Raw genomic sequence first — 71,757 nt, forward strand, 5'->3', positions numbered from 1 at the left:
GCAACCCCAGGATAAACAGAACTTGTAATTAGCAGACAAGAACTTTATTTTTTTTTAAAGATTTTATTTACTTGAGAGAGAGAGAGTGCAGAGGAAAAGGGAGAAACAGACCCCTGCTAAGCAGGAAGCCCGATGCAGGGCTCCACCCCAGAACCCTGGGATCATGACCTGAGCTGAAGGCAGACACTTAACTGACTGAGCCACCCAGGTGCTCTCCCCCTTTTTTTAAGATTTTATTTAGCAGATAAGAACTTTAAAAGAGCTGTTACAAATGTGTTCAAACCCGGAAATACAGAAATACTGAATGAAGACGTGAGGAATCTCAGAAGAGAAAAAGAAACTATAAAAAAGAACCAAATGGAAATTCTGGAGCTGAAAAGAGACAAGCTATCAAAACTGACACTAGAAGAAACAGAAAACCTGAATTGCTCTATATCTATTAAAGAATTGGATTATAATCCCTTCACAAAGAAAAGTCTATGTCTAGATGGCTTCACTTATAACTTCTATCAAACACATAAGGAAAAAATGCAAATGTTACGTAAACTCTTTCAAGAGGAAAGAATTAGGGAACACTTCCCATTTCATGAGTTCAACATTATCCTATTACCAAAAGTAGGCAAAGACATTATAAGAAATTACAAAGCAATATCCTAATGTGAATGTAGATGCAAATATCCTTAACAAACTATTAGCAAACCTATCCTGCAACATATTATAAGAATAATACATCATGTCCATGTATAGTTTAACTCAACACAGCAAGGTTAGCTTCCCACTCAAAAATCAATCAATGCAATCACCAAATTAAGAGAATAAAGGAGAAAAATCACATGATCATCTCATTAGATTTAGAAAGAGCATTTGACAAAAAATCAACATCCATTTATGATAAAGACTCTCAGTAAACTAGGAATAGAAGGGAACTTTCTTTCTCAGTCTGATAAATGGCAACCATGATGTATATATCAATAATATCATAGTTAATGTTCGAGGGCTGAACGCTTTATCAGGAACAAGGATCAGGAACAAGGCAAGGACATTGCACTGAAGATCCTAATTAGTGCAGTAAAGGCAAAAAGAAAATAATAATATGCATAGAAGTTTATTTTTTTTATTTGCCTATTCTCCTATTCTAGATATTTCTTATTTTATTTTATTTTATTTTATTATGTTAATCACCATACGTTACATCATTAGTTTTTGATGTAGTGTTCCATGATTCATTGTTTCGTATAACACCCAGTGCTCCATTCAGTACGTGCCCTCTTTATTACCCATCACCAGGCTAATCCATCCCCCCACGCCCCTCCCCTCTAGAACCCTCAGTTTGTTTCTCAGAGTCCATAGTCTCTCATGGTTCGTCTCCCCCTCTGATTTCCCACCTTCATTTTTCCCTTCCTGCTATCTTGTTTTTTTGGTTTTTTTTTAACATATAATGTATTATTTGTTTCAGAGGTACAGGTCTGTGATTCAACAGTCTTACACAATTAAAAGGAAGATATAAAACTGTCTTTTTAAATAGAGATCATGTACATAGAAATGCCTATGGGATCTATAAAAAAGCTAATAGAACTAATAAGTGAGTTTAGTAAAGTCATGTATAAAAACCAACTGTATTTCTATATACTAGCAAAGTGAAATAAAAAACCAAAACAATTTACAATATGGAAAGACAAAGGGTTTAGAACAACCAAGTGTTGGATAGAGAAGGAGCAACTGGAACTCTCATACATGGCTGATGGGAATGTAAAATGTTAAAACCATTTTAGAAAACAGTTTGACAAACTTTTATAAAGGTGACATACCCATATCATTCCACCAAGCAATTCAACTCCTAAGTATTTATGTAAGAGAAATTAAAATATGTGTCCACACAAAGACTCTTACACAAATGCTTATAAGAGCCAAAACCTGAAAACAACCCATATGTTCATCAACAGGTGAATGGGTAAGCAAATTATAGTACATCCAGACAATGGAATAATCTCAGCAATAAAAGAGAACAAACACGTTTGTAACAACATGGATGAATTTTGAAAACATTATGCTGAGTGAAAAAATCCAGATTCAAATAAGAGTACATACCCTGTATTTCCATTTGCACAAAATTCTAAAAAAAGAGAGAGAGAGAGAACTAATCTGTAGTAACAGAAAGAAAATCAGCAGTTGCCTAGGACTGGAGCAGGGAAGACACTACCCGCAAAGGAGAGAAGGAAATGTTTGGGGTCATGTGGGTATTTTAGATCTTGATGTGGTGATAGTCACATTGGTAACATATTCTTGTAGCTGTGTACATTATACCTTTATAAAGTTGACCAAAGAAAAGGCCAATACCTGTTAATAGCCAAATGACTAGTACAGACAATAAATTCTGTAGTTTTTCAAGCTAGGCTTCACAGAAGAGGTCAAATTGGAATCGCCCTTTCAGGAGAGATAGGATATAGATATGCTACATTTAAAACAAAACACAAAAACAAAACACTGAGTAAAGCAAAAGTCAACACAGGCATGAATGCAGAACGAGCAGAGTGGGTGGCTTGAAGGGATGGTGGTGGTATCTTTAGACTGAAGGCACAGGCTCTTACAAGGGAATTGTGGGAGATTCAGATGGAGGGAGGAGAAAGTTAGGGGCAGAATGTTGTCAGAACAAAGAGATCGATCTTTATCCTTTAGGTACTGAATGACCTTTTGAGATTTTTGAGCAGAGGAGTACGTTAGGGAAATGAATCTGGATTGTGGTGCAGAAGAATCAGCAAGGAGAGAATTTGCTGGAGTTCAAATGACAGACTTGCAGTAGTGCTGGCTGGAGAAGATCCAAGATTGAACTAGAGTGGGGAAGGCAAAGAATGGAGGTGATACAGAGAAGGAAGAATTGACTACAAATATTAGGTTAGACTCTGGATTTGTGAACAAGGACAGAGTAAACAATGAGTTTCCAAGCCTGGGTAGCTAAAATGACAGGACAATTAGTAGAAATATGAAGCAGCCAGTTTGGGGAGAAAGATGTTGATTTAAGTTTTAGGGTCAATTATCTGAGAAACCTACCTTGACCCTACTCTTACCTCTATCTTAAGACTGGATGAAATGTCACTGCATACACCAAAGTGTGTCATGCTTAGCCCATCACATTTATCGCCTTGTGTGGTGACTGTCTACCAACCTCCCCCACTAGGCTCTATAAAATTTGAAAGTAAGGACTATCTTTCGTTAGTAGAGCCCAAAGGTTTTGCATATGTGCTTGTAAGTATTTGCTAAATATGTACTGAATGTTGAATTTGAGAGGATAATGGAACAGGAAAGTGGTTGCGTTCCTCAGGTGATTAGAGTGGTGAGTTTAGGATATATAGTCTGGGGAGGTATTTACATAAAAGTGATTGTTGAAACCATGATGTAAGATTCCTAAAGGACAGCTTATAAACAAACCTCCTGTGGCACTCAATGTTTTCATTACTTAGCTGGCAAATTTGCTCCAAAATGAGAAGCAGGAGAGACCAAGAAAGGCATGCAAGCCTGCATTAACCATTTGTCAAATTAACAACTTCTGGATATTCAGGAATTGGCTCTTCAGATAATTGGCGTGCGCGCACACACATACACACACACACACACACACACACACACACAAGGCTTTGCCTGACATTTGATGTTTGCCTCTTCCCTTTTGTACCCAAAATAATGAAACAGTGACATTTGAGAAAGTGGGAGAAAAATTCTAACAGCATGACTGCATTTGGGGTTTTCACCCTGGTGGAATACTGATGCTCCACCACTAATCAACTATATGAGCTTAGACAAATTACTTCATCTCCCTGGGTTTATGTCTTCTTATCTGAAAAACAGTGGGTTTAGTACCTACATCATATTTTTGTTGAGAGGATTAAATGAGGTCCAATATGCAGAACTCCTAGAAGAGTGCCTGCCACATGGGAAGCATGCCGCAACTTTTAGTTGGAGGCGGGAAAGTATGGTGGAGAAGAGGATGGCCTTTGGTGACCACGACCTGGGCTTGAACTTGGGCTCTGCCACTTACTAGGCAAGTTACGTTTTTGTGCCCTGTTTCCTCACCTGGAAGGTAGGGGTGTTATTAGTACCTCTATCACAGGTTTGTTATGAGAATTACATGAACAGGAGGCACCTGGAACACTGGCTGACGCATAGCAAACATCATGTCAGCGTTAGCTAGGATTACCATCACTCCCTTACTATCTTGATTCTCAAGCCCATCTCCAGCTCTGTCTGGTCTCTTCACTGCCCCTCCTCCATCAGTAGGAGGACGACTGGTGGATGTTTTCTACTAAGTTCATACAGTGACACTAGATGGGGTTGCTGAGCTAAAGCACCTAAGAACTGCTGGGCTGCCACATTACATTTTTGGAGCTGAATATGACTTTACGAATGTTCTAGTCAGTCCTTTTTATTTTGCAGATGAAGAAACTAAGGATCAGGGGCGCCTGGGTGGCTCAGTCATTAAGCGTCTGCCTTCGGCTCAGGTCATGATCCCAGGGTCCCGGGATCGAGCCCTGCTTCAGGCTCCCTGCTCGGCGGGAAGCCTGCTTCTCCATCTCCCACTCCCCCCTTGCTTGTGTTCCTGCTCTCACTGTCTCTCTCTCTCTCCCTCTGTCAAATAAATAAATAAAATCTTTAAAAAAAGAAGAAGAAGAAGAAGAAACTAAGGATCAGAGAAGTTATCTGATGTAATCCCTGCCTACAATTGTCTCAGCAATCCAGTCTCCCCATTTCTGGCAAACCCAATCCCACTCTTCATCAGAAACAACTGAATAATAAAGCTGGATGTGCTTACAAATCCTAATTTTTTTCTAGAATGATTTGATCAAACCCAAATGATCCTGTAAGCTCCACAGGAGCAAGAACAAGCTGCCGTCATTCACTGACTGCTCTGTCTGGCCTGTGGTAGATCCTCAGTTAATACTTGTTGAATGAATGATAAGGATCTATCAAATTTAAAAACTTCTAGAGATTTCAAGTCTTCCTTAATACTTATTCCAATGCTCTCTGAAGGGGATTCCTCCTAACACAGTCTCATTCTCTTCATGGATACGTCAAGCAATCCTTTTCTTCTTTTTCTAGTTTCTCTGAAGATGTTAGACCTGGAGAGAACTTTGGAAAAATCCCCAGTCGAAATTTTTCATTTTGTCAATGAAAAAACTAAATTAGGTCCATGATCATCTAACAAACTGGTTAGTGGCAGAGCTGAGATTAGAATCGCCCTTAGCTTATCATCCTTAAAAAATAATTCAATCCGCTTCAAGATACTATCAAATATCTCCCACCTGTCCTTTAAATGTTCCCTAACCTTTCCTCCAGGTCATATTCTCCAGAATATTATTAATTTTGATGATTTCCTGCTGGGAGCAGGCTTACCATTCATATCTTTCCTTTTCCTGAGTCCAGGACAACTAACCTACCTTATTACTGCTACTCGTGCATCTACAATTTGCCCCTCCACCCCTGTTCTTAATCCCTGCCCTTGAGAAGAAAAAGTAGCTCCTCTTTCCCATCTGGACCAGCAGGGATGGGTTTTCAGATATTCCAAGGAAGTTGTCCCTGCCTGGTTAGTTTCAAAATAGACGGATGTATCATGTGGATGGAGGTTTCTGTGATTTGTCCTACATAATGGACCACCCTGCCCGAAGGTAAGCCGGGAGGCTAAAGAATGTTGTTCATGAGACTTGTGCTGCATAAGTGACCTTGGGAGCCTGAGTAGTTGACATTAACTGGCTTCCTGGTCAGAATTGGCCCTTCTGGTCTAGACGCCAAGAGCTGAGAATCTTACCTTACATCCCCTCCAGCTCCAGGCTGGGCTGCCCACCACCCCCAGTGGAATCCAGGAGGGGAGGCAAACACACCTAGCCCAGGCTCCTTGAATATGTAAAGACATGATAACATAGGAATGCAGCTCGCTCCAAACTGCACATGGGCAAACAAGTGTTTAACTTCAGACCCTGTCATTTGCCCTATAAATGTGGCCCTTATGGGGATTATCAGCTGGAAGTCTCACCTGAAGGGAGGATGGTCTGCCCCGGCCTCTCAGTCAGGACCGGAGCCTGGCTGTCTCCACGGGGCTTCCCCAGCTAATGAGGTTGGATGCTGTAAGTACCCGATTGATATAACTTTGTCTTACTCTCCTTTATCACTTACTATTGCCCTCATTTATGAGCAGATTTCCCTTTTCTTCTTTCTGTTTCCATTAGGTTTTTATAATATCAATCAAGTGTCTTTTCCCTTTCGAAAGGGAGAGTAGAGCTGTCGTGTTTTGTTTAGAATAAAGGACCCCAGACATCTAGGACACTTCCTGGATTGTTCCAAGATGGTGTTTACAGTTCTATTTAGAGCCTCAAAAGTGTGCTGGGTGCTGAGATAACATAACCCAGGACAATCCCTCAACAGTGTTCCCTGGCTGTGCTGAATGACACTCAGGTTCTGTTTTGTTAACACCAGGAAATGAAGAATTTCTAGAGCCAAGCACTGTCTCCTTTGAACCATTTCTCTACAGTTCTAAGGACTTACTGACTTATTTCTTTACCGACCCTACGATCTCGTTGTGGTAGATTTTTTTAAATGGCCATAAATTCTTCCACAACTATCAAGAGGTGAAATCTATCTGCCTACTCCTTAAGCCTGACTTGGCCATATGACTCACTTTGGCCAATGGGACATTAGCAAAGGTGTTCATGCTGGGCCTTTGAAAGAGCTTGAGCGTTGGGGTTGTCCTCTAGCTGTGCTTGGAACCCCGGAACTACCATGTGAACGAGCCCAATCTAGGCTGCTAGAGAATGAGAGGAAAGACAGCCAGACCCTTGCCAAGACACTTCTAAATACCAAACATGTGTGAGGACATCCTAGATCATCCAGCCGCCACTGACATGCCAGCTAAATGGAGAAACATGAGTGAGCCTGAGCCTATCAGCCAAGCCCATCCAGACAAAGCTTTTCAACCAACCCACAGAACTGTGAGATAAATTAATGGTTACTTTTTAAGTCATTACATTGTGGGGTAGTGTGGTATATAGGAAACACTCCCTGATATATATGAAGGGGTAAAGACTCCCTAAAGAAATGGCAATCAGTATTTTCTAGTTCCCTCCTCATCCCCGTTATCTAGGTTTAGTTAGCCATTCTGACTGTACGTGATATTTTATTTAAGTGTAGGAGAAGCAGAGTATGGCTGTTCCTAAAGTGGGTTAGCTGCAGGTTTAGACTTAGGTGCCCTCCACATAGCAATCCATCATCAAGGGTCGTGTCTTTCACAGGTGTTGCAATGTCTTGGGAATTAAAGTCCTATCTCTTTACGCACAGATCTGATGTAGTTTTGGGTATGTTGGTGAGTTTGTGGGTTCCAGAGCCGAAGGCCAAGAAAGAATTCTTGAGATGTCTTTGGTGCAAAATGGTGGTTTTATTGAAGCACAGGGACAGGACCCGTGGCTGCCCCAGGGTTGTGAGGGGTAGCTGATTATATACTATGGGGTTGGGGACGGTAAGGAAAAAGGGAGGTTTTCAAAAGAACTTTCATATGCTAAAGAGGACCTACAAGATACTGGACGCTTTGCCATTGTCAAGTTAGGGTTGTTTTTCCCTCTAGTAAGGCATTAACATTAAGACAGTTGGGAGCTTCCTGGGGGAATGTTATACTCTGCCTGCCTCAAGTACTTGTCAATGGGCTGCAGGTTATAAGGACATTTAATTTTATCTACATTTCCTTCTGGAAATTAGGTTATTGATATTGCTTTTCTCTTGTAAATCACTAAGACATTTGTAAACTGAGGGAGCCTCGTGTCCTGCAGGATTGGAATCTCTATAAGTTAACCATTTGTTTTCCTTCCCTTAGCTTTAGGGCAGTCAGCAATACCTGAGGAATGTCACATATATCCCATCTGGGCGTGGGGGCAGGTTGTGGGATGTGAGTGGGTGCTTTGTCCTCAGCTTGCCTTCTGCTCCCTCATCATTTCCCCCCTGAACAATTTTTGACCCTGAAATCTTTAAGGTTGTTGAAGGTGGAAGGTCTCATCTTCTGTAACTTCTTCCTGCTGAGTAGGGGCATAGAGATGTCCCTACCTATGGATCAGTTATTGGTCAGTCAAGAAATGTAAAGGGGAGTTGTGAAAGGTGGGGGCAACTGAATCCAACATGGGCAGCATATATGAACCTCCTAGAGTAGAAAGGATCATCTGTCAGCTGGAAGTTATGGCAGTGAAGGAGTCTGGACACCAGGAAGGGAGACACTGGAAAAGACAACAAAATAAGGTTAATAATGAGAAAAAGAAGCCTGATAAAAACACCCATTGGTAGTTAACCATAATTATCCTCCAGTCCAGGAGTTTTAACCAATCATTAAAGGAAAGAGAGAGATCGTTTAAAGCACCAATTTGAGCATTTATGTCAGGTAGAAACCCAGAAGTATTTTGTGATAACCTGGAATGTATACACAGCATTCTGGTTTTATGATAGCCCAAGTTCTACCTTATGCAACAGTTAAAACATCTAATGCCGTTCTATTTTGTAAAGCTGCTTTACACATTTGTATTACTCTAGTATTTAATAGAGATATGTTATTTTGAGTGTCACTTAGGGCTTTGACCATGTACTTAATAAGAGCTTCCGTGTGCCAGACAACATCCTCCAGTCCCAAAGAAGGAACAAAGATGGATGCTAAGTGGTCATACCAGTGAGACACAGAACATGTCCACCATCATTTTAAATTTGGAAGGTTGGCTGGGTTGGTAATGGTTTTAATAATGTGTCCGTGCATCCAGGCAAAACCCAGAGTACAGTGGCCTATCTGGCCTGAAGGAAGCCAGGGCCACAAGTTAGAGTCACATAGCTATTGGGTCCCATTAGGAGCCAGCCATCTAATACTGGGCCTCCCTGAAGTGCAGTCAGGATATTAAGGGCTATTTGGTTTTGGAGGGCCATCCTTTGAATTTGTGTAATAATTTCAGGCCCATATTTGATTGGCGAGTTATGGCTTGATAATAATCCCCTTTTCTTCGAATTGCTCCATGGGCATGTAGGACTAGGAAAGCATATTTGGAGTCAGTATAAATATTAATTTTTAAGGCTTTTGCCAGTTGCAAAGCACAGGTGGGTGTGATTAACTCTGCTTTTAGGGCAGACGTATTTGCTGACAGGGCTTTGACCTCAACAGTCTGAGTTTGACTATAGCATACCCAGCTTTTCTTATTCCCTTTTCCATGAAACTACTGCCATTGGTAAACCAACTGTCATCTGCATTTTCAATAGGGACATCTCTTAAATCTGGTTGGCTAGAATAAACAAGATTAATAACCTCTGAACAGTTATGCTCTATAGAAGTATGATGGTCAGGTCCAGGCACGAGGGTAGCTGGGCTAAAAGTTTGACAGGTTTTAAGTATTATTTCAAGCATATCTTTAAGCATTGCCTGGTATTTAGTAAGTCCCATCATCTATCGGTGGCTTTTGGTCGCTAAGACACTCTGGACCTGATATGAAGTCATTACGGTCAGGAATTGTCCCATAGTGAGCTTTGAGGCTCCTTTTACCAGGAGGGCTGTTATATGCTTGGCTAAAACCTTTATTTGCACCTGTACATCAATAGAGGTGGCTTCTAGGACAAATATGACTATGAGGGATGAAACCATCAAGAATCCCCCTTTGTTTGAAGTCCAGCCTCAACAATATCTTAATTATAAGGAATCACTGGCAAGTGGGAGAAGGCTTGTCTCAAGAGATGGGACATCCCCAAGTGCATCATCCAATCCAGTCATAAAGAAAGTGGGATCATCCATTATTTCCACAAGTCCACAGCTAACCCCATGGAGTGGGGTACGTGCTCTCTTTTGAGCAGCAATTTTGTCATCCCAGCCTCACAGAACTGGTCAAAGTGATAGTTATACAACTGTTGGGGGATCTAGTCCATTTTCTAGTTGTTTAATCATATGCCTATGGGGTCCTGTTTTTGTCCCACAGAATAAAAAGCATGAAGATTATCTATATGTGAGCTATTGTGGCAATTTCTCTGAAGTTGACCTCAAGTTGTCTAGCTTAGGCAAACAACATTCAAAGAAAATCAAAACTAGGATTTAACATCTGCAAACGTGGATTATTGAAACATAATTTTTCTCTCTAAAATAACCCTCATTTCTAGAGACAGCCAAATCAAGACTAATTTGTTTGCAAAACAAGTCCAATTTTAACAAACTTGGCCTAATTATTTACATAAGCTCAGCAAGAATGATTGATCATATAGATCTTTTAGAACCTGCTCTGCTGGGACTTTTTATAAGGAATCTCTAGGTTGAACTCTTAGTAGCCTCTCCAGGCCAGAAGCCTGGCCAAGTACTTGCCATCAGACATGCCTACAATACCTGCAGATTTAGGTGAAGTCCACTTGTCAAGGTCCCCAAAGTATCCTGAGGTTCCTGCACCTGCCAGGAAGTGACATTCTTTACTTACCTGGTAAGGCTGCTGGGAATTCTGTGAGCAAGGTATCAGGCCAACATTTCCAAGGGACTCTATTGGCTCCATGTTTCATAAAGTCAACCTTAGTTCCTTAAAGCTGTTTGGTCATATCTGAGTCTATGCATGTCTCTTAAATATGACATTCCTGTCAAAGCCTTGGTAAAATAACCAATGTTTCCAATGGTGTCCTGTTACAAGGACAACAGATTTTTTTTGTTGTTTATTTTATACTTTATTTTTTTAAATTAACATATAACATATTATTTGTTTCAGGGATACAGTAGGTCTGTGATTCATCAGTCTTATGCAACACCTACCGCTCACCACAACACATACCCTCCCCAAAGTCCATCACCCAGCCACCCCATCCCCCCACCCTCCTCCCCTCCAGCAACCCTCAGTTTGTTTCCTAAGATTAAGAGTCTCTTATGGTTTGTCTCCCTCTCTGGTTTCATCTTGTTTCATTTTTTTCCTCTCTTCCTCTATGATCCTCTGCCTTGTTTCTTAAATTCCACATATCAGTGAGATCACATGATAATTGTCTTTCTCTGATTGACTTATTTCTCTTAGCATAATACCCTCTAGTTCCATCCACGTCGTTGCAAATGGCAAGATTTCTTTTTTTTTTTTTTTTTTTATGGCTGCGTAACATTCCATTGTATATATATATGCCACATCTTCTTTATCTGTTCATCTGTCGATGGACATATGGGCTCTTTCTATAGTTTGGCTAAGGAGAACCGATTCTTATTGAACTTATGCAAATGACTATGATTGCCATGGAAGAAAGAATACTTACTGAGATTTTTGAATTTTAGAGGGTTCAGGTAAAGAGAAAAGTTAAACGCTTGCATTTGTTTACAAATGAATACTTTATCATGTTTCTGTAAGTCATAGATAAGATAGCTTAAGAGAAAGTTTCCTTAATCTGGAAGAGCAAACATTAGAGAAACAGCAGTGTTTTAAACAAGTCACAAAAACCTATAATCATTTTTCCCAATTCACTTAGTCCCATGTTACTATTCTTGTTCAATTTGAATGCAGCCTTAGTTAGTTCTGGAAGTTCTTACCCATTTCAGTTTTAGGATTTTAAAGACATCAAAAACCTGTATTTGCTTTAAAAATCCTTTTTATGAATTTCCTTATAGATGAAACTCATTTTGTAAGAGAATAAGAACAATTATAAATGACAGAAACTCAGAAATGGACCTTGTTAACGATCTGAGTTTATTATGATGCAATTGACAAGGAAATTCAGTTATTTCTATGACACATACACTTCAGTAACTAGGATATCGAGTGATGATGACCTTATACCAGAAGGTAACATACCAAATAAACAAGCCTAATTAGTCAACAAGCCTTCGTTTACAATTTAAATCTTGGGGAAATTTGTTAAACCCTTAGAAAGTTTTAAAACACTTGCCTAAGTAGGATTAAGGATCACTAAAGACCTACTAAAGGCAAAACATAGAAACTGATTTTTCTGGGCAGACAAAGAGCAAACAACTTTGTTTACATTTTTTATCAAGAGCAGACCAACAATTCAGGAAAACTTGTCTTTTTGAACAGAGAGGAAGCAGACTTTCAATTTCATACCGATGTACTTTAAAATCCATTCATTTCAATTTTAGTTCATTCTGACCACACCTAAAATTACTTTTCAAAGATTTCCCCTCACAAACCCTCTACAACTTTCCTTTGCATTTCAGATTTTGTCCCAAGACATTTCCCTCCAAACAACCAGTCTTATTTTGGACAAAATTACCTTATTTTACCTTTAACAAAAATATATGCCCATTCCTTTTATCTTTTTTACACACACAGAGTTGCTTCCCTTATTTCCATCAGGCTTAATTACATTAGCAGAATTTTGCACTCTTAGAAACCTTAGACTCCAGTGAAGACTAAGTAGTAACCAGTTGTGAACTGTTACAGCAGAACGTTTTAGAGGGCAATTAATGAATCCGTTAAGCACAAAGCGTGTTTACCAACAGATGCAAATATCCTTCGTTTTTTTTGCAATAAGAAGTCAAAAGCACAAGCCTACATCCAGTACTCAATGCTTTAGCACTTTATCCTATTTGGAAAAGACCTAGATGTCCAATGAATTTAATCCCATTTATCATCCAAGCAAAACTTTAAAGTTTCAGGTTACCAAAGACTTTGAAAGCTATCTTAACAATTACCCATGAAAACTGAGACAGACAAGATGGTTAACCATCATCTGAAGTCATCTTTTTGCTAACAAATTGCAACAGAGATAACACACAGCTTATTTGACCTTTAGCAAAACTTGATAGAATAAAAGTTTCATAGTTAATGCTGACAACTCTAAAGATATAGGTCTATCTTAATTAAACCAACAAACTTAAATCAGTTTAGATACCGAATATGTTCCACCTAGATCCTCCGCATTGTTATTTTTTACCTGAGACACTGGTGGAGAAGTCTGAAGTCGCTGGTGTTAAGTCCAGGGGGTGCTCTTCACTCCCTGATAGGTAGGGTAGGACCCATGGTGACTGAGGTATAGGAACCATCTACACAGGCCAAACCCAAGGTGGTGCAGAACAGGAGGAGGGGGAGGGGAAGGCAGAAGAGGTGAGACGCCACCAAAAGGCAAAGAAAGAGTTCCCGATTCTAAACCTCATCAGTTCAGACAGATGAGCAGACACCGTGGTTTTTCCCACCAAAGTGGAAACATGCAGTCCATGTTGGACCAGAGAAGACAGGGAATTTCCCCGAAACAAAGGGAGTTTTAGCAGCTGCTTGGGAATATTCCTTAAAGTCCCCATCCCAAGGTAGACTAACCACAGTTGGCTCCAATTATAGCCATTAAGCTGGGAAATGAGGGAGAAGGCCCCACATCTATTAGGAGGAGGAAGAGTGAATTAGTGTCCCCTTTGCAAGGGATGGCCTGGGTTTATTTGGAGGAGATCTATTTAGGTAATTATCATCCAGTATGTCAGGAGGGAGTTCGCTAGCCTGGTTACTGACCAAACATGTTCTGCAAGAGGTCCTTAGGTCAGGGTCCTGGTGTAGGGCAATGAAGGCCTAGGTATGAGCATTGAAGGTGTTACAGGATTTCTTTTCCATTGGTGCCCATGGTTCTTGGTCATGCTGCTTTGAAGAATGAAGAGGTAGACAAGGAGAAGAGTGGTGGGCAGTAAAGCAAAGTTTATTGAGCAATAGCAAAGTGATAGTACAAAGCTCCTGAAGAGGAAGGGGACCCGAGAGGGTTGCCATCGGAGTTTCTAAGTCTCGGGGTTTTTATGGGCTTGTTAGCGGGCTGTTTTCATCTAATTAACCCTCCCTGCATCTGTCATCCAATCAGGCTTTTGTCATCTATCAATCACATGGAAAAGGTGGAGGGCTCCTTCCAGGGTGGTGTAAAATCCTTTTAAGGGTGGTTTCCTCTGTCCCTGCCTGCCTTTCTTCAAACTATTCTTCATCAAATGTACCCTAGGTCCATTTGCCCTATTTCCTGCAGAAGAGATCTGATAGATTCCACCGAGGCCATGCAGTGTTACAGGAGCTCAGTCCTTTCCTAAATTTTGCAATCTGAATTGTTTCCAGTGGGTTAAAAGCACCCCAAGGGAGATTCCTTGGGAACTGAAGAAAAGAGAAGAAAAGTAGAGAAGTTCCATTACCTAGAAAATTCCCCCTGACTCCCAGGTGGTGTCCCATGTGCAGGATAAGTCAGAGGTTCCTGGTGTCAAAGCAACCCAAGGCATCCCCCGAACAAAATTGCTATGACCACTGCCACCAATAAAGGCCCCTGTAGGAGGGATGTTAGCATCTCCCTGCTTCCCCATTGCATCCTAGGCTACAGATGGGTGCCTGGTGTATGGACTGAAATACTGTGCCTTGAAGGTCATGTCCTATTTTACCTGGCCTTGAAGAACTTGCCATTTTTAACCCATGGAGAACACTACAAAAGTTTTACAAGGGGAAATTACCTAATTTTATAACTCAAGTAGTTAGAGGACATTGACAGAAGACCGTAAAGATAGAAATCCATCATGGTCTAAGTGACATTCCAACACATGTAGTCTTTATAGCCAACTTCCCTAGGAAAGGGTCCCCGATTGGGTTTTAATTCAACCGGGTACTGGTTTTGGCTGGCTCCCAGTGGAGGTCTCATGGCCAGAAATGGCTGCACCAGGGATGTGAAGGGGATTGCATTAGACCAATGAGGAGGAAACCTCACATGGGAGTCGTAAGATTGGCAGCCATGCTTATCACTTAGGTGGCTGTCCTGTACCCAAGACAGACAACTTTGTATAAGGACAGAATAAAGAGAGGGCATCAAGTTTCTGGGTCTTATTACCATCCCGGCCAGGGTACTAACTTCCAGCCAAAAGGCAGGCTTTCTCCCTCCCCGTGCCCCCCTGTAGAGTAGCCACAGGCTAGAGGATTACAGCCTGAGCAATCGACATGAATGTTCCAAAATGGTCTTATTGAAAAACCCCTGAAACGAAAGTAAAGGAAGAGAAGAGAAAGTACTCACCAAGTTTGCACCAAAGCTCAGAGTCCAGACGAAAAGACTCAAAGCCCCATGTTGGGCGCCAAATGATGTAGTTTTTGGAAAGTTGGTGAGTTTGTGGGGTCCAGAGCCAACGGCCAAGAAAGAATTCTTGAGATGTCTTTGGTGCAAAATGGTGGTTTTATGAAAGCACGGGGACAGGACCCGTGGGCAGGAGCTACTGCACTGGGGTTGTGAGGGGTGGCTGATTATATACTTGGGAGCTGGGGGTAAGGAAAAAGGGAGGTTTTCAAAAGAACTTTCACATGCTACAGAGGACCTACAAGATACTGGAGGCCTTGCCATTGTCAAGTTAGGGTCGTTTTTCCCTCTAGCAGAGCATTCACATTAAGAGAGTTGGGAGTTTTCTGGAGGAGCATTATACTCTGCCTGTCTCAAGTATTTGTCAATGGGCTGCAGGTTTTGTTTTGTTTTTTTTTAAGATTTTATTTATTTATTTGACAGAGAGAGCAGGAGAGAGCACAGCAAGGGGAGAAGGAGAAGCAGACTTCCTGCTGAGCAGGGAGCCCGATGTGGGACTCGATCCCAGGGTCCTGAGATCATGACCTGAGCCACAGGCAGCCGCTTAACCAACTGAGCCACCCAGGGGCCCCTGGGCTGCAGGTTTTAAAGACATTTAATTTTATCTATATTTCCTTCTGGAAGTTAGGTTATTGATAAGAATGCTTTTTTCTTGTAAATCACTAAGACATTCATAAACTGAGGGAGCCTCGTGTCCTGCAGGACTGGAATCTCTATAAGTTAACCATTTGTTTTCCTTCCCTTAGCTTTAAGGCAATGAGGAGTGCCTGAGGAATGCGGCATACATCCCACCTGGGAGTGGGGGTGGGGGTGTGGTTTGTGGGGTGTCAGCTTCTGCTTTGTCCTCAGCTTGCCTTCTGCTCCCTCATCAGAACCACTGCATGGTTTCAGATCCAGACCATTCTCCTCATGGACATGACAGCTTTTTTAGATTCTGCCAATGGAATTTAACTTTCTCTGCCTGAATTTCCTCTATTATTTTTTTTAAGATTTATTTATTTTAGAGAGAGAGCGTGAGTGAGGGAAGGGGCAGAGGGAGAAGGAGACAAGCAGACTCCCCATGGAGTGGAGTGCCCCATGTGGGTCTTGATCCCAGGACCCCGAGATCATGACCTGAGCTGAAACCAAGAGTCAGATGCTCAAGCCGACCCAGGTGCCCTGAATTTCCTCTATTATTAAAGTGCCAATAACCTTCTCTGTCTTGACAGTCTCCTCATCCTTTCAGAAAACACACACTTTTGGGGCGCCTGGGTGGCTCAGTCGGTTAAGTGTCTGCCCTCGGCTCGGGTCGTGATCCCAGGGTCCTGGGATCGAGTCCCACATCAGGCTCCTTGCTCAGCGGGGAGCCTGCTTCTCCCTCTGCCTGCTTGTGCTCTCTCTCTCTCTCTGACAAATAAACACATAAAATCTAGAAAGGAAAGAAAGAAAAGAAAGAAAGAAAGGTTTCCACTTTTGGAAACCCTACATTGTATCACGACTTTATCTCCAACATCATCCCAGGCTTCTAATCCAGTCTGGGTCCCCTGGACCCCTCAGGACATTACTTGCAAGTACTCATCCCTTTGGTTCAGCTCTCAGCACAATATGAATGGTTTGTCATTCATTCAACAAACATGGCAGAATCAGCCCTTCCCTTAAATATCTTACAGCATATCTAAAAATTCTGAAAACCAATTCCAGCCATGCATTAGTTATAATTTGATTCCCAGTGGAAGAGAGGTTGAGATGAGGACCTTGAGAGGGATCAGAATTACCTAACAGGCTTATTCCAAATAGTCCTGTCCTAAACCTTATTACCCTTGGGGTTGGTTGATGCAACTTCACATGAATCTGACGTGTCACGAAACAGAGTTTGTAAGCAACTCTATGGCATTCACTCATATTCTAAAAATGAAAAACCACAGTTGAACTAGTGTGATGTTGCAGCAAAATTTTTATGACAAAATGTGGGCCGCTCTGCAGCAATCCCTCCCAATTCAATTTGCTGATGACTCACCCATTCCAATCTTTGAGGAGATGGGGAGAACCACACTCTGCATCTTTCACTGGGCATCAGTCTTTGCTGTTCGAATCCTCAGAGAGTTGCTGGGGGAAATGACAGAGCTTAGCTCAGTACCGGACAAAAATTTTGCATGGACATTCCCAAACTTAAAATGAACTGTACCCTGGATTTCGAACCAAACTGAAAGAAACCAAGGAAAACCCCTGAAGGTCAGAGTGTCAAAAATAGGAAGGTTTGTCAGTGAGGGCTAGTAATCAACTAGGAAGTAATTATTTTTCAGCTGCAGCTCTGTGTTTTCATTTCAATATTTCCCTGTAAGAAAAGCAACAATACATTCGGTGTGGGAGATTAAGATAAAACAAACCTGTATGAATAAACAGAAGTCACCTGTTAATTTAAGATGCAATTGCAAGGAAAAGAAACCCTCTCTAATTAGCTCAAAGCAAAAAAGGGAGATCACTGGAAGCACAGCAGGGACAAAAGAATTACAGCTTAATATTTACGATCTTTCCCCACTGTGCTTTTTAAGGAAACAAAATATTCTAAGATTTTATTTATTTATTTGAGAGAGAGTGCCCAGGCGCCCTGCATCAGGCTCCCTGCTCAGCGGGGAGTCTGCTTTACCCTCTCTCTTGCCCCTTCCCGTGACTCCTATGCATTCTCTCTCTGCGCTCTCTCTCTCGACAGAGAGAGACAGCGAGAGAGGGAACACAAGCACGGGGAGTGGGAGAGGGAGAAGCAGGCTTCCCTCGGAGCAGGGAGCCCGATGCGGGGCTTGATCCCAGAACCCTGGGATCATGACCTGAGCCGAAGGCAGACGCTTAACGACTGAGCCACCCAGGTGCCCCTAAATAAATAAAATCTTTAAAAAAAAAAACTGAAAAAAAAATCCCTTTTTGGATTTAGAAGAGTGGGGCTACGGGTAGGACATACTTACTATTTTAGAAGGTCGGGTAGGGAGGAAATGATTGACATCCATAGCACAAATATATTGCCATCCCATTAACATTTCAGTGTGTTTGCTTGGATGATATGCTGTTTATAACAGTATACATGTATTAACCATAAGAGACTCTTAATCATAGGAAATAAACTGAGGGTTGCTGGAGGGGTGGGGGGGTGCGGGGATGGGGCACGTGATGGTGGTGCCTCGGTGGCTCAGTCGTTAAGCGTCTGCCGTGGGCTCAGGTCATGATTCCGGGGTCCTGGGATCGAGCCCCACATGGGGCTTCCCGCTCCATGGGAAGCCTGCTTCTCCCTCTCCCACTCCCCCTGCTTGAGTTCCTTCTCTCACTGTGTCTCTCTCTGTCAAATAAATAAATAAAATCTTTAAAAAGTATTTATTAAAAAAGGAGGGCACGTGATATAATGAGCACTGGGTGTTATATAAGACTGATGAATCACTGACCTCTACCTCTGAAACTGATAATACATTATATGTTAATTAATTGAATTTTAATAAAAAAGATTATACTGAAGAATTCAAAACTACAGATTTATTTTTTTAACAAACTTTTTTAAAAAGATTATTTATTTATTTTTCAGAGGGAGAGAAAGAAAGAGTGAGCACCAGGCGGCGGGGGGGAGGGTCCAAGGGAGAAGCAGTCTCCCCACTGAGCAGGGAGCATGATGCAGACTCAATCCCAGGACCCTGGGATCATGACCTGAGCTGAAGGCAGACGCTTAACTGACTGAGCCACCCAGACACCCCCAAAAATACAGATTTAAAAAGCAATAGGCAATGAAAACTTTTAATGTTTTAAGTCTATTAAAATGAGTACACGTCTTCAGTTCTCAAGCATATCTAAGTACTAAAGGAAACCATGGATCTAATATTGAAAGTAAGTTTTGAACCACATTATATTATGACTGAATAAAAGAGAAATGACATTATAACTAAAAAAAACCTCGAAACAGTATACATGTATTAATATGCTTCATATACTATATATGCATCTCTGTCCCTTGGGTTTTTTTGTTTAGTTGTATATCATAAGCATTTCCTCTCATCATTAAAAATTTTCTCCAAGTACTTTGATGGTTGCATAATACTCCATTGTATGAATATTCGTGTATATATATAGGTACATATATATACATATATGAACTATTAGATATTTATGTGATTTTCAAGTCTCCACTACTTAATATAAAGCTGCAATAAACATTCCTGTACCTTAATCTTTGTGCATATTTCTGATTATTTCCTCAGAGATACCTAGAAGTGGGATTACTAGATCAATGCCCAATAAATATTTTTCTACTTCCAATTAGTTTTCTAGAAAGTTTGTACCAACAGGTCCACCCATTAGCAATGGCTGTGTGGTCAGCTCATTTTAGCACCAGCTTTTACCCATTTAGAAAAACAAAACAGGAGCACCTGGATGGCTCAGTTGGTTAAGCACCTGCCTTAGGCAAGGGTCACGATCCTGAGGTCCTGGGGTCCTGGAATCATGGCCTGGGTCAGACACTCTGCTCCATGCGGAGCCCCCTTCTTCCTCTGCCCCTCCCCCCACCCCAACCCCAATTGGGCTCGCTCTCTCCCAAATAAATGAATAAAATCTTACAAAAAAGAAAAAGAAAACAAAACATGAAAGTGGACATTGCCACTATATACAGTTTTTGCCAATCCCATGTGTTGTATTTAATGCCCCACTTAGGCTGACCAAAGTTTAAAGCTGAGATTTTCAAAATACGGTCCCCAGGGCAGTAGCATCAGCATCACCTGGAGCTTATTGCAAATGCAAATACTTGAGCTCTACCCTAGACCTACTGCATCTCGCAAACTCTGGGGGGTGGAGCCAACTTGCGTTTTAGTAAGTCCTGTAGGTGATTCAGATGCCCCTCAAGATTGAGAACCACCAGTTGAAAGCATTGAAGAGCCCTTTCTAAGCCCTCCCAAGTATTACCCCCACTGAGTGCCATTTTCTGGGCCCTGATCATTTATAAGGAACAGTGTAACGTAGGATGAAGGCAGTAGTTTTAGTTAAGAGGGCCTGAGTTCTAAGTCCTGTATGACTCCCTACTGGGTATGCATACAGACACATGTGATAATGACTTATTACACTGTTGTAGCTTACATTTCAAGGTGAACAGCTTTCTATATCATTTAGCCTAAATGAGACCCTGGAGGGAAGTTTTAAGCTAAGTTACCCCAGATGTTTCATGGTTACGCAAGAGTGCAAAACAAAACATGTTTTCCCCGCTGAATGAAAACACAATATAAGTTTTCTTTAGCAGCTGTGGCTGGAGATTGCAAAATGGAAAAATCTGGCTACCCTCCAGGCCATTAGTTATCCTTTCCCCCTCCCCCAAGGGCAAAGGACAATCAAGCCAAAGAGAAGGAAAAACACAATGCTCCCAAGTTCACAGCTCATACTGAGAAATGAGGCTGCTCGGGCATCTGGAATATCAGAATAGAGGTAACAGGGGGGAGTGCAGAGCACCTCGCCCCAGCAGCTCTGGGTCAAACTCGTTCATTTGGAATGGTCCTGAGAGGTGTGGTCCCCAATCTTCATCTCAAAGCAGTGCATGCCAGGGTTTCAAAGCAGTGCGGTAGGCACTAGAAAAAATTGGGGTTTTTCAGTCTTTCCAGGGCCCTTCAGACAGCATGGCAGCAATGGCTGTCTTCTTCACCTGGATTTGATAACGCCCCCTGCCCCCCCCCAACTTCTGAGGTTGTTCGGGCCTTAGTCCCATTGTTCCTCTAGAAGAATGCAAGGTGGGAGAACTGGGAAAGTGTAGATTTGGAATCAGACAGCCCATGTGTAAATCTTCATGCTCTGCCACATCCCAGGCACGTATAACCTTCAGCAAATCACTTAATTTTGCTAAACCTCAGTTTCTGAGCAGTACCTCATCGGGACTGCTGCAAGGGCGAAGTGAGGTCACGCGCATAGCAAACGGTCATTGCTTCATGAAAGATCATCCCCTTTATCTCCTTACGGGACTTGGTGTCTTCTCACTGTCTCAGCCCCCACCCTAGTATGAGGAACACATAAATAATATTCTGTTGAAACTCGGAAGAAAAAAACCAGTCTCATCATGCAGTTCAAAATCCCTTCACAGTGAGGAAGTTCTTTTCTTTTCTAAATGCTCTTCTCGGGCCCCTGGGTGGCTCAGTCGGTTAAGTGTCTGCCTTTCGTTCAGGTCATGATCTCAGGGTCCTGGGATCGAAAGTTACATGGGGCTCCCTGCTCAGCGTGGAGCCTGCTTCTCCCTCTCGCTCTGCTGCTTCCCCCTGCTTGTGCTCTCACTCTCTCTCTCAAATAAATAAATAAAATCTTAAAAAGAAAAAAATGCTCTTGTCTATCAGTCTTTTGATATTTCACAGTGACCCCAACGCCTCTTTCTCTGATGAGCATCTGAACTAAGAATTCTGCAAAAAGCCATCCTTTCATGAATTAGCCTGGGTCCCAGCCAGAGCTTCCTGTCTGGAGGGAGAAAGGAATGAGAAAGCGTGCAACGAGATGTGGAGTCATTTGCTTGGACCTTGCCAATCCTGGGCACTGAGCCTTCAAGATTCCAGCCCAGATCAGCCTCCAACTGAATTCTTTACCAACAGGTACCCAATGCTACTTCAAGTCTGTCTCAAAATCCCTGGTCCAGACTTCCCAAAGGCTAGACTTGACCTAAAACTCAGGCCATGTCCAGAATTATACCAGATTTCAACTGCCCTCCCAACCCCAGACCCTCCTTCTTGGCCTCTCAGAGACCAATCATTTAATGGCACTGAGGGATTCAAATCTGGAGAACAGGACAGAAACTGAGGAGAATTATTAATTTCTACCTGATTTAATGGAAATTTCTTACAGCGTGATTGATCTCCTTAGGACCCTGGTACATGGACCAGTGTTACTTAGCAATGGGTTCTGCCTCCACATTTCCAGATACTCCCTACCCTTTTCCATCCCCTCATTGCATGAAGCCTCTGAGAACTTAGAAGCTAAGGTCTGAATTTAATCTTAAAGATTAAACTTAAACTTCCAGAGTCTCACCTGTAAGGCCAAGACAGGATGCTTGCGTGCAGAGGAGCGCCTGGGTGGCTCAGTCAGTTAAGCGTCTGCCTTTGGCTCAGGTCGTGATCCCAGGGTCCTGGGATCGAGCCCTGCATCAGGCTCCCCATTCAGCGGGGAGCCTGCTTCTCCCTCTGCCCCTCCCCCCTGCTCATGCTCTCTCTCTCTCTCTCTCTCAAATAAATAAATAAAATCCTTAAAAAAAAAAAAAAAAAAACACTTGCATGCAGACAACATAACCTAATAATAATAGTCAGTAATTAAGGTATGGAGGTTCCCAACCAGTGCTTGCGGTCTTACTGTTTAAAAATATCTTAGCTGGTCGGGGCGCCTGGGTGGCTCAGTCGTTAAGTGTCTGCCTTCGGCTCAGGTCATGATCCCAGGGTCCTGATCGAGTCCCACATCGGGCTCCCTGCTCGGTGGGAAGCCTGCTTCTCCCTCTCCCACTCTCCCTGCTTGTGTTCCCTCTCTCGCTGTCTCTCTCTCTCTGTTAAAAAATAAATTAAAAAAAAAAAATCTTAGCTGGTCCTTCCAAAAATAGATGTTGAATTTTATTTTGTACATTCACTTCTGAAATTCTTTGACATCATTCAAGTATTCCTTCATTCAATAAATATTTAATAAGTGCTTAATATGTACCAGAAGTACCAGGATACAGTAGGATTAGAGTCATGAGGAAGACGTACGTGTTCCTGCCTTCATGGCATTTACTACCTATTGGGAAATTTAGACATCAAACAGAGTCAAAATTATATATGAGCACTCTGAAAGGGTCAGCACAGAACACTATGAAAGTATTTATTGATCAAGTGTGGCTGTACCATATTGGGTTATGATTTTCAGAGTTTTACCCTGTGCCTTGCGACCATTGAAGCAAGTATCCAATTTTGTGCCTCCTTGCCTTTCGTGTGACCAACTCATCCTTGCTTGCATGGATGCTTGCACTTTCTTGGTTTGGGCACTAAAAGTCCCATGGTCAGAGAAAACCCTCAGTCTTGGGCAAAACCAGGATGGGTTACTTACACTTTCTTGCCTCACAAAAAGTTTGAAGTGGAGTTCTCTGGCTTTTGTTTCCAAAAGCCTGAGTCCTTTAGGATAACTGACCCGAATCCTTCAAAAAGGCAATGCTGTGAAGCAGCAACAACAACATAAAAAGTTGGAGGCATCTTCTAGATTAGAATAGACTAGAAGGACATAAAGGGAAAATGTAACGTGTGACTCTTCATTAGATCTTGGTGTTTATTTTTAAGCATAAAAAATTATTGGAATGGAATATTTTGGGGGAATGTGACTATGAACTAGATATTTGGTGATTTCGTGGAACTATAGATAATCTTGTTAGATGTGACCATGGTATTGCAGTTATGTAGGCAAATGCCCTTCTTTTTAGAAGACATAGGCTGGAGTACACAGAGGTCAGGCCACAATGATGGCAAAATTTTCACAATTTTTTTTTTAAAAGACTTATTTATTTACTTTAGTGGGGGGGTGGGCAGAGGGAGAGAGAGAATCTCCAGCAGACTCCCTGCTGAGCACGGAGCCCGACATGGGGCTCAATCTCACTACCCTGAGATTGTGACCTGAGCCGGAACCAAGAGTCGGACGCTCAACCGACTGAGCAACCCAGGTGCCCCAAAACTTTAACAATTATTAATCCAGTGGCGTTTTCAGGGATGTGTATTTATTATCCTTTCAACCTTTCTCTATAAAAGTAATACAAAGTTTTGGGAAAGAAGCCAGCAACCATTGAGCAGGATAGTGTTGAGATGAAGCAACTTCTCCTTAAACCAGAAAATGATTCCTCTAGAATGGAAGCAAGACTAAAAGGGAGGAAAATAAGTGTGTGTCGGTGGTGTTGACTCTAGGCACATGGGATCATAGCAAGCCTAGCAAAGATCCACATACCCCAAACTTGGCATTGAAGCAGTCAAAAGAGCCCCTGACTGATGATATAGACATCTCAGTAGACGGATTCCTGAGCAAACAGATGACTGGTGACCAGTTGTCTGAAATCTTTATCCAAGTTCAAGTTATGGGAAGAGCCTGAACTAAAGCTGATACTCAGTTTCTGTTACCCCAAAGAGTTACATTTTCTCCACATCTGAGTTTATGGATTTTATTATCTTATGCACTAAACTGCTGACTCCAGAAAGGAAGGTCTACCCAAGTAAGTGATACTTTCACTGAAATCTGAAAGATGAGTAGGATCTTGGGCCCCCCAGATACTCCCCAAGTATCTGTGGGTATTTCCTGTGGTGTCTCCCATGTCTGAATGGACAAGTGTAGCTAGGCATCACCTGGTGTCTACAGATTATCCTTCTTCTACCATCTCAGCACTTCTCTGCTAGACAATGCCCTCTGCCCTGGACACAGCTGTGTCCGCCAGGTACCTCGGGCTCCCTCCTGCAGCCAAGGAGGGGCACAGGAAGCTCCAGAACTGTGAGATGTTGTTGTATGCAATGGCAAAGAATGCCTCCCCCTTTGTGTGTATGTTCAATCGGTGAGGTCCCAAAGTCATACTCTTTCTGCCCAAATAGTTAAAGGGGTTATAGGGAAACAACCCTTTCAGGGTTTTGTTTTTTTTTTAAGATTTTATTTATTTAGTTTGAGAGGGGGCGGGGCAGAGGAGAGGAGCAGAGAGAGAGGGAGAGAAGCAGACTCCTCAGTTGCGGGGCTTGATCCCAGGACCCCGAGATCATGACCTGAGCCGAAATCAAGAGTCCGGCGCTTAACAACCGAGCCACCCAGGTGCCCCTCAACCCTTTCAGTTTTAATCCATAAGCCCCAGCTTTCCATTCACACTCAGATCTATAACCACGGGGCATAAACAGGGGTGGGCAGTGGGGCCTTGGCCCACACACAAACACATGTCAGACTCTAAGCTGTCCCTCCAACTCACTCCTCCTTTTTGACAATGGAGGCTTTGTTACTGGGTCTGGCTTGTGGTGCCTGGCTCCCACTTCCCTGGGATGACTATCCTCCTGGGAGGAGCTTCAGTCCCTCCTGTAGAGATTTCTGGGTCTGCTCTCTGGTTCTCCGTATATGCCAGATCCATCTGAACCCTCGCTTGGGCCTACATTTTCTGTTCCTGTCTCCCGTTAGATGGGGATGCTTGAGTAAGAGACGGGGTCTTATTTGCTCTAAAATCTCTGAAAGGTGGCATGGGCCTGCCATGAAAGAGGTACTCAATTTATTTTTATTGGAAGACCATCCCACCCTCGTCCAGCAGTCACTGGACTTCAGATGGAGACCACCTCAGATATTGTTTAAAACACAGATTTCTAGGGCCCCATCCCCAGAGATCTGATTCATTAGATCTGGGGTAGGGGCCCAAGAACTGTGTTTTAATAAGATCCCAGATAATCATGATGCAGATGGTCCTGGAATCTCTCTTTGCCTCTACCTCGGGCAGGCTTGAACCAGGAACACTACTAGCCCTTCAGCTCCTTTGTGAGAATTAGAAATAGGCACCCTTTCCCTTTCTAGTTGCACCAAGTTCAAGGCCAGGGGCATCCTCAGTGAGCAGAGTTTAGGCTGTAATTTCAGCCCCTTCAGCCCCTTCTCCAAGCATTCTTGTGCTGTGCACAACATGCATAACTGTTTCCAGCAACCTGGTCTGAAGCCTGCTCCTGCTAAGAAATAGTACAACAGAGAAATTCATCTTTGAGTCACCCAATATCTCAGTAAACTCTAGGAAAATTCTGGGATGGAACTGTACTGGCTACTTCCTCCTGGAGATCAGGTGAGCCAGTAGGCAGTCTCCAGACCTGTTGAGGGGAGGGGTCTGGAGAACAGGAGCTCAGAAGATCTAACACAGAGGTTCTTAACCTATACTGTGTATTGGAATCACTTTGGGAGCTTTGAAAGATTCTGATGCCCGCGTCTCACCCCCAGAACCTAATTGAGTGGATTCTGATGCAGCCTGGGCATCAGAGTGTTTTAAAGCTCCCCAGGTGATTCTAACGTGCAGGATCTCTGACCTACTAGAGCCCTCACTCCAATCAGAGAGATGCATTGGCCCCTGTGTATCTTCCTAAGAATTGCGAGGACCAAGCGTGGGCTCACCCTTCCGAGAGAATGCAGCTGGCTCTCTCGCTCTGTGTGGTCCAGCTTTGTATAAGTTCTCCGGGCTTTGCCTCAGTAAGATAATGAGCACTTTTGTTTGTGCTTCTTGGCATTTCTGCCAATGACCAAAACCTTGCCATTTCTGAACACTCTCCTAGACCTATGCTCGCTTCCCTCCCCCTACATCAAATCCATCTATTTTGAATGTTTCATACTCCCCATCCTTTTGACAAGCTAATCTTCCACAAGGCACACACAGCAGGAAAGCTTAAATACTCTCTCTGAAGTGTGTGCCAACACAATTTGATAATATGCCAAAAGGAAATAATGTCATAACAGCAAGATGTTACTTTTACATGGTGGGACCCAAACTTGAGATGTGGTTGTTTTGGGCGGGGAGGGACCTCAAACTTAGGGGGGTGGGAGACAGGAGCTGAGATCCTTTTGGAAGCCCCCACTGTTTTTTCCACTTGCTGCGATGGCTAGTCTTCCACTAATCACGCTGGTCATGCTACTCTCACGAAGGGATGGGAAGAAAGAATAAAGAATCCAATTCTCCTATTAGAATATGAGCTCCTAGAAAGAGAGACCACATTCTGTTCGTTTTTGAATTCTACCTCATTCTTACCACATAACGTGTATACTTTTGCCATGCAATACGTGTTATTGAGTGGTCAAATTTTTCAAATTCAAACTCAACACCAATTTATTGAGTGGCTACTATGTCCTGGGTCCTGAACTAGATACATTCATCCATTATCTCATTCAATCTTAGTAAATCCTCAGGCACTAGTAAGGATACAGGCTAAGCTGCTGTAACAAAAATATCTCAAAATACAGGATCAAACAGGGTGTGAGTTTCTTTTTTTCTCAAAAGATGGTCCAGATTATGGTCCCCTGAACAAGTCCAGGGCTTGGCTGTTGGTTCTGCTATCTTTTTTTGTTTTTTTGTTTTTTTAAAAGATTTTATTTATTTATTTGACAGAGAGAGAGAGAGACAGTGAGAGAGGGAATACAAGGAGGGGCAGAGGAAGAAGCAGGCTTCCCGCTGAGCAGGAAGCCCGATGCGGGACCCGATCCCAGGACCCTGGGATCATGACCCGAGCCAAAGGCAGATGCTCAACAACTGAGCCACCCAGGTGCCCTGGTTCTGCTATCTTTAACATGTGCTGGTTACTTGCTCCTGCACTTTCATCCTCGGGTCCTACATGGCTGCTCCAGCTAATAGGCAGAGGGACAAGGTCAGGGAAGAAGACCCACAGTTCTAGAAACACAACCTAGAAGTGGGAGCAAACATTTTGCTCACATCTTATTGGCCAGAATTTAGTTGTGTAGCTATAAAGATACGCAAAGCATACTGGGAAATGTAATCTCTAATTAGGTGGTTCTGTAACCATCTACAGCTGGGGATTGGTTTCATTAAGCAAGGGAGAATGTATATTGATGGACAAGTCTCATAAAACACCTCATTGCCCGTGGATGGGTATCTTGGTTCTTATTGAAGCTAGAAATAGATTATAGAAAGATGCTGATTTCCTGCCCGGAGAGGTACTCTGTTTTGTCAGTGTATTCGGAATTAAGTTGGCTCTGAGAGGCTACTTCAACTTATTGGAGTTTGCTATATTGACCCACCCCAAAATACCAATTACTTAATTGACAATGGACGAAGACACGTATCAGGAACTAGAATGTTTGCGTTCCCCATTCAGGCTGAGGTTTTCCTTGGATGGAGGTACTTAGAAGGCCACATCATGCCGTATGCTGTCAGATCCTGAGCGTCTATTCTGCGCCACATGCTGCGCTAGACTGTCTTCCGCAATCTCATTTGATCTACAGACCCAACTCAATGAGGTAAGGATCATCCAGAGCATTTTACAGGTATGAAAACTGAACAGCAGAAAGGTTATGTAGCTAAGGCATGGCAAGCTGGTGGCAGGATCCAGGTCTATTTGACTCAAGAGCCAGTGCTTTTCCACCACACACTACTGCTTATGTGGGAGCTTCAAGACATCCTCAGTCATGTTTCCTGGCTGTGCCTCTTTGTACAGATTTCTGCTATGGCATTTAACGCAGTAGACACGTTCTATTACTGAAGGCCATCTTTTCTAGGCTCCCTCCATCTCCTGGTATTCATGGATCATGTCTTAGTCATTTTACAAAATTAAGGCTAGCACGAGGCCTGGTGTTTGTTACACACTGAAACAAATGATTACGTGAGTAAATAAATCACCCTCCTTCCCCTACAGTTAAAACCAGACCCTTTGCTGAACCCCCACCCCCATCTTACCAATTTTTCCTTTCAATATTTAGCACACTCCCAATTTCCCTACATCAATATCTTATTCTGAGTCCTTGGTTTGCTGCTCTAGGGCCAGGGACACTCAAAAATATTTCCAGTTGATTCCCAAACAACAATCTTTCATTTACTGAAATGGTCTCCTGGGGTTGAATTTTTGCTTCAACCTAACCTCAGTCCATCCTGATGACTTGTTAATTAGTATTTCCTTCTGTTTCATCTTCAGAAACTATGGGGGAAAACTATTTCCCACTTTGAGTTTGTTATAAAAATGAGCCCTCAGGATTCTAGGGAAAGGGAATGATGCCAACTCCAGGCTGAGGTCATGATTTTGCTGAAGGAGACTCTGCTAATCATCTCAGAGCTGATGGAAACTCCTGCAGTGATGCTCAACACAGGCCTGGGTGGGGCTGGCCTCATCCCCTGGCCACAGCTCTGTGAAGGAAGGAGTTGGAAATGAGAGAGGCCCTTTAAAATTCCTTCACCAGTGGCACAAAGGATGGGTGTGTGGGTAGGACAGATCAAATCAAATCAACAAACATTTCTAGATGCAGGGCTTTCTGCTAGACAGGATGGGGGCTGTAACAAGGACAGAGAGGTCTTTCTCTCAGTAATAAATTTACCCGCTGAATCATTTGTTTAAGCATACAAGAAATACCAGTGAGCCTCATTAGAGCTCATTTTCCTCATCTGAAGAGTGACTGAGTTGGACTCCTCCCATGAAGCACTACCCATAATGTAGATGGCGGTGTCCGTCCTTCCCTCCCCCAGGCATCATGCTAAACCAACTATTACAAATGAAAAATTCATGTGAAGTTGCTTTAAAAATTCTATACAAGTTTTGCATTCAATTCCAAGTATATATTTCAAGCGGTTGTGTGTGTGTGTGTGCATGTGCGTGTATGGTTCTTCACTCAGGGGAGCCCTGGCAGAAAGGTTTATTCTTAGGGATACCCATTCCCTAAAAGGGGAGGCTCAAGACTGGATGATTTCTGACATCCTTTCTAGATTCAAAATTCTTGTATGAGAAGTCAGAAATAAATAATATCAGAGACAGCTTAAGTAGATATATTTCAACCTAAGGGCATGTCAATTTCATTTATTTTTTCTAAACTCCAACCAAAGAGAACACTTCTGCAGACGAGATTCACCCACCAACTGCCAGTTCTTAAACTATAGGAGCCTAGGAATCTATTTTTTCAGAACATTCCCCAGGGGACTCTTATCAGGCAGTTGGAAACTCTGAGGTGGGTATGTATGAATTCTTCATAAACTGTAGAATCTGGTACAAATATGAGCCATTACTGTGGGTATTGTGTCTTCGCCACATTGGAGGGTTTAAATGAGATAATGTGGATTGCTTTGTGAAAATCAGAAACTAAGGTTATCAGAATGGGAGGTGTGGAGAGGGCTGCAAATCTCTCTTCTCTTCATCCTCATCACAGAGGACCGGGTGTAGAGAAGTTCTGTAAACTCTCCAGTCCTGGCAGGGGGCACGGTTTGCTTGGACCAGATCCTGTGCACTTCTTGCCTCTTCCTCCCTGTAGTTTACACGCAGGCTGTGAGCTGTTCTGGTACAGATCCCAAAGGTCTCTCTCTTCCTTCACTTACTCATTCTCTGGCCCCTTCAATCAAAAGAGAGATCTGACAAAGAAAGGGACAGGGCTTCCAGTCAAATCTTAAAAAGAAGGGCTGCCCTTGCAGCACCTCTGGGTCTCTCCTGGGGCCCCAGCCCCAGAACCCCAGAGTCCCATGCACGGTGTTTTTTTTGTTGTTGTTGTTGTTTTTTGTTTTACAAAGACAGTGCTTTCCAAGAGACCCCACTTCTTGAGCCTCTCTGGTTTGCTTCCCTCTGTCAAAACGTATTGGTTGAGGGGTCTGTTCTTTTAGAGCCCTGGGTTGGCAAATTAACATAATAAATGTTGCTTAAGGAGGTAAATGAAGAGCTTCATGAAAGCACATTCAGGTTTTATTTATGTCTATGCTTATGTCCCTCGTTTCTGGGTCACTTGTGCAGGGTTGCTATGGAACTCAGTTAAAGCTAAATATGAACAGGGTTTTCGAACATACTGGCATTTCAATAGCTCCCTTTATTTAGACAACAATATTTGAAGGCTTACTATATGCAGGGCATATTCTAAGAAGCAAATGAAAAGGGCATTACAAGGCAGTGGCTTTCAAACTTTAGTGAACTTTGGCATCACTTGGAAGGCTTGTTAAAACACAAAGTTCAGAATCCTAGATCCTGATTCGGGAGCTCTGGTTGGGCCGCGAGAACGTGTGTTTCTAACAAGTTCCCAGGTAGGGCCGGTGCTGCCGGTCCGCGGACCTCACTTTGAGAACCACGGGTTTAGGGCATGGCAGGAACCAAGTCCCTGACCTCACAGGGCGCACAATCTAAGGTGTTCGTGCCAAGGAGGCTAACGGTGGAGACTTCGGTCGTCTTGGCAGGACCGTGGGGGGAGACACCAGCAGGAACAGACGCCCCTTAAGGTGCTGTCGGGCCATGCCACCCCGCAGGGTCCTCCGCCCACTGAGAAGTCAGAGGTGGGGCGCCCTCCCCTCTCCCCTCTCGGGGGCCGCTTAAAGCCGGTAGGAGGAGGGACCAGCGGGCGCGCGCCGGCGGCGTCGGGGGTCGGGCGCATCTTTCCGGGACGGGCGGGGCGCGGGGCGCGCGGAGGAAGTCGTCCTCCCCCCCCCCCCCGCCGTCCGCGGCCCCGCCCGCTCTGGCGCGCGGCTGGCGACCGGGGCGGTGGTGGCGGAGGCGCGGGGCGGGGCGCCGCGACCCCCGTCCCCTCCCGGGCGCGCTCTCGGCGCCCCCGCCCCCTCGTCGCAGTCGCCGCCGCCCGGCTGGCTGGGCCTCGGGGCGCGCGGGCAGCCGCGGCGCCGCATTCCCGGCCGGCCCGCGAGCCATGGCCCAGGCCGGCGAGGAGACGCTGCCCGGGCCCGAGACGGCGGTGCAGATCCGCGTCGCCATCCAGGAGGCCGAGGACGTGGAGGAGCCGGAGGACGAGGAGGAGGGGGCGGAGGCGCGCGGCGCGGGGGACCCGGCCCGGTACCTGAGCCCCGGCTGGGGCAGCGCCAGCGAGGAGGAGCCGAGCCGCGGGCACAGGTAGGCGCGGCGGCGCGGCCCGGCCGAGGGGAGCCCGCCCCGGGTCCCGGCCGAGCGCGAGCGCCGGGACAAGTCCCCCCAGGCAGCCCCGCCGCGGGGCCGCTGCTCCGGGCGTCCGGCCGAGGCAGAACCTGCTTTCGGCGGTTGTTGGTGCCCCGCTCCGCAGCTTTCTCGCCCGACCGGAGCTCGCGGGGCTGGCGGCGGGGCTCGGAGGGGCCTGGACGGGGGGGCATGCCCTGGCGCCCGGGAGGAATTCCTTCCTGGGCCATCCTCGCCATCTTCTCCCCCCGGAGGAGGCTCTCCTTGCGTGCGCTCACCCGGGACCTTCCCCAAAGCCCATCCCAGCCCGGTCTTGCCCTCCGAGACTGGCCCAGCTCCCCCTGAGAGGGACCCCACCTAGCCTTCACTGCCTCCTTCGTCCTGTCTGCTTATCAGTCCAAATGGGTGGGGGCAGCCCAGCCCCGCGGACACTTGGCGGCCGGGGGATCCGAGGAGTGATTTCACGGTGTAGAGAGCTCTCCTGCTCTGGTTTGGAATCAGCTCAAGGCTCGCTGCTTGCATTCTCGCGGGCCGGGGATTCCCGTTTTCACGCAGCCTCCCCCACCCGACTTCTATGCTTGCATCATCGTCTTGCTAGTTGGGTTCCTGAGTGATGGGCAGTCTGGAACTGTTATGGCACAGGAAGCCACCTATCTAACGGTGCCTTTGGGCCCTGAGCCCGGTCGTCAGCCGGAGACCTTGGACTTGTGTCCACCAACGCCGGCACCTTTCGAGTCTGTGGTTTTGTTCCTGCTGTTGAAAGGAGATAAGAGTATGGAGTATCCATAACCACGAGAGTAGAGCAATGGCAGAACTTGCAAATTCCGGGAAATGCCCACAGGAACTTCTTAAGAACCCTCTTTCTTCGGGGTTTCTGGGCACATGCTCTTTAGTTGTCAGGGCTCTGCAGGATCACTCCCTGGCAGGTAGATAATTTACTTCATTGGCAGAATACTCAACTGAAGGGCATGAGGATACTGGGTCCAGAGCCATTCCCCATCACTGGCTGACCCTTCCCCGGTGGGAGAGGTCTGGATGTAGGAACCCAGAGATTCAGGGCAGTTCAATGGAGACAGAGGTATCTGAGGAGGAAAGTCCAGCCCAAGAGTTTAGAGCAGAAATGTTGAGCCATAGCAGATGACAGAAGCTACAGTAGACCTGTCAACACTCTATATACTCTAAAGCCTGATTCATTCACTCACTCATTCATTCAGCTCTGTGCTGAGAATAAAAATAATGAGTCCATAGTCACTGACATCTCAGTCTTGAGGAGAAGGTGGCCACCTAGTCAAATAATTTCAGAGGTTACGTAAAGGAGCTCAGAGTGGCTGATCCTGCTGATTTCATTTGCCTGTAGTTGGGGCAGAGAGCTCCCCCCTATACTGGGGACTAAGTCTTGAGATTGTACCATTAGCAGGGATTAAAGCCCTACTTATTTCTTGGGCCTGGAAAGATCCTCCTGTGGAGATGAGGAGAACATGATCCTTATTTGGGTGGGCTTCTTGTTCCTACTTCGCCCCCCCCACACACCCTCTCCAGAGCCACCCTTCCCTCCCAACTCCAGGGACTGGAATCTCATGGAGCATTCAGTTTGAAGCATTTCCTGCTGCCCACTGGCAGAGAGTTGACCCCAGAAAATCCCTGGAGGCTCTTCAGGGTATTGGAGCTGACAGAGCCCAGCAGGCAGACATCCAGAGCATGAGAATGCAGCCAAGAACAGGATCCAGGCTGTCCCCGTGTTTGGGCCAGCCTGCCACAGCAGCAGCCCCTGCCCTATGTGGACACTTCTTGGCTTCCAGAGCCTTCAGGAGAAAGCCCAGTTTCCTTAAGCTGTTTATTGAGATGTGGCACCCACCCACATCATCTCCTTGGCCCATTGCTTCTTTCCCTGCCTGTCTCAGCAGTTCGTGCTCCCCCAGCACTGACCCCTCTAGATTTCTGAACATAGGGTACAGTTTTGTGTCTACCTGCCTTTGCACTCCCTCCTCTGGGTCTCTGATTGATTGATTGATCTCTAGTTAGCCTTAAAACTCACTGCGTCTACTAGGTATTTATCCAAAGGATACAAACATAGTGATCAAAGGGGCACATGCACCCCAATGTTTACAGCAGCAGTGTCCACAGTAGCCAAACTATGGAAAAAGCCCAGATGTCTGTCCACAGAGGAATGGATAAAGAAGAGTTGAGGGGCGCCTGGGTGGCTCAGTTGGTTAAGTGACTGCCTTCGGCTCAGGTCATGATCCTGGAGTCCCAGGATCGAGTCCCACGTCAGGCTCCCTGCTCAGCGGGGAGTCTGCTTCTCCCTCTGACCCTCCCCCTTCTCATGTCCTCTCTCTTTCTCTCATTCTCTCTCTCAAATAAATAAAATCTTTAAAAAAAAAAAAAAGAAGAAGAGTTGATACACACACACACAGGAATACTACTCAGCCATCAAAAGGAATGAAATCTTGCCATTTGCAATGATGTGGATGGACCTAGAGGGTATTATGCTAAGCGAAATCAGTCAGTCAGAGAAAGACAAATACCCTATGATTTCACTCCTATGTGGAATTTAAGAAACAAAACAGATGAACATGGGGAAGGGAAGGAAAAATAAAATAAGATGAAAATTGAGAGGGAGACAAACCATGAGAGACGCTGAACTCTAGGAAATAAATTGAGGGTTGCTGGAGGGGAGGGGAGTGAGGGGATGTGGTAACTGGTTGATGGGCATTAAGGAGGGCACATGATGAAACAGGACACATAGAACACAGGGTGTTCTATGTAACTGATGAATCACTAAATTCTACCTCTGAAACTAAACAACAACAACAAAAACATATCACTGCTTCGTCCCCACAACCCCCAGTCCCCACCCCAAAGCTGTTTGTTTCCTGTTCTTGGAGTTGCTGTAGTACTCTGCACATTTTATAGCTACCATTTACCTCAATTTTAACTGTATAGTTCTGTCTCTCTCACAACAATATGAGAGATGTCTCTCTCATCGTGAATTCGGGGACCATGCTTGCCTTGCTCTCGTATCCTCAGCACCTGGCATATAGTGGGTGCTCCTAAATATCTGTTGAACGAATGCATGTCTCTATCATTGCATTATGCCATTGGGTTGAAGTATTTGTGTGGTTTTCCCCCAACTAGACAGTGAGATCCTTGAAGGGAATGACCTCGCCTTAGTCCTCTCTATACGACCAGTACTCAGCCCAATACTTGGCTTTTCCCTGGGGTACAAGCAGTACATGAAAATAAGAAAAATGTTCTTTAGTCTTCTCCCCACACCTCTCTCACCAAAAAGGTGTCTGTCTTTTTATTCTCACCTTTTTGAAATAAAAATTTCAAACATAAAATGTGAAAGATAGTATTGTGAGCATTCATACACCTACCATCTAGATTTAACAGTTGTTAATATTTTGCCATATTTGTTGGATGGACTTAGGAGTGGTTTACTCTGATCCATTTGAAAATATACACAGTACTTACTGTACCCTTTATTTGGGAGCTCTTACTAATGACATTCTCCTGTAAAACCACAATACTATTACTGCAGTTAAGAGAATTAACAATGATTCCCTAGTATAAGCCCTAAAATGATCTAATAGCCAAGTCCCATATTTGGGTTCCCCGCCCCCCCCGTCATCCCACATTGTATTTTATAGATGTTTCTTTTTCCCCTCCAAACAGAATCCAGTCCAGGTGGTGGCATTTGCCTATTATGTCTCTTTAGAATCTTTCAATCTAGAACATTCACACTTTTTTTTTTAATGCGTTGCTATTTTGAAATAAGAGGCCAGATGTCTTGTTGAACGTTTTCCAGTTTAAAGTGGTCTGATTTTGTTCTGATCATCTAGTTTAACTTGCTCCTTTGTACTCTGTGTTTCCTGTAAATTGGAAGGTATGCTAAGGGCCTGATTCAATTCGGATTAAACATTTTGGCAAGAACAGCTCAGGCAAAGCCACAGACTTTGTTGCATCACCTCAGGCGGCTTTCAGCGAAGTGATGCTCTAATTTGACCACTTGACTAAGGTGATCTCTCATTGTGAAGGTACATCTCTCCCTTTGCAATTAACAAGTAATCTGCGGGCTTCCTGTGAATATTCTTTCAACAAGGCCCTTCACCTAATGGTTTTAGCATCCGCTGATGATCCTTGCCTGAGTCAGTTCCTCAGGAATTACAAATTGGTGATTTTCTAATTTTATTAACCTTTGTACATTTTTTAAAAATTCTTATTTATTTATTTGACAGAGAGAGAGAGAGACAGCTAGAGAGGGAACACAAGCAGGGGGAGTGGGAGAGGGAGAAGCAGGCTCCTAGCTGAGCAGGGAGCCCGATGCGCGGGGCTCGATCCCAGGACCCTGGGACCATGACCTGAGCTGAAGGCAGACGCTTAACGACTGAGCCACCCAGGCGCCCCTATCCTTTGTACATTTATTGGCGGGTATTCTTCTATATAAGAGAGCTTTGCCTCATCATCTGGAATTGAACAAGAGTTCCTTCTAACGAGGCAACATAAATGCTTAATGACCAGTTTTCAAAGAGAGGAGTGGGTGTAATAGTCGCATCAAATAATTTAAATTAGAGCCCTCCTTTTGGCCCTCCTCGATTCATGGACTTCTGTTTATTCACTTTTTTTAAAAAAAAAGATTTTATTTATTTATTTTGACAGAGAGCAAAAGCAGGGGGAGCAGGAGAGGGAGAAGCAGACTCCCCGCCGAGCAGGGAGCCCGATGCGGGGCTCTATCCCAGGACCCTGGGATCATGACCTGAGCCGAAGGCAGATGCACAATGACTGAGCCACCCAGGCGCCCCTGTTTATTCACTTTTTAAAAATTAGTTACAATCATTATTTTTGATGTTCAAAATGTCCCTGATTAAGTAGGGGCACCCCTTCAGATTGGCTTCAGTATAGCCTTTTAGAACATGCCCTTGAGTCTTTGAGCACTTTCTTGCTTTGTGATATTAGATATTCTGGCCTTACTTTGTACTTTTCCTACTCCTGTCATGGGATCCAGCCATTTCCACAGGAATCCCTGTGGCTAGTAAATACTAGCAGGAAGGTATTTAGAAACCAAGACCTGGAATTAAGAGTGCTAATTTCCACTGGGGTAACATTGGTTTTAGGCCCTTTCAATAGAGCTAGGAAATACATTTTAAAAAATAAGTTTATGTTGATAATTCCAACTCATATTTGACATTATAGGGTTTTTGTTTTACTTCTTTTATTTTTTTTTGCACTGACAGTCTTGATTCTTATCAACATTAACATATTTACTTGTTTGCTTTGTCTTACAATGTGTGAAAATGATTTAAAATTATAATATCAAATATTAGTATGAATAATAAAATCACTGAAGCGTACCTTCATTTAACAACAGAAACATCTAAGTTCCTTTCTCTCCATGATGTTTCAGGGACATTACATAAGCTATCTTTTCTCTGTTCTGGGTGATGATAGTGAAAGGCTCCATTAATTAATGCCAATTATGTACCAGATGTGGAACTAAATACTTTGCATACATTGTCTCTGCTTCACACCACAAACCATTATTTAGACCCGCAGAGACATCCACTAGTTTTACTCCTTTCCCAGGCCCTAGGAATTATGTCAGAACAGCATGGCAGAAGACCGGGTAAGAAAAAAGGGTCATGATGTCTGTAATAAGTCTATAAGAACCCATGGGCCACCCAGACATAGCATGGGGCGTCCGCTAGTGGTATCCAAAATATAATTGTTCCCATAATGCCTTTCCAAAGTTGGACACATCCCCGTATATGTTTCCAACTTGTCTCTGAAAAACCTTTATCTTTTGAGTCTGTCCTTGTGTTCTTATATTGCATTATCAATTTGGTTACCTTTAGAACCTTTTCAGATTCATTATCTTTTTCTAGAAGCAAGTCAAAAGGAGCTATACGCAGATTGTACCGGACCCTGGTGATTTTCATAAATGATGCTTTGTCTTTTTTGTTCAGTGTCCACCTTGTTGCTGTCCACCATGTTCCTGGTATTGGTAGCCAAAGCACCATATTAGACCATCTGCAAGGATAGATGATGAGTCCAGGAAATCTTTTCTGTGTTGAAAACCATAGTGAGGAGCTCATTATTCCACCATTTTATTTTGGATATTTTTATTCATAAGGTGACGTTTGATTAACCATTCAACTAATATCTCCAGATTATCTTGAGATTTTATGAGAAAGGCAACCCTGGAGATTTTATGCTGTACTTATTTCTCTAGATTATTTACAAATACGATAAATATTTCAACACTGATCCATGGAGCCCAATCACCTGTTTTGAAATGTACCTCCTTGTTTCTACCCTTTGTTTTCATTTCTAGGAGGTTTACAGCTATTAAAAAAAGAACACATCAGTACCCCTAATTTACAATGATATATTTATTTTTATTTTTTTTAAGATTTTATTTATTTATTTATTTAACTGACAGACAGAGAGACACACAGCGAGAGCAGGAACACAAGCAGGGGGAGTGGGAGAGGGAGAAGCAGGCTTCCCGCCGAGCAGGGAACCCGATGCGGGGCTCGATCCCAGGACCCTGGGATCATGACCTGAGCCAAAGGCAGTCGCTTAACCAACTGAGCCACCCAGGTGCCCTACAATGATATATTTAAAAGGAAACAATAATGTGAACATAAAACTTAAATGTACATTTTTTTCAAAGTCCTCTTGAAAGGCTACTCACAACATATTCACCAGTAACATACTTCCTGTCTCAGAGAATTCGGATAGGTGGGATTTGCCCTTAACAGAAGCTATTCACTTTACATTGGTGATGCTTTGTAAATTCCTACTATGTGCAAGGCTCTGGGTTGGTGCCAGAATGAAAGAAACCAGTGTGAATCCTATTCTCCAGGGGCTGAGGGTTCAGGGCACTAATTAGAAATGCACATAGTAGCTCTGATACAAGTACAGGCAAGGTGTTAGGAGAAGTTGAAATGATTTCCTTCCTGGGAGAGTTGCATTTGAGATGGAGCTTGACGTGTGCCTAGAATTTGGACCTGAGAGGCAGAGGCCAGGTGTTCAAGGAGATGGAACAGCACGCACCAAGAGATAGAGTCCAGAAACCTTGCGACACTTACAGAGACCTATTAGTCTTTTACTTGCTTTTGTTTTAGAGCAAAGGATCTGAAAGGAAATAGACAGAAATACGTTTGGAAGCTGGTGACAGCCAGATTGGAAATGAATCTGAATAAGGAGCTAAGGACTTTGGATTTTATTTAATAGAATAGAAAACATGAGTATTAGTATTAAAGTAGAGCAGCGACATAGCCGTTCTTCAGAATGTGTAATAAGGCACAGAGTGGGAGAGGCTTAACCCAAAATACAACAGGAGTGGAGTGGGGGGAGGTGGGAGGAGGTGGGAAGACAGAACCCTAGAAAGGTTCTGGTTAGGAAATGTGTGAAGGATGTAGGGATTAAAAGGGATGCTGATATCTGAGAGGTGATTTAAAGTCTGCCTTTAAAACAATTGCCTCACCTCTCTGTCTGACCATGAAAAGTAGCAACCACCATACTGTTTACTTCCAAGGAGAAAAAGAAGAAATAGGATTATTTTCTAAAGGAATCAAATGAACTAACTGGTGAGCTAGGACGGCTAAGGTAGAGCTGGTACCCCCAGAGTAACTCCTCCGCCATATAAAGCCCCTATTTAATAATGCCCTGTCTGTCCACCCTACAGTGAAGCCTGCCAGTTGGCATGCCCCACGGCTATAGAACCACCTAGGAAGAAAGCGAATCACAGTATACCGCTGTGGAGGGAACCTACTTCACCCACCAAGAAAAAGCAAGCCAGACCTTCCTTCATTTTTCAAAATAAATAGCCATGGAGCCCAACTCCCCACTTCCTAAGTGTGGACTGTGTACAGTGACTCCCTTCCAAAGTGCACAGTATGGAAGGAGGGGAAAGGTAGTAACTTCGCAGTGAGGACACCAGATAACACTACTTCAGGCAGGGTCAACATCCACAATGATCAGGTATGTTGATATGATGTGATGAGAATGGAAATTTACCTCTGTCGTTCTCTTCCCTAAAACCCATAAACACCATCTAATCGTAAAATATCAGATAAATCCCAAAGGAAGGACATTCTACAATATATCTCACCAGGACTACTCAACACAGTCAAGGTCATTAAAAACAAAGAAAGCCTGAGAAACTGTCCCACCCAAGAGGAGCCTGGGGAGACATGATGAGTCAATCTAATATAGTATCCTGGATGGGATCCTGAAAGAGAAAAAGGCCATTAGGTAAAAAAAACTAAGGAAATCTGAATAATCTGGACTTCAGCTAATAATTTGGAAATCTGGACTTCAGCTAATAATAATGTATTGATATCAGTTCATTAAATGTACCATACTAATGCAAAATATTGATAACAGAAGCCTGATGGGGGATATATGGGAACTCTCTCTACTACTTTCACAATTTTTCTGTAAGTCTGAAATTATTCTAAAATAAGTTTGCTTAAAAAATTTTTTTAATAAAAAGATGAATTGATTATCAGTTACATGAAAAAAACCAATTACATGAAATTAAATGAAAAACTGATCCCAGAGGATATAGAGGTGACACTGTTGGAAACAAAGAGACCATAAAAAAAAAAAACCATATATATATATATATACACACACACACACACACACTCTGGTTAGTACTGAAAGAGAATTTAATATATTGCATCCACAAAACAAGAATAGGATGCTTTTAAAAAGGAGCAATCTGAAGACATAAAAGAGTTCTTAGAGAGTACATAATTCCTGAAATTAAGCAATTCATCAACAAAGATCGGAAGGTAATGTCAGGAAACGTCTTGCCATGTAAGTCAAAGACAAAGGCAAAGACAGACAATATGAAAGAGAGGATAGGGACATAGAGGATCGATCCAGGTGGTCAGTCAACTAATAGGACTTTAAGAAAGAAATGTAATCTTAGCCAACACCTCTTCCCTGCCCAGAGCCATGTTTGTAGCCAGAAAAATAAACACAACGGGTTGACTTTCAACTTTTAGTATCTGTAGACAAAATATGAAATATTAGTTACAGAATAGAATGTAAACATAACGAACCATGACAAAATAAAATAAAGATACATCTGATAGTATTTGAAAGGTTGGAAATGGAAGGAGAGGAGAAGAAGGTAGGGTCATAACACACACGTCAGGTGTAGTGAGGAAGCAAGACCTATCATTTAATGTTGATGGAATAAGAATTTTAAGTGTATTATTTTAAAACAATTAGAAGGCTAATAAAAAACCCAAAAATAATATAAAATTTTAAAAATTAGAAGAAGAGGGTACCTGGGTGGCTCAGTCGTTAAGCGTCTGCCTTCAGCTCAGGTCATGATCCCAGGGTCCTGGGATCGAGTCCCACATCGGGCTCCCTGCTCGGCAAGAAGCCTGCTTCTCCCTCTCCCTCTCCCCCTGCTTGTGTTCCTGCTCTTGCTATCTCTCTCTCTGTCAAATAAATAAATAAAATCTTAAAAAAAAAAAAAATAAAAAAAAAAAAATAAAAATTAGAAGAAGAGGCTTTGGGAGATGAGTGACTCCAAATCCTCACCTTATATAATAGGACATGAATAGAGAATGTCGAAAATTGGCAAGTGAGAAATAGAACCATGAACATAATTTATAGAACCACAAGGCAAGTCTTGTTAAGAATGAAATGGTTGGGGGCGCCTGGGTGGCTCAGTCGTTAAGCGTCTGCCTTCGGCTCAGGTCATGATCCCAGGGTCCTGGGATCGAGCCCCGCATCGGGCTCTCTGCTCTGCAGGAAGCCTGCTTCTCCCTCTCCCACTCCCCCTGCTTGTGTTCCCTCTCTCACTGTGTCTCTCTCTGTCAAATAAATAAATAAAATCTTTAAAAAAAAAAAAAAAAAAAAAGAATGAAATGGTTGAATAGAGGTTGCCTCTAGGGAGGAGAGGTGGAGCTGGGAATTGTTGCTTTCTTTTTAAGTTATGTACTGTTTTGTTTTATTTTTTGCTATGTTGTATGTATGACTTGAAAATTCATTTTTGATGAGCTATTAATAGTGTCCAAGGGAGAAGTAATGAGGACAGTTGGAATGGAAAAGAGAACAGATGGGAGACAATGCAGAATAAAAAAATTAACACTTGATAATTGGCTCAGTGTGGGGGCAAAAGAGAGGGCTAAAAGATGCATCTCGGGTTTGGAGCCTAAATGCAAAGAAGAGTGAATAGGGAAAGTAGTTAATGGGGCAGTTTGGGAGGAAAGATACATAGTCTGTACAGGACAGTTGTAATTGACAAAAAGTTACCAACATTCATATTTAAGGGATATACACTTCTTTAATGTTCGTAAAGGATACAGGGTCTTTTTCATTCAAAGGCTGTTGCATGAACCAGGAGACAAGGCAGCATGCTCCCAGATATGCAAAAAGGCCTTGCCTCTCTTCCAAGGTCCCCCTTTGGAGATGCACAGTTGCCGCTGAGAGCACTCATGTAGAGAGGGGGTCCTACGGTGCAGGAAGCTCACCGCTGCACTTGCAGAGGGCTTTATATCACCTCCCCAGGACTGCCCACGTGTTCTGGAACCTCCCTGTCTGCTCACTGGGTGCAAAGAACTGAAGCAGAGTCACCCCCTCTCCCCCCAGTGTGAATTGCTTACCATGAGACTGTATGAAAGGAAGATAAGCTTCCCAGATGGAATGGCCCTCGGCAGGTCTAGGCTTCAGTATTCCCTGAGGTCCAGCTCTGCAGAAGGTGATGGTTCAATTCTGGACATATTGAAGTGCTAACAGGCTATCCAAGCCTCAGGCAGGCAGGTAGATGAATTGAGGATGGGGGCCCAGGAGTGAGAGAAGGATGGAGGGGTGGGAGGAGGCAGATCTGAATTCGATGAGCTATACAGGGGCTGAAGTGTGTAGAGGCCACCTGGGGACAAAGAGTCAAGGATAGATCCTTGGAGACATGGGAGCAGATTGAGTAGACTGGAAGGGCAGTTAAATGGGGGAGAAGAATCAGAAAAGAACAAGTCACAGAAGCCTAGCGGGAGGAGTACTAAGAAGAAAGGGGTCAGCTGTGTCCCATCCTGCAGATGACCAAGGTGGAGAAAAGGCACCTGGATATGGCCAGTGGATGCTTTGGCAGATGCCCAGACATACAGAACGAGTTTTCGGGGAAGGAAGGGGTGCACAAGGGAGCTCTGGGCAAGTCTGATTGATTTTCTCAATCAAGTTTGAGATAGAGTCATCTGCAAGGAGGAAGGGCTGGCTTCCCATGGCAGACCTTGGGAAGAATGGGACGTTCTAGAATGGGCACTGGAGAAATTGAGAAATTGCATCCCCATCCTTCCATTGTGTTTTATTTGTTTATGCATTTACTTTTTATAATAGCGTCAACTACTTTAGGTGGGGAGTAGGACTTGCTAGGCTGTGGGTCCCTTTGATGGTCTGGTCACCTCTGATATACTTGCTATTTGTACTAAGACCATTTTGCCAATACCTGAGTCCACTCAAAACTCTTCGCTCTTCATTATCCCACACCTCACCCCAACTCTGGCTATTTATTCTCATCCTTGTCAGTGCGGCTCAGACTTTACCATGCATTTGAGGTTATTGTATCTGGTATACTCAACCTATCTATTTTAACTTCTAATTATGGGATAAGCTTTCTCTAATAAAGTGAAAATCTGTTTTGTCCATCTTGCTTCTCCTTTTTCATTCCATTGATTGTTCCAATGACACTTTTTCCTTTGGCATGTTTGAGGACCACTTTTCTCAGTGCAGTATTACTATCCTACCATTTGTCTGTAAGTAATAGAAAACCCAGCCAACAAGTGAATTAAACAAATGGATTTTATTTTTCTCATGTAATCAGAAATTTGCAGGTAGGTAGATAGAGGAATTGGTTCAGCAACTCAGTAATATCAGAGCCAATAATGTCAATAAATGAGGCCAAGCTAATTCTCTTGGCTTTTTTTCTTATGGTAGTAAAATAGCTGCTACAGCTCCAGCCATCACACCCACACTCAAAACAGATAAAAGGGGAAGAGGCAGGGCCAAAAGATTTTCACTTGTGTTTTATTGGCCATACCATGACAGATGGCTACTACCTGTAACCAAGGCTGAGAAAGTACATGTTTAGGGTTGGTTTTTATTTGTTTGTTTGTTTTGGTTTGGTTTTTTATAGCCTCCATAATAAAGGAAGGCAAGTGAGAAAGAGTTTGCTATTAGATGTTGGGTGAATCTGACTAATGTCTACCACCACAGCTATCTTCTAGAAACTTATAAAATATTCAGTTTGTCTAATGTTTAAGTTGCCTTTGACCTGTTTTATCTTATAGGCAGCCTTAATATATTCCCTTAGTTTGCCATCCCATTTTTATTTTTTTATTTTTTTTATTATTATTATTTTTTAAAGATTTTATTTATTTATTTTGACAGAGAGAGAGACACAGTGAGAGAGAGAACACAAGCAGGGGGAGTGGGGGAGGGAGAAGCAGGCTCCCCGCGGAGCAGGGAGCCCGATGCGGGGCTTGATCCCAGGACCCTGGGATCATGACCTGAGCCGAAGGCAGACGCTTAACGACTGAGCCACCCAGGCGCCCCTGCCATCCCATTTTTAAAAGACTTTTTAAAAAACATACTTTTAAAGTTAGTCTCTCAGACCATTTTTTTTTCCATCAGTACACGTTTGTCTTGGGACATCGGTGTGGTATTTCAAAAACATTTCCAGACTGTCTGCAGGCAAATAACTAAACTCTTCATTTTAAAATCAACCAACGCCTACTTTTATGCTAATTATAATTTCTGAATTTGAAAAATTGGGAGACAGATTTGTTTAGTATTTTCTCTCCTGCCAGAATATTCCATTTTTATTCTCATCTTGACTCTTCCACAATTGTGTGGGGGTTTTTTGGGTTTTTGTTTTGTTTTGTTTTGTTTGTTTTGTTTTGTTTTTTGGTGGGGGGGTGCTTAGAGTCGGTGAAAATTTTGCTGGAGTTGAAGGACATACATTTATGTACCTGTTCCAAAGCGTTGATTTTTACATTCTGAGCCCCCTCCCCCCTTTTTTGTATTAGTTGATTATTTTATTTAAGGGTTTAATCCCAATCTAAGGGAAATGTTAACTGCTTGCTTCTTTCTTTTTTTTTTTTGAAAGATTATTTATTTGTTAGAGAGAGGAGAGCAAGAGAGAGAACATGAGCGGAGGTGAGGGGCAGAGGGAGAGGGAGAAGCAGATTCCCCGCTGAGCACGGAGCCGGACTCGGGGCTTGATCCCAGGACTCCAGGATCATGACCTAAGCTGAAGGCAGATGCTTAAGCGACCGAGCCACCCAGGCGCCCCTGACACTTCTACTTTTTGGCTATTGTGAAGATGCTGCTGTGAACTTTCTGAGCCCTCGGGTTCTCCCAACAGAGTAGAAGCACCCTGAATGCTTTAGGCGGACTCGGTGTCTGCATCCATCACAGGAGATGCTCTCGTAACTCAGCACATGTTCATGGGGACTCTGGGTCTGATAGTCGTGTTACTAGAAATCAAGCTGCCACATAGGAAAGCAGTAATGTTTTTTTCTGGAAGTAATTTTTGACCATTTCTTTTTATCGAATAAGATATATATGATATTGTATAATACATAATTTAATTTGGTCATTAAATATGCCAGAGAGAACTCACCTTCAAGAGCTTCTAATTAATGGTGTCAACTATGATGCAGATCATCACAAAGTCCTTGAATGTTGATGGTTTTGAAGTTTTTGTCATCCCTTGGTGAAAGATTTGCCTTCCAAAGAAGCTTTGCTCAGGATTTCTTTGGCTCATTCTCATATCCTAATATTCTCAGGGAGAGGGGGGAAGAAGTCTGTTCAGGTGGAGCTGCTGGTGGGTTTGGGTTTCATTTAGAAGGGCCCGAGTGAATGGGATTGTTTCAGATTCTGTGGCAGGGTCCCAACAAAACGTGGAAAGTATTATGCATGCTGGCTTTGGGGACAGAAAATTTGAGTTTCAATCCTAGATCTGAGGGGCAAGTGAGTGCCACCTCCCGGGTTCTAAGGGCGTGCCAGGCACCTGTGTGGCATTTCTATGTATCAGTTCATTTAATCTTCTGACTGTCCTACCGGGAGAGTGACTGTCATGCCAATGTGCAGATGACGGGACTGAGGTGTGGCAGGGGAGATCCTCGCCTGCATCGACTCAGTTAATAAATGGTGACGGCGGGATTTGAACCTACATGGGCTAACTCTAGGATTGGGACTCTTAGTTAGTCTGCCAAATTATCTTCTAGAAATCAGGATTTGGGGGGTGGAGTGCGGGAGGGAAGACTAAAAAGGGGATGTGAAAAGCATCCTGTCCGTGGCACAGGAGCACATACATGCTAGTAGAGCGTGTTGTCATTTTAATGACTCTCCGTTCGTGTTAAAAACAGAAGCATGATTTCTTCGCCCAGTGGGGCAAAAGTCAGCCCCGTGTGGCAATCACCCCCTCTGAGGAGTCCAGGTCAAGTGTGACCCAGTGCCGTTTCTTAGGGCAGCAGAAACAAAGTACCGCAAACTGGGTGGCTTAGAATGACGGAATTGATTGCCTCATGGTTCTGGAGGCCAGAAGTCAGAAATCAAGGGGTCAGAAGAGCGCTCCCTTTCCAGGATCTGGGAACGGATGGGTCCCAGGCCACTCCCCTGGCTTCTGGTGGTTTCCTGGCAACCTTTGTTGTTCCTGGGCTTCTGCTGCATCCCATCTCCACCTTCACCTTCACATGGCATTCTTCCTGTGCGCTCATGCCTCCAGATTTCCCTTTCTGTAAGACGCCAGTCATATTGGATTAGGGGCCACCCCCCCCCTCTGGTGCCACCTTGTCTTTAACTGATTACATTTGCAAGGCCCTGTTTCCAAGTAAGGTCACATACTGACATACAGGGCTTTTGGACGTCAACATATGAAATTTGGGGGTGTGAGGGGGGGCGGACGGCAATTCAGCCTGTAACCCCCCGGTGTCTCCTTTTGGTCCCAGTGGCGCCACGACGAGTGGGGGCGAGAACGAGCGTGAGGAAGGCGAGCAGGAGTGGAAGCCCCCGGACCAGGAGTTAATCAGGAAGCTGGTGGATCAGATCGAATTCTATTTCTCTGATGAAAACTTGGAGAAGGACGCCTTCCTGCTCAAGCACGTGAGGAGGAACAAACTGGGGTACGTGAGTGTCAAGCTCCTCACGTCCTTCAAAAAGGTAAGGCTTCCTTCTCACAAGCTGACTCGAGGACTCTGGGGCTGTAGGGGTTGCAGTTCTAAATATTTTCTGCCCCTTCGATACCTCGTGACTGGCGATTCTTTTCCGCCCCTCTGGGGCCTGAAATAGAGAAAAATGATCCAGAACAGGGATTTAGGATCTTTATGAAGACTCTCTTCCCACAGTATTAAAAGGGGCCTGACTGTTGGGACAGATGTCAGCGGATGGCAGTTATGCAATGATAGTGCTTGTTCTTGGTAAAGTTCAGGTGCTCTTGCCAGGCGAGTGGGTGGCCGGGAGGGTGCTGGGGACTCAGTGGCCTTGAGAGACACCTCCTGGGTCTCGAATTGTGTGAAACTCAGGCTTTTCCCTTGTCCAGTTGAATAAATAAGAAGGCGGAGGAGCACCTAGAACTCTGGGGGATGGGCCTCCTTCCAGACTCCTGCAGCCTTTGCCGTGTGTAAGACCAACATCCTCATCAGTATGGTGAAGTGGGCTATATGGTGATTGCTGCCATGTAGGCAGCAGACCCAGCAGCTGGACCGTTGTGTGAATTCCCTCCGTCTCGAAGCGTGGACAGACGAGCTGGAATAAGAACTCCGTGTCTTCTGTGGGCGAAGCGTATTTACTAGAATGGAAAAGCAGCGCGTGGCCTGTTGCATAACGGGATATGTAACAGCTGGGTCCGCGCCAGGCTGCCTTTGCACTTTGCCAGAGAGCCCTGGAGGAGAGCTTTTCTCCCTGGAGCCGTTCTCTGCCTCACCTGCCGCTAGAGTCTGCCCTCTCCTCTTGTGCTCTGTCCTTTTACCCAGTCACCAAACATATCCATTCTGCACCCCGACTGCTGCGGTGGGCACAGGACAGATGACACGAAGGTGGCATTTCCCCTGCCCTTGCAGAGTCCAGGGAAGGAGAGAGATCCGTGCAGGATTGCACAATGACCCTAGGCAGTGAAAGAACAAAGTCGTGTTCATCAGAGCCAGTAACCCTGCCTGGATGATGGAGAAGTCTTTCTAGAAGTGGTGACGTTGAAATAGGATCTTGGATGAGTAGGAGTTTTCAAGGTACAGGAGTAGGGTAGGGGCTCTTCCTGTTGCGAAGGAAAAGCCTCCCCATCCTCCTGTGTGGCTCCTATGCTCTCCCCCTCTAACACAACACTCTGACACCAGATGTTTATGTTGGGGGAGGGGGCTCCCCACCAAGCAGTTCTGTATCTACCCGGAGATAGCATCCGATCCTACAGGTTAAGGGTTAGTCCCACAAGACTGCCCCACTGCAGGAGCCAGTGGCCAGTAGGAGGTGACCACCCAGGTGACCCACAGCTTCTGTCCAACTTGGCTACAGATCACGGGTCCCCACCACTTCCTCCCCCTTGGATTTGATTATTTGCCAGAAGAGCTCACAGAACTCAGGGAAACACTTGCTTAGATTGACCAGTTTAATAAAGGCTATGATGAAGGATACAGATGAACAGCCAGCTGAAGACATATGCAGAACAAGGCCCTGAGTGTGGGAGCTTCTGTCCCTGAGGAGTTGGGGTGCTCTCAGTATATGGGTGTATTCATCAACCTGGAAGTGCTCCGAAGCCCACAGGACTGGGATTTTTATGGAGGCTTCCTCCTGGAGGCATGATCAACTATCAACTCACTTTCCTGCCCTTCTCCCTTCCCTGAAAATTCCAAGCTTCTAACCATGGCTTGGTCTTTCTGATGACTGGCCCTCAACCAGTAGCCATCCAGGAGCCTGCCCAGCATCGCCTCATTAGAACAAAAGATAGTCCTAGTGTTCTTGTCCCGCAGGACTTGCCAGGGTTCCAGCAGCTCCGTGCCAGGGAGGGGGACAAAGAGCAGCATACATGTGTAATAGAGAGGGACTGTTTTAGCATTCTCCGCGAGGCCCCAAGTTGGGTTTTATTCCAAGCTGACACCGTCCACGCCAGTCTCAGGAGCTACTGCATTGAAATATGAAAGATACTTTGGAAGATCTTTTGCATCAAATGCAGAAATGCAGAAACGCGACTTCAGAGAAGTATTTGAACATGGAAATCCCCAAGTCCTGTCGAAATGATACATCACAATATCACAGGTGTCCAGGGAACAGTGAGCGAACCCTCACATGAAAGCGTTTGTGGGGGGGCGCCTGGGTGGCTCAGTCAGTTAAGCGACTGCCTTCGGCTCAGGTCATGATCCCAGGGTCCTGGGATCGAGTCCCGCATCAAGCTCCCTGCTCTGCGGGGAGCCTGCTTCTCCCTCTCCCACTCCCCCTGCTTGTGTTCCCTCTCTCGCTGTGTCTCTCTCTGTTGTTTGTGGGGGGCCCCACAACAGAGCAGCCAGGGCTCCTCCCTTTATTCCTCCCCAGGGACCCCAAGAGTCAGCCTGACTTTCTTGCCTTTTGAAGCTGCCGCTATGGCTCCGTTTGGGAGGGTTCTTCTTTGTCCAAAGCTGGCCGCAGAGTCGCCATGGACCCCCCAGCGCCTCCACAGTGACAACAAAGGCCCCTTTCATTGCAGAGGTTTTCCTGCTGATCATAACAGGAGACACATAGGACAAACAGGCAAATGACAGTTTCTGAAAATCTTAGAAAGTTCTTCTAGTTAATTGCACAAGGAAAGCACCTCCCGGGCTCCTCATCTGAGGTGGTGCCCCGAGGACGCTCAGCCTCTCACTGGCACTTCCCAGTGGACTCTGCTCCTGGCTCTGGAGGGGTGCTGGGTCCTTGCCAGGGCCCTCTTCCCTCTCGGTTGCATGTGGTCTTCCATCAGCGTCTCCAGCCCTCGGAGGAAGGCAGCTCCGGCCCTCCTTGCTCAGGCTCCAGGCTTCGGCAGTAGCTTCGCTCTTCCTCTCCTGAGTGCTCCCTTCCTGACTGGTTCTGGAGAAGGCTCCCTCCCCGCTGTGTCATCCTCTGAGAGCTACTGCCTCACAACCTGGGGCTTCCTCACAATCTGGCCGTGACCTCTGGTCAGCATCTTCCTGTACTCTTTCTGGATCTCTGATTGACTCCGTTCACCTGAAGTCTGACCCTTTGCCTGGACCTTTGCTGACCCTCTGTCCCCGGTGTGTGTCACAGAGATCAGCCCATTGATTCTGGGTGTAGGGGACTTGCGGTTCCCCCGAGACCTAGACTAGAGTGGACACCCCCTTTCTGCCGGAGCCTGCCTCTACTCATAGCTCTGCAAGATCCCCCCATGCTGCCCTGTTAGCGAGCCTCCGTTCTTGAGTTCTGGAAAGTTCCTGTCTGGTCTCAGCTCCTCTGCACGGCGACTGCATTGGCCTGGACTCAGAGGACTCAGGGTGATCTTGCCATTCCTGGCTCAGGTTACCCACCCCACCCGCCTCCACTGTTCCTGTGGGATGGGATGACTCATTCTCCCTGGCATTCCCTCCAGCGGAAGTGGGCCTCTTGAAAATTACTGCTTTACAATATAAACACAGCCTTCCTATACTGCACATCAATACGCACAATTTCCACTCAGGGGGGAGGAGGGAGGGAGGGACTGTTTCATCATTCTCCGGGAGGCCCTGCTTGGATTTTATTCCAAGTCGAAACCGTCCACATCATTTTCACAAGATATTGCAGTGGAATATGAAAGATCTTTTGGAACTTTCTGTGTATCAAATGCGTAAACAGAGAAACACGACTTCAGAGAAGTGTTTGGATGTTAAAATCTCCAAATCCTGTCAAAATGATAGCACATAATATTTGAAGTAACGATAGCACATGAATACTCACTATGAGCTAGACACTGTTCTGTTTTGCATGTGGATGTATAATGTATGTCTGCATGTAGATAGGTATCTTTTGATTTATTCATTTGATCCTCACGACAACCCTGTGAGGTGGACATGATTAGCGTCTCCATTTGACAGATGAGGGAGTTGAGGCACTGAGAGGCTGAGAAACTTCAAGTGTTACCACCAGCTGGAGGTGGGCCTTGGACTTGTGTATCTAACAGCCTTTTTGCAGAGCCTGAACCGCTAAATGTGGGTGCACTAGACGAGCTCCATCGCCAGAGAGTTCTGTTGGATGGCACTGCTCTAAACTGCTGCCTAGCTTGACATTGTCACAAGTGTGTGCGTTTGCTCACTAGACTTTTGAATGCCCGCGCCCACGAGCTACGATGCTAGCTACCAGTGTTCCCGGGGGTGAGGAAACGAGGGAGGGAGATGGCAGAGCCCACGAGATAGGCCAGGACAAATAGGTACCATTCCAGATGTGCTTTGTCTTCTTCAGGTGAAACACCTGACCCGGGACTGGAGAACCACGGCGCACGCCTTGAAGTACTCGGTGACCCTCGAGTTGAATGAGGACCAGCGGAAGGTGAGGAGGACCACCCCCGTCCCGCTTTTCCCCAATGAGAACCTCCCGAGCAAGATGCTCCTGGTCTACGATCTCCACCTGTCCCCCAAGCTGTGGGCCCTGGCCATCCCCCAGAAGAACGGGAGGGTGCAGGAGAAGGTCATGGAGCACCTGCTCAAGCTCTTCGGGACCTTTGGAGTCATCTCGTCGGTGCGGATCCTCAAACCAGGGAAGGAGCTGCCCCCCGATATCCGGCGGATCAGCAGTCGGTACAACCAGGTGGGGACCCAGGAGTGCGCCATTGTGGAGTTTGAGGAGGTGGAGGCGGCCATTAAAGCCCACGAGTTCATGAGCACAGAATCCCACGGCAGGGAGAACATGAAGGCCGTCCTGATTGGCATGAAGCCCCCCAAAAAGAAACCTCTCAAAGACAAGAACCAGGACGAGGAGCCCACCGCAAGCAGCCACCCGAACAAGTCCCTGAACAAGAGAGTCGAGGAGCTGCAGTACACGGGGGACGAGTCTTCCGCCAACAGCTCCTCTGACCCCGAGAGCAATCCCACGTCGCCCATGGCTGGCCGGCGGCATGCGGTCACCAACAAGCTCAGCCCTTCTGGCCCCCAGAATCTCTTTCTGAGCCCGAACGCCTCCCCGTGCTCGAGTCCCTGGAGCAGCCCCTTGGCTCAACGCAAAGGCGTTTCCCGAAAATCCCCTCTGGCCGAGGAGGGGCGGCTGAACTGTAGCCCCAGTCCTGAGGTCTTCCGCAAGTGCGCGGATTATTCCTCCGACAGCAGCATCACGCCCTCTGGGAGCCCGTGGGTTCGGAGGCGCCGCCTGGCTGAGATGGGGACCCAGGAGAAGAGCCCCGGAGTGAGTCCCCTGCTGTCCCGGAAGATGCAGACTGCAGACGGGTTACCCGTGGGGGTGCTGAGACTGCCCAGGGGCCCTGACAACACCAGGGGCTTCCATGGCGGACACGAGAGAGGCAGGGCCTGTGTATAAATACCTTCTATTTTTAATACCGGCTCCCTCGAAATACCTGGCATGGCAGAGAATGCGATTAGGTCCCCATCGAGAGATTTTTGTATACATGTAGACCTCTTAATTTATATATTTGTAATGCATATAAGTTGTCTGGTACGCTATGGTTTTAAGAACATCTTCTAGTTCAGAACAACCAGCATGACTATTATTTTGCTGATGCCCAATGCGTCTGAATGTTATGGCCCTGCAGGGCTGCGGGTCGGAGGCTCCCCGGGGCCGCTCAGGCTGCCGGTCTCTTCTTCAGGGCAGAGTTCTTCCCCGCGGCGACTGAGCTGTCCTCGGCGGGCCACGCAGGGCCTTCCAGAGAGCCCCCGGGAGTTCTGTTGTGTAACGGCCACTCGTCCAGCCGGTAGCGTGGTGTCTTACAGGACCAACTGTGTATTCCTGTCAAGTGAATAAATAATAAAACATCCAACTGGGAGTGCTGGCTCTTGAAGTCATAGGTCACAGGCGTCAGGCATGACAAATGTCTGCGCTGTCTGACGAGGCTGTGGGTGTTAGGTCAGGAGGCCCTGAGGAGCTGAGTGGAGACGCATTTCTCGAAGGTGCCCAGGGCAGCCCTGGGGCTCCCCCCGCGGCCCCGGCAGCCTGAGAGTTCCCCACAGTCAGTGCGGTTGTTGGAGAACCACATCGCCCAGCACGGTGAGTCCCACCCAGGCCAAGGCAGCTTATTGGAGACCAAGCTCTCCGGATGTGGTCCCCGGACTGCCTCCTTTTCCTTGGCTGGTGTCCCTTGTCTCTGGACGCCACCTGGTGTGGCAGAAAGAGCAACGGCCTACATTCTAGTGCTGGCTCAGCCACCTGCTGTCTGGGGGATTTTAGACCAGTCCTGCTGAATGAAATTCGTGAACAGTTACTGAACGGTGATTAGATGCCAGGGATGATGCTTAGAGATTTCCAGGCATTATCTCATTTAATTCTCCCCAAAACCACCCGAGAAAGGTCTAGATAGTTCTCTCTATTTTACACTGGAAGAAACAAGTAGGTTAACTCACTTGTCCAGGGCCTAACAGCTAGATGAGTGGAGCTGGCTTGAACCTAGCAGTCCAGCTCCAGAGCCCATACTCCTAACCACCAGATGGTACGCAGCCTCTCTGAACCTCACCATCCACATTCAAAAAAGAAACAACCACAGAAGGTGCTAATATTTACTCAGCACCTCCTATGTGCTAAGGCATTTTGCTAGACACATTCTTCCATTTGTTCTATCAGTGTCTCTGTGAGATATTATAGTGGTTTTACATATGAAGCCGCTGAAGTAGGGCAATACCTCAAACCATTGCAAAAATGGAAAAAAAGGGAGTGTATGTTTAATTACAGAGTTCTATAAAAATCAGCAGCTGATTATTATCTGGTTAGTAAGATAGGGTGTCCCTTAAGTCCCAGAATCCCCATTAACTGGTAAATGCCTCCGGGAATTATTTGGATCTGCCGTTTGCACCACTATTAGCCGTAGATGGCCCAAGGCCTGCGTCTGGACCCCACTCCCCCAGGGCCGTGCCACAGCCCAGCTCCAGGCCTCTTCCCGTGCTTGCTCCTCACTGGGCTCCCACTTACCCTTGCCGGTCCTTCCCCACAGCTGCCCCCCTGCCCGTGGGCCACGGGGCCATCTGGGCCTCACCACCCCTTTATCCTCCAACACACCAGCTGCTGAATTTTTAGCTTCACTCCTATGGATCATAATTGCTTTTTAAAAATGCCTACACCCTCACCTTTTTATGTGAATACAGAAGAACTTGGCCTTCTATCTGCAGTATTACCCTGTGTGGCCTTAGGAAAGAACTGTGAATTGGGGGGTCAGCAGATCTGAGTTGTAGGCCTGACTTTTCCGGTAAATAACACTTTGACCTTGAGCAAGTCATTTCTCTTTTTGATTCGCGGTTTCCCATCCAACCAGTGGATGACATTAAGCCGCTCCTTCTATAAGGCTTTGTATTCGAGAGTGCTTTATGCACTGAAAAGTACTTTGTAGGTGTTAGTCATTACCCTGCTCTCTGGTCATCCCCAAGGACAAACCTTTCTTCCATTTTTCTGGTGCTTAAGCCTGGCCTCACATTAGAACCACCTAGAGAGCTTTTCAAAACTGCCTGTGTCCACACTGAGATAGTCTGATTTCACTGGTTCTGGGGTGAGGCCTGGGGATGAGCAGTTTTTGAAACTCCCTGGGTGATTCTAACGGGCAAGCAGCGTTGAGAAGCTCTGGTCTGTTGGAATGAGGAGGGGCCGTGGGATAAACTGAGGAAGGCTTAGAGGCATCCATCCTCTCCTTTTTCAAGGCTTGGGTCCACTCTCTTTGGTAGACCCTTCCTGGCACACTTCACCCTTCCCCACTCACAGTGGTCCTGAGCCCCGGAGCACCTGCTAATGAACCTGACCTCTCTTAAGTCTCGGGCCAAACCTTCAGCTGGGGCCTGGGCTCCCTGTTTGTTAGCACAGCAGGCCTCTCTTGAATAGCTTGACTGGGAAACCCAGCCAACAGTATTTGTACAGATGTTTTGTTATTTTTAATGAAAACCCGCTCCTCCACACTGGGACCCAAAGCCTGCTGGACATCTCCCATTGATGGTGCAGGCAGAACATCCAAACGCTGCACGTGTCCGGACACCACCTTGTCTACCGTCGCCCCACCCCCCTCCGACTTCCCATCTCAGCCAGTGACGTCACCATCTTCCATGTCTCCCAGACTGGGGAAGAGACTGGGTGGCCTATGTGAAGGATTGCAGGTTCTGGAGTTCCAACAGCCTGGGTTCAAATCCTAGGGACCTTTGACAGATGACCTAGCCTCTCTGATTATCAGTTTCTTCTCCCATAAAAGGTGGATGATAATCATTCCTACCTCATACAATTTGTCAAAATTAAGTGAGTTAAGCCCTGTGAAATGCTTAGTTACTTGCACATGATAAACACGCAGAGAATGTGAGGCTGTCATATTTATAGCTTCTCAGCCCCCACCGCACACATTCAATCAGCAACTCAGGGCTGTTAGTTGCAGCCCTGAAATGTTTTCTACGTGCTCCTTGTGTTCCCAGGTGCTTATTTACATTCATCTGCCCTTCCCTCAATGTCTCCCTGTCTCCAATCCTCCTCTTTAACTTATCCCCGGAATGCCACCAAACCCATCTTTCTTAACTAGAGCTCTGTTCGCATCACTTCCCTATTTAAAAAAAAAAAAATCGCTGGCTGCCTTTTCCCCAAACAGACTAAGGGCCAAACTGCCTCACGCCCCCCGCCGTGCTGTGCATCTTGGGGGTAAGGCTCTTGGTTGACCCACCACCTGTGGGGTTGTAGGGGAACCTTCTGGGCAGGAAGGCCCGCTTCACATCCAGAGAGGTGTCCCAGCCTGTGTCTCATGGACATTGCATCACTCCAGGGTGTGGCCAGGTTGTAAAAGGCTCTGCTTTCAGCCACACGGGACTGGAACATTCCAAAAAGTCCTCTTTGGAGACACGTTGGTCACTGATTATTTTTAAATACTTTCCTTAAAATGAACTAGCTTTTTCCAGTAGTTTTCAGGGGCATGTTTTCCTCCTTGTGAGTTGTAAACAGGATGGAAAAGCTTCCGAGAAAGAAGCTAGTGACCCGGCTCTAAGGAGGACAGGACTGAAATGGGGTATGTCCGCTTCTTATTCCCAGCACTGACTGCAATCCTGGTGAGTGCTCATTCCCTTAATGGAGAAGTACCCCGGTTGGCTACAGCCTGAGTACTTGGTCCTCATGCATGCAGCAGCCCTCGGGATGACAGTCCTGTTGGTGGGTCAGTCCTTCGGGATGCTGCCCCGGGAGCAGTGGCCGTGCCAGCCGCGCGTTGCTCTGGGGGCTGGAATAAATGGGGTGGCGGGGCACGTGCCTGGAGTGTGCATCCAGCCCCTGGGTGAACGGAGCTGCGTTCACTTGGAGCAATTTCTAGTTGAGCAGCTGTTTGCACAACACCCCTGATTTGGAATCAGCAATGGGCTGAGTGGAAGCAAGCGAGACATGTGTCTTGTGACTGTACAAAAACATCCCATTAAATTCCACAAACATTCCATACTATGGGTAAAAGAAGCGGTGAGCTGACGTGCTTGAAGCAAAAGAGGAATCCCAAGTGATACTTGCTCTTATCTCTAACTGGAACGTGCAGTAGGCTCGGACATGCCTTCTCAGCACTGAGCTTATAGTTAATGCATCTTCAGAGATGAGCTGAGGGACGCCTGGGTGGCTTTAGTCTGCTAAATGTCCGACTCTTGATTTCTGCTCAGGTCATGATCTCAGGGTCGTGGAGCCTGCTTGGGATTCTCCCTCTCCCTCTGCCCCCCACCCCTGCCGTGCGTGCGTGCCCGTGCATGCCCTCTCCCTCTCTGAAAAACAAAACAAAACAGAAACAAAGATGAGTTTGAGAAGGTCAATTTGCGGTGACTGTTCAGAAGTGGCCCCGGAGGCAAATTCCTTCCACTGCTTTGCTCTCTCTCATCGCCCTCTGGTGTCCACACTGAGCATAGCCCCCAGAACCTGGCACCTGCATAGAGTCCAGCTCACGCTCCCGTGGTTGGGGAATAAGAAAGACCCTAGTTTAAGACCCAGCCTTGCCACTTGCCAAATTATGAGGCCTATCTCACCTCTCTAAACTTCAGTTTCCTTGCCTGTAAAATGAGGGTGATAATACCTACAACACCAGTGCTCTGGGAAAGATTAAAAAGGGATAAGATATGGAAAGCACTTCATACCATCCTCAAATAGAGAAATTGCTCCAAAAAATGCATTGCCACTAAAACTCTCAGCAGTGAACTCATCCTAACTAAGAAGGATGGGCAAAACTTATCAAGAGCACTAATATTTTTGCATTATACTCAATTGTTCTTCCAGCATTTCTTTGCTGGTTTATGAACCATGAGGTAGGAACCACGTATCTCAAATCATCTGATAGTGTCTGGCCCATGGCTGGAGCTCGGGAAATATTTGTTGAATGGATACTGAATAAAAACTGATATCCCTCCAGTCTGAAAAACATTGTACAATGCAGTATAAATTTAGTGTTTCCAAACATCCAAGCAAATCCTCGCATAGGCCATATAGATTCCAAAGGCTCTACAGTTCAGCACTGTTTGGCAATTCCACTTGTCCGGAAATACTCCAGCCCTTGGAGTACCTGTATGTTCCAACATAAGGTATGGAAAAGCACACTCTGTATGATTAAGTCAGGGATGGGAACTCTTGAGCTCTGAACCGCCAAGTAATCTGAAAAGGAGGATGAGTTCCTAGGAAAAATGGGGAGGACCTTAGGGATGGAGGCCAAGGGCCAGTTGGGATCTTTGGAAGTCAGGGCCAAGAGACCACCAAAGGGGCCTGTCTTGTGTGTAAAATGAGGATGCTGGTCCTGTGCTGAAACACCTAGAATACACTCTGAAGGGCAAACCCAGTTAGCAAGTGCCCAGATGAATTCAATTATACACATGCACTTGAGTCTCTCATATGTCATCTCAAGTGGCCATTGGGCAGACTTCAGAGAAAGAACAGATACCAACCATTATGAACATGAATACATATTTTCTTTACCCAAAAATGATTCTTCTAATACCATAAGTCCATAAGCCCAAAACCCAGAAAAGAAAATAAAGGAATGAATACATATTTTCTTTACCCAAAAATGATTCTTCTAATACCACAAGTCCATAAGCCCACAAGCCAGAAAAGAAAATAAAGGAGACAGACAAGCAGATGTGTTCTGTCCTTAACCACAAGAAATATAAGAAAATTCTACTGCGTTTTTACTTTAAATGAGCAATGTCTTTTTTTTTTTTTTTTAAGATTTTATTTATTTATTTGAGAGAGAGAGAGCACATGAGAGGGGGGGAGGGTCAGAGGGAGAAGCAGACTCCCTGGTGAGCAGGGAGCCCAATGTGGGACTCGATCCAGGGACTCCAGAATCATGACCTGAGCTGAAGGCAGTCGCTTAATCAACTGAGCCACCCAGGCGCCCTAAATGAGCAATGTCTTAACTTGCTTGTTCTGACTTGCACAGTCTCCTCACAAGATGGAGAAGCTGACTTTGACATTGAGAACTGATCAGAAGCTGGTAATTGCAGATTTGCAGAGTGCAACATCTGTTCTTTGTCTAGTATAGCCTTAAAATACTTTAAGGAAGGGGCACCTGGGTGGCTCAGTCGGTTTGGCGTCCAGCGTCAGACTCTTGGTTTTGGCTCTGGTCGTGATCTCAGGATCCTGAGATCCAGCCCCAAGTGGGCTCTATGCTAGGCATGAAGCCTGCTTAAGATTCTCTCCACCTCTGCCCCTCCCCCCCATTTGTTCTCTCTCTCTCTTTAAAATAAATGAATAAAATCTCTAAAAATATATAAAATAAAATACTTTTAAGGAAGATGGAGTCTATCAAACCACAAAGTTCTTTGAAATTAACAACTTCACAGGGGAATTCATCAGTAGGTCAGATGAAGTACTGGGTTTTGTAGCCATTACAGTTTAGAAATAACCAGATTTGGGGGCCAGGAAATGATTGCAAAGAACTCCTGAGGGGGATTTTGCTTCTGTATCCATCAAAATCTGGCCAACCCTCCAAGGAGAAATGAGCTGGGACACCCGTGTGAAGAGTTGGATCTCTCTGACAGAAAAAGTGAAATTGTACTGAGATCTTATTCTTGCAATAATATCAAAAATAAAATACCCGCAGGGCACCTGGGTGGTTCAGTCGGTTAAGCATCTGCCTTTGGCTCGGGTCATGATCCCAGGGTCCTGGGATTGAGCCCCATGTCAGGCTCCCTGCTCAGCGGGGAGTTGGCTTCTCCCTCTCCCTCTGCTCCTCCCCCTGCTCGTGCTCTCTCTCTCTCTCTCTGTCAAATAAATAAATAAATAAATACCCTCAACTACAACACTTCACCTGTTTGAAAAATCATATTGGATGTGGGATGCTGATAAAGTTCATTGTTTTAAACTGTTATAGTTGCTGGGAATAAAGGAGTGAAAGACTCAGATGCACCCTGTTTTTGTGGTGTTTATATTCTTCTGGGAGGAGGCAGGCAATACACCAATAAGCAAGATAATTTCAAGTAATAAATAGTTAGGAAAAATAAAACAATATAATGGGGTAGGAAATGATAGCAGGTGGGTGTGAAAGGCTATCTTATTTATTTTTAATTTTATAATGAAAAACCTTCAAGCAAATATAAAAGTAGAGAGTATAAGAAACTCTAATATGTTCCTCAGATCCAACAATTACTGTTTTTTCTTCATCTACTTCCTTTGGCCCGTTTTTTCCTCCCTTTCTCATTCTCCTCCTCTTCTTCCCCCTCCTCCTCCTTCTTTTTTACTTTTTTTCTGTTTTTAAGGGCAAAGTTTCTGGATTTAATTGCTGAAATATTTAAAAATAAATCCCAGACTTCATTCTATTCACCCCTGCATACTTCAGTATACATCTCTAATAATTAAGGGCCAGGTTAGCTTTTCTAAAACTTTTGCTTAAATAAATTTATAATTCACAAAATTATATTGCATAGATTATAAAATTATAAATTATGTATACATTTTATGGTAATTATAGTTACATAAATTATATGGCACAATTATAAAATTATAAATTATAAAATAATTATTAAACATTCTGAAACAACATTAAAAATAAAATTCTATAAATATCCATAATCCAGTCACCTGAACTTAGTAACTACTTGGATTTAGGTACTTTTTCTTCTGTCATTTATTTATTTATTTATTTATTTATTAAAGATTTTGTTTATTTATTTGACAGAGAGATGGTGAGAGCAGGAACACAAGCAGGGGGGTAGTGGGAGAGGGAGAAGCAGGCTTCCTGCCGAGCAGGGAGCCCGATGTGGGACTCGATCCCAGGACCCTGGGATCATGATCTGAGCTGAAGGCAGACGCTTAATGACTGAGCCACCCAAGCACCCCGCTTCCGTCTTTTAAATAACATTTTTATTACAATATAACATACTGTTGAAAAGTACACATACCATAAGGACAACTTGCTGAAGCACCATAAAATGAACACATCTGTGCAACTACCACTCAGGGAGGACTCCAACTTTGTTTTTTTTTTTCTTGCAATTTATTTATTGAGGAAACTGGTCATCGACCTGTAATTTACCACATACCGGATTCATTCAATGTTTCTTCTGTCACTGTGTCTTCTGTAAAATGGCTGTTGGATCTTGACTCTAGACCAGGGTCAAGATCAGTAATAGAGTTGAGCCATAATGAAAACTGAGGCAAAGGAAAAACCAGTAATACTGATTTAGTCTTTATTTAAAATTCTGATATTTTGTTTATCATTAATTTTTTTGCATTAATTTTGATTTTTAAAAATATTGTGTTAAAATGTTATTTATTTTGATCACTGAGTTCTTTGGCATCCCCTAGTGTTGGCTCTGGCTAAAGGCTTGCTCAGTCTCAGGTTCAAGTTTTGCCAAGAATAGTTCATAGCTGACTGTGTATCCCTTTTGCATCTCATTAAGAGGGACTTGCTGTCTGGCTGTCTTTGTTACATTAAGAATGATCATTGGAGGGACACTTGGGTGACTCATTTAGTTAAGCATATGACTCTTGATTTCTGCTCAGGTCATGATCTCAGGGTCATGGGATTGAGCCCCATGTCAGGCTCTGCACTTAGCAGGGAGTATGCTTGAGATTCCCTCCCTCTCCCTTTGCCTCTCCCCCCACTCACATGCATGCTCTCTCTCTCTCTCTAATAAAGAAATAAAGCTTTTTAAAAAATTTTTTATTGTTATGTTAATCACCGTACATTACATCATTAGTTTTTGATGTAGTGTTCCATGATTCATTGTTTGTGCATAACACCCAGTGCTCCATGCAGAACGTGCCCTCTTTAATACCCATCACCAGGCTAACCCATCCTCCCACCCCCCTCCCCACTAGAACCCTCAGTTTGTTTTTCAGAGTCCATAGTCTCTCATGGTTCATCTCCCCCTCCGATTTCCCCCCCTTCATTCTTCCCCTCCTGCTATCTTCTCTCTTTTTTTTTTTCCTTAACATATATTGCATTATTTGTTTCAGAGGTACAGATCTGTGATTCAACAGTCTTGCACAATTCACAGTGCTCAGCATAGCACATACCCTCCCCAGTGTCTATCACCCAGTCACCCCATCCCTCCCACCCCCCACCACTCCCAACAACCCTCAGTTTGTTTCCTGAGATTAAGAATTCCTCATATCGGTGAGGTCATATGATACATGTCTTTCTCTGATTGACTTATTTCGCTCAGCATAACACCCTCCAGTTCCATCCACGTCATTGCAGATGGCATAAATCTTCTTTTTTAAAAAAGTGATCATTGGAAGATGTCAGTCAGCTCTGACCACAACTGTTCCACATTGTACTGGAAATCCTAGCAAGTGTAAGAAGATAAGACATAAAGGCATTCAGATGGAATGGAAGAAATAAAACTGTCCCCCATCACAGATGATACTATTATCTAAATAAAAAATGCCAAGGAATCTAGTTCTAGAAGAACTGAGTGTGTTTAGCAAGGTCATGGAGTAGGTCAACATATAAAAATCAATCATTTTTTTATACTTACAAATGAGCAATTGGAAATTGAAGTTTAGGGGCACCTGGGTGGCTCAGTCAGCTAATATCTGCCTTCAGCTCAGGTCATGATCCCAGGGTCCTGGGATGGATCCCCCACCTTGGGCTCCCTGCTCAGTGGGGAGTCTGCTTCTCCCTCTGCCCGTCCCCCTGACTTGTGCACGCTCTCTCTCTCTCTCAAATAAATAAATAAAAATCTTTAAAAAAATAAAAAATAAAATAAACGGATGTAATGTGTCCAAAAATTAAAAAAAAAAGAAATTGAAGTTCAAAACATTCAAAATGCTTTCAAAAATTCAAAAATATTACCAGCTATAATAGCTCCAAGAAGAATATGATATACTCACCTATAACTGTAACAAAACATGTACCGGATCTCTATGGTAAAAACTATAAAACACTGATAAAAGAACCAAAGATCTAAATAAATGGGGAGACAGATTCTGTTCATGTATTAGAAGATTCACTATAGGGCCACCTGGATGGCTCATTTAGGCATCCGACTCTTGATTTTGGTTCAGGTCATGATCTCAGGGCCGTGAGACTGAGCCCTGGGTCAGGCTTGGTGCTGGGCGTAGATCCTGCTTGAGATTCTCTCCCTCCTTCTCCCTCTGCCCCTCTCCACCCCAATGCTCACGCTCTCTCTCTCTCGAAGAAAAAGAAGAAGATTCACTATAGTTAAAGTGTCAAATTCACCCAACTCATCTGGGTGATTTAAGGCAATCCCGAACAAATACCAGTATGATTCTTTGTAGACACAGAGAAGCTGATTATAAGATTTACATGTAAAAGTAATCGAACTGGAATACGCAAAATAATTTTGAAAATAAAAGAACAAGTTGGAAGACTCACACTACCTGATTTTAATACATATTATAAGAAAAATGACAGTGATCAAAACAGTTTGGTATGGACTGAAAAAGAGACATAGACGAACGGAACAGAATAGAGACTCCAGAAATAGATTCATAAATTAAGGTCAGTTTGAAAGAGTTCCACTGAGGTATAAATGACTTACAACAAACTACACATAGTTTAAAGTGGGCAATTTCATAAATTTTGACACATGTGTATATCTGTAACATTACCTCAATCAAGATAACGAACATATCCATTATCTCCAGAAGTTTCCTTGTGTCTTTTAATAAACCTTCCTTCCTGCTCCTCCCCACCTTATATCCTGGTCGTCACTAATCTGCTTTCTCCCGTTTATGTTACTTTACATTTCCTGACATTGTATATTAATGGAATCATACAGAATGTACTTTTTTGTCTTGCCTCTTGAACTCTACATAATTATTTTGAGAATCATCCATGTCATAGCATATTATCAATAGTTCATTCTTTTTTATTGCTGTGCAGTGTTCTATTGTATTCAGGTACCACACTTTGCCTACTCACTCCTTGTTGATGGACATTCGTGTTGTATTTTGTTTTGACTATTACACATAAAGCTGCTGGGAGTGCTCAGAAACAAGTCTTTGTATGGACATATGCTTTCATTTCTCTTGGGTAAATACCTAGGAGTAGAATGGTTCGATTATAATGGTAAATATGTGTTTAACTTTTAAGGAAACTGGTGAACTGTTTTCCAAAGTGGCTATACCTTTTTACTTTCCCCCCAGCAGTGTATGAGAATTCCAACTCTGTCACATTCTTGCCAACACTTCACGTTAGCCGGTCCCAAAGGTGTGTGGTGATAACTCATTGTGGTCTTAATTTGCATTTTCCTAACACTGAAGATCTTTTCCTAATGTGGAAGATCTTTTCACACACTCGTCATCCGTATATTTTCTTTTGTGAAGTGTCTGTTCAAAGTTTTGACAAAAGTATGAAAGCAATTCAATTGTCTTTTCAGCAGATGGTGCTGGAAACAACTGGATATTCATATGGAAAGTTGAACCTCAACGTATACCTCCCATCCTTTACAAGAAATAATTGAAAACGGATCACAGAACTAAATGTCAAATTAAAAAAAAAACTGTAGCACTCTTAGATTAAAAAAATAAGAAAATCTTTGTGCTCTTGGATCACAAAACAAGATCCTTTAAAGAACTTATAAATTGGAATTCATTGAATTAAAAACTTTTGCTCTGTGGAAGACACTGTTAAGAGAACGAAAAGATAAGCCACAGACTAGAAGGAAATATCTGCAAATCACATATCCTACAGAGGACTTGTATCCACAATATATAAAGAACTCTGAAACCTCAACAATAAGAAAGCAAACAACACAAATTTTTTAAATGGTCAGAAGATCTGAAGATGTACCTTAACAAAGAAAATATATAGATGGCAAATAAACATATGAACAGTCTTTCACATCACTAGCTCTTAGGGAAATGCAAACTAAAAACCACAGTGAGTTACCATTACATATATATTGGAAAGGCTAAGACAAAAACTCTGACAACACGAAGTGCTGACAACGGTGTGGAGCAACTGGACTCTCACGTGTGGTTGGCGGAACGCAGTGTGGTGAGTATGGTGTAGAACAGGCGTTCTGGAGAACAATTTGACATTTCCTTATGAAGTTACACATATACTTAACCATTTGATCCAGCCATCGTATCTGTAGGTATTTACTACAGAGAAGTGAAAACATACTCACACAAAAACCTGTGCACTAATGTTTAGTAGCAGCATTATTCATAATCGCCCCAAACTGGAAACTATTCAAATATTCTTCAGTGAGTAAATGAGAAAAACAAAACAAAACCAAAAAAAAACCCTGTGATACATCCATACAATGGAATACCACTCAGCAAAATTAGGGACAAGCCCAAGCTGTTGCCACCCACAGCAATGTGGAGGAGCCGCACATGCGTTACGCTAAGTGAAAGAAGCCAGTCTCAAAAGCTTATATGTTGGGGCGCCTGGGTGGCTCAGTTGGTTAAGCGACTGCCTTCGGCTCAGGTCATGATCCTGGAGTCCCTGGATCAAGTCTCGCATCGGGGTCCCTGCTCGGCGGGGAGCCTGCTTCTCCCTCTGACCCTCCCCCCTGTCATGTGCTCGCTCTCTCTCATTCTCTCTGTCTCAAATAAATAAATAAAATCTTTAAAAAAAAAAAAAAAGCTTATATGTTGTATGATTGCCTTCATATGACAGTCTGGACAAGGCTGAGCTATTGGACCAGATCCGCGGTTGCCCGGGGGTGTACAAAGGGGTAGCACGAGGGAATTCTTTTGGGTGTTGGAATTGTTTTGTATCCTGTTTGTGGTAGTGATTACAAGAATCTGTACATGCGTAAAGCTTCATGGAACTGTACAACAAAAGCAGAGTTTATTGCATGTAAATTTTTTAAAGCAATTGATGGGTGGTCCCAGGTGTGTATGTGGCTGATTCCACCCGCCCCCCAACCCTGAAGTGCTTGGGGAATGAACCAAAGGCAATTGTGGCTGGAGCTCAAAGATCTGGGGGTAGTCCACAGCAAACACAGTAAGGTCACCGAGGTCAGACAGATGGGCAAGCCCAGATGGAACCATCGTAACACCTGGATATAAATCTGTGCTTCTTAAAGATCACCCTTGCTGCTATGTGGAAAATGGATGTATAATAGTGAGCTATGAAAAAGGGATTTTTTTCGTTTTTCAAAATCATTAATTAAAAAGAAAGTTAATCATACCTTGAGAGAAGAGGTCCAAATAACTGGAACATTTGACTGGGACTAAGGACTGGGAAGGGGAAGAAAATTTGCTATTAAAATGCTGTTGTGTCTTGGGGCGCCTGGGTGGCTCAGTTGGTTAAGTGTCTGCCTTCGGCTCAGGTCCTGATCCTGGGGTCCTGGGATCGAGCTCCACCTAGGGCTCCTTGCTCAGCGGGGAGTTTGCTTCTCCCTCTGCCCCTTCCCCCTTCTCTCTCCCCTTCCTCCCCCCACGCCCCCGCCCCGACTTGCACACGTGCTCTCTCTCTCTGTCTCTCAAATAAATAAATAAAATCTTTTAAAAATGCTGCTCTGTCTTGTGGTTGGACAGAATTTCCTTGTCTGGCTAACTCTGATGATGCGGGACCGAGCTTCATCCAATGTGTTTGGCCTTCTGTCTCAGAACAGGCAAGCATGGTATCTCCAGGCCCTCAGAGGGTCCCAGGTCCAGGGTGACCTGACCCAGACCACAGAAGCTTTATTGCCCGCTTCCCCCAGCTCACAGCTTGGGCCCTGCTGCTATAAACACACCACTCAGGAGGCCCAGGCAAGTTTGAGCACCTCCCCGGAGCTAGTTTCTTTGCTGTCCCAACCCCTCATGGACAAGCGAGTCTTACCCACCCTGGGAAGGGCCGGCATCTCTGACCTCAGAAAACACTGGAAAATGACTGTGGTCAAGGCTGTTGGAGGCCCGTGAGTCACCACTTTAGGTGGCTTCTCATTTAATGCAGAAAAGAGGTGATTCTCGAGCGCCAGTAGGGGTGTCTGTTTGCTGGACCCTCTGGCTGGCAGCAAAACCACCAACCCAAACTCCCGAGTCCAGGCTGACAAAATGGCTGCACAAACATTAGCCTGTAGGACTGAGACAGGGAGAGGGTGAGGGAGAGAGATTTAAGCCCCAGCTCTAAGAATCCTTGACTCCCTCCTTTTTGCTGTCCCTGGCTAGCCAATTCTCATTCAAAGAGGGCATTCCATTTATGTCCTGGATGTTTCTACACCTCTTTCCTGCTTTTTTCTCCTCTTCTCAACCCTGGTCACCTTGGGCCTGGGCAAATATCTCCTCCATTGGCCGCCTCCACTGGAATTACTTAACATGAGGACTGAAGTCAAGCTCCATGGCTCAATTTCAAGTTACCTTTTAAATGGAAACCACTTGAGACACCTGAGTGGCTCAGTCATTAAGTGTCTGCCTTTGGCTCAGGTCATGATCCCGGGGTCCTGGGATCGAGCCCCGCATCGTGCTCCCTACTCTGCGGGAAGCCTGCTTCTCCCTCTCCCACTCCCTCTGCTTGTGTTCCTTCTCTCGCTGTGTCTCTCTCAGTCAGACAAATAAATAAAATCCTTAGAAAAAGATAAAAAATAAATGGAAACCATTTGATACACTTTGCCCATGCTGTCCTAAAGTCTTGGAGTGCACTGAAAGCAAAGGGGCGAGTCCTGACTCACATTTAACTCTGCCTACACACACATTGGTCATTAGGCTACTAAAAACAAAACAAAAATAGATTTTAGAAAAATGGAAGATAAAACTTACCTTTAATCAGCACCACAAAACCCAGTGAAAGAATATTGGTTGGTGAGTTCCCCAAAGCATCCCATACATTGTCTTTCATGTGTTCACCATGGTCAATGTTGAAATTACCAGGATCAAGATGACATCTGGGAAAAAAAGACAAAAACAAGACCTGAATTGGGAGTCAGGAGAGGTGGGATCAAGTCATAGATCTCGGGCCAAACAATGCTGCAGCCTCGGGGACACAATGACCTTTGCCCCGTCAGAGTTTTAGTTTCTTCATGTGGAAGATAAAGGGCTAGGACTTGGTCTATGTCTCCAAAAGCTGTTATACCCAGAAGTTTTTCATACTGCTTAGATTCTCCAATTTTTACCTCTGGTCTTAAATTTCCCACCTTCTCTTTTTCACATATGTTCCTCATACCGATGGGAAGTCTCTGCTTAAATATCCTGGTGCTACCCCCAAGCTAATTCAGTTAAAATCACATCTCTAGATCAGCTCTCTCAGTCAAGCTCCTCTTCCCTCTTTACCTCAGTAATGAAGGAATTTAGGGCGTGACTCAAGTGACGGCTCTCCCTTGTATCGTAAGGGTCACCCCCCTCTATATCTGGGAGAGATACCGGGGGTTGTCTCCCTTCTCCAGCGTCTGAGTTTCCCTGACCTCTGTCCCTCTGAGACCTGTTCTCTTCCTGATGGCTCTGGGTTCTGTGTGGGCCCGACTCCGGTCAACAAGGGACTGGGCCGCCCCCAGTCCTGCTCCTTCCTGAATACTGGCCTACGGGCCCGCGAAGACAGACTCATGTGTCTCTGGCTCTCTTCACAACATAAGCACACAAACGTGGATAAATATATCAGACTTTACTAAAGGTTGGAAAAATTAAAGTGACAACGTATAAGAGGGAGAATTTTAAACGGCCACCAATACCTTTTTTCTCCGAAAAACATCCAAGAAATTAAACATTTCGCAGGAGGAAGCTCTTTAGGTGGGTGCTCTCCAGAACCTGATCTTGTTGCCGTGACCTTATTCTGGAGAGACAGCCTTCTTCCTCAAACCTCCCCACTCTGGGGTGTGCTTAGAAACCCCACCTCCCATCTTTAGAGACTGGCCTGTCACACAAGGATTTCCCAGCTCCACCCAACTCCCAAGAAGTTCATTTAACTAAATCTTAGTTACTCTGTCCAGAACGGCTCAGCGAAATAGTCCAAGATGACCTTGGGCTCTCCAAGTCCCTCAGAGCCAGATAAACTGTGGGGGATGTGGGGAACCCCATATCTGGTCTTCTTGAAGGTGTCCCACCAATGTGAATTGAAAATGGGCCTCTTTGGGGCACCTGGGTGGCTCAGTTGGTTAAGTGTCTGCCTTTAGCACAGGTCATGATCCCAGGGTCCTGGGATCAAGCCCCGTGTCTGGCTCCCTGCTCAGCAAGGAGTCCGCTTCTCTCTCTGTCTTCCGTTCCCCCCTGCTTGAGCTCTCTCTCTGTGTCAAATAAATAAATAAAAACATCTTAAAAAAAAAAAAAAGAAAAGAAAATGGGCCTCTTTATTCTTCCAAATATCCATGCACTAACAGCATACACATGCCCCTCGCAATGACAATTCCCAGAGAGCACAGACTAACTTTAGACCCTTATGGAAAAAACAAACTTTCCCTCCCCAACTTCCCATCCTTTGCAAGACTTCCCCTTGGGGTTTTACTTTACATTCTTTTGGTGACCAGAATATGCTTCTATCTTCAACCCTTTCCCAACCATTCTACTTTCAAATAGTGCTCCCTTGGTTTGGCCAAGAATAAGAAAATGGACCTACGGGTCATACACCTTTTGATAGTAGCTGTGAAGCTTCCCAAAGGTTCCCCTGGAAACTTGGAAGATATTCCTTGTAATGTGAGAGACAGATGGAATTCTTAGATGATGGGACCAGGCTGCTCCCAAGCTCTGTCTGAGTGTGGAGACTGGGGAGCTCTATGTGTATGTGAGGGAATAATTCTCCCAGTTATAATGACAATAAAAAGGGTGATGTCTGACCCATGTTTACCAATTGTACAGCATTTCTCAATCCTGGCGGCACATTAGAATCACCCGGAGAGCTTTAAAAATACCAATACCTCACGCCTGAACTATTGAATCAGAGTCTCTGGGGGTGAGTTCTGGGCATCGCTGCTTTTAAAAGCCTGTAGGTGATTCTAATGTACCAAGAACCACTGGCATGTAGGGATGAGATAATACCACAGCTGGAAAAGGTCCTGTTGCACCTGAAATGAATTCTGCCCCCCTCGTTCCATCGGACTCCTTTCAGCCTCCAGGGTTCTGGGTGAAATCTCCAATAGGGTGAGGAGGGCGGGCGGGGGTGGGGGGGGTCCTCTGATGCAGCTACTATGGAAGGTGGTGAATTGGCAGTTACTACCAATCCCAAGGGCAGGTTCCTACCACTTATTTTTAATGTAAAGAGATGACCGCAAGTACCACACCGTGCCTGGTACCCAGTGGACTCTCACCAAATACAGAGCTTGTGGAAACAAGGACAGTAGTACCCCCTGTCACCACCAGATGACGACATAACAAACCCCGTGGTAGAGCCGAGTCTCCACGATGCCAAAAGGAAAGGGAAGAATCCCTGAGCCTGGAGGTAAAAGAGGGAGCACAGGTGCGGGGTCTGTTCCTTTGGCTTTGGCCCTTTATCTTTTTATAGAAGTGGGTCAACAGACTTTAAAGTGATTTTTTTAAAGAAGTGAGACACGTGGCTCATCTCTCTCCTAGGAGGCCAAGCCGCTTGGTTTGGACATCTGCGGCTCACGGCATCCAGGGAGGGGAGGCCAGGACGAACACTCCACCAACTTTCATTGCTCTTTCAGGCTTTTCCCATGTGCATGCTCCCCCATCATCAAAAAGTGAAACGGAACAAAACAAAACCCTCCCATAAGCCTGTGGGTGACCTAGAGTGGCACGTTCTCAAGCCTGCCTCAGTTTCCTCAAACCTAGGTGCTCAGCTTCAGATGTGGGCCAGGTGCAGAGACTCAGGGGGCAGAAGAGGGGGTAGAAGCCCCCTGGTCTGTTACCACGCGGGAAGTGGAGCAGTGAAAGTGAAGACAGGGCCCCAGCAAGAGCGCGGCCAAGCGAGGTGGCAACGTCCCTGAGGGCCAGTTGCTGACATGGGAGCTGGCATCAGCGGCTTCCGCAGGCTGCTGAGGCTGTGGGCAGTGACAGCCTGTGTCCTAGGCTGCCCTGGACCTCACCTCCCGCCAAATCACGCCTCCGGTCTCCAAGACCAAGGCCAGAGTGGAAACGTGCCAGGCAAGAAGCCTGTCCTTCCTGAGGGTGCAATGGGGGCAGGAGGAGCGGGGAAATAGCGCTCCGGGCCGAAGGGTGGACGTGCTTCAGGCCGAGGTCGGAGCGGGTGGCAGACGCGCTCGGGCAGCCTGTACACGAGCGGGTGAGCAGGGGCCCCTGGATTAGCGGCCAAACAACAGAGAATGCCCGCGCTCCGGATCTGGTCTGGGCAATCTTCCAGCGCCCCGGCCACGCCCCCCCCCCCCCCCCCCCGCAGGCCGCGTCGGGCCCGGGCGGCAGTTGCGGTCGCAGGGCTGACTCCAAGGCCTCCTGGATGCCTACTCTTCAATTTTCCCCATCGTGACAACAAAAACAGCATTGTCTGAGCTCATCCCTGTGTCCAGCAGTCGGCTGACTCTTCCACAAACATCACGTCGTCATTTAACCGGCCCCGACTCCACGGAGTAAGGCTGGTCATCTCCATGTCCCTCGCAGGAGAGGAAACCGAGACTTGGCCGAGTCAGGCCGTGCATCGTGGCAGTTTGTGCGTGTAGCTGGTGTGACAGAGCCAGCGTTCCGGGCCCTGATTGACCCCAGGCCCTCCTGGTTCTGCGGCCCAGTTGTCTGCAACAAGTGGGACTTCGTTCCAACACGCGCAGAGGGGAGAAAGGTCACACCGCTAAAAGCCCTCACCTGCCAGGGTCAGCAAGATGGCCATGTCAGGGGCGCCTGGGGGGCTCAGTCGTTAGGCGTCTGCCTTCCATTCAGGTCATGATCCTGGGATCGAGGTCCTGGGATTGAGCCCCTCGTCTGCCTCCCTCCCTGCCAGGCAGGGAGCCTGCTTCTCCCTCTCCCCCTGCTTGTGTTCCCTCTCTCGCTGTCAAATACATAAAATCTTAAAAAAAATTTAAAAAGTGGCCAGTGTCAGCCATCAGGAGCCCTCGGCCTCAGCCATTTTCCCTAAACAAGAGGCAGAGCTTATGTGCTAAAGCTTTATGGGGAGGGGGAGGTAATCCCAGGGCAGAGACACTGAGAGAAAGGGGAAGTGAGGCAGAGAAAAGGCAATCACAGAATGGTCTGTTCTGAGCTGGCTGTGGCCCCACAAGTAAGAAGGGACCACTCGGCCATGGTGGATATCTCTGGGGAGACACACCTGGGCTGGGAGAAGAATCAGGAGTCTCTCTCTGCCTTCCTCCCTGTCCCAGTCTCTTGCTGGTCAAAATCCACCCCGAGGGTCACTAACTCTCTCCCTCATCCTTCCGGCTTGGGTCCCTGGGCCCTCTGGGCAGCTCTGCGGCCAGCCGCGGTGGGTCCTGGAGCTGTTTCAGCTCCTCCTATCACAATGGGGTATAGTAAAGTTCATGCCTAAACCCGGTGCTCACCCCCAGGGTGGCCGAGACAGCCCGCTGTGTTGGGAGGTGGGCGACAGTGGCAGCAGGGCTCTCCATTGAGCAGGACCAGGAGAAGAGTGGGGGGTGGGGTGGGGGGCCAAGTGGGCTCCAGCAAATCTGGCTTTCCATTTCTTTCACGCTCAAGTCCAAGTTCCTTAGCATGGCATGCAACTCTCTCTCCCTGGCGGGCGGGGGGGTGGGGGCTCAGCACCCACACACCCTGCTTCAGGGCCCCCATTAGCCCAGGAAGCTTCCAGATATGAGAAAAAGGGTACCTAAGAGGTCACAGTCCTGTGGGCTCTGGATTTGGC

The 71,757-nt window shown here is 45.2% G+C and overlaps 1 protein-coding gene and 2 long non-coding RNA genes across 3 annotated transcripts; 1 reads left to right on the forward strand and 2 right to left on the reverse strand.

Annotated features, from left to right (window-relative positions):
• Window positions 1-7,409: 7,409 nt before the first annotated feature.
• Window positions 7,410-13,327, reverse strand: LOC144382750 (uncharacterized). The gene is made up of 3 exons (XR_013450141.1): window positions 12,892-13,327; window positions 10,367-10,426; window positions 7,410-8,243 (listed from the first exon to the last, which is right to left on the reverse strand). It is a non-coding gene; the product is annotated as an uncharacterized LOC144382750 (long non-coding RNA).
• Window positions 13,328-29,472: 16,145 nt separating this feature from the next.
• On the reverse strand, window positions 29,473-32,704 carry LOC144382876 (uncharacterized). The gene is made up of 2 exons (XR_013450417.1): window positions 31,914-32,704; window positions 29,473-30,049 (listed from the first exon to the last, which is right to left on the reverse strand). It is a non-coding gene; the product is annotated as an uncharacterized LOC144382876 (long non-coding RNA).
• Window positions 31,192-52,497, forward strand: LARP6 (La ribonucleoprotein 6, translational regulator). The gene is made up of 3 exons (XM_036095214.2): window positions 31,192-31,517; window positions 46,532-46,742; window positions 50,973-52,497. Exons 1-3 carry the CDS (start codon window positions 31,318-31,320, stop codon window positions 52,038-52,040), a joined length of 1,479 nt encoding a protein of 492 aa, XP_035951107.1. The 5' UTR covers window positions 31,192-31,317; the 3' UTR covers window positions 52,041-52,497.
• Window positions 52,498-71,757: the final 19,260 nt, after the last annotated feature.

This window comes from Halichoerus grypus, chromosome 8 (genome assembly GCF_964656455.1).
Source record: "Halichoerus grypus chromosome 8, mHalGry1.hap1.1, whole genome shotgun sequence".
Classification (NCBI taxonomy): Eukaryota; Metazoa; Chordata; class Mammalia; order Carnivora; family Phocidae; genus Halichoerus; species Halichoerus grypus.

Bases quoted from the DNA above. Each gene is read 5' to 3' on its own strand.
- LARP6 (XM_036095214.2), top strand. From the start codon at position 31,318: ATGGCCCAGGCCGGCGAGGAGACGCTGCCCGGGCCCGAGACGGCGGTG. The intron at 31,518-46,531 runs GTAGGCGCGGCG...TTTTGGTCCCAG, and splicing joins GAGCCGAGCCGCGGGCACAG to TGGCGCCACGACGAGTGGGG. The intron at 46,743-50,972 runs GTAAGGCTTCCT...TGTCTTCTTCAG, and splicing joins TCCTCACGTCCTTCAAAAAG to GTGAAACACCTGACCCGGGA.